The sequence below is a fragment of the Periophthalmus magnuspinnatus genome, chromosome 14, assembly GCF_009829125.3.
Source record: "Periophthalmus magnuspinnatus isolate fPerMag1 chromosome 14, fPerMag1.2.pri, whole genome shotgun sequence".
Taxonomy (NCBI): Eukaryota; Metazoa; Chordata; class Actinopteri; order Gobiiformes; family Gobiidae; genus Periophthalmus; species Periophthalmus magnuspinnatus.
This window is the reverse complement of record NC_047139.1, coordinates 679491-751579: the sequence shown is the minus strand read 5'-3', so window position 1 is coordinate 751579 and position 72089 is coordinate 679491. Positions and strand designations below refer to the sequence as shown.

The following is a 72089-nucleotide window of genomic DNA, read 5'->3' as shown; positions in this document are numbered from 1 at the left end:
CAATTGAAATACGCTCCATTATAACACGGTTACAATCTCATTAACGCCGCTTTTGCATAATTCGTTTTCTCGTTTCGTTTGAAGAGAAATTTAAAAGTGAACAGGCAAAAATGTCTCCCACGGAAGGTCGAAAGTCTCATGGAATCAGAGGCTGTTTGTGGAGATGAAAACGAGGTGAAAACAAGACAAAGACGAGGTGAAAACGAGATGAAAACGAGACAAAAATGAGGTGAAAACGAGAAGAAAATGAGACAAAAACGAGATGAAAACAAGACGAAAACGAGACAAAGACGAGGTGAAAATGAGATGAAAACGAGAAGAAAACGAGATGAAAACAAAGCGAAAACTAAACGAAAACAAGATGAAAATGAGAAGAAAACGAGATGAAAACAAGGAGAAAACAAAGCGAAAACGAGACAAAAATGAGAGGAAAATGAGATGAAAACAAGGAATACGAAAAAAACAAAATACGAGGAGAAAACAAAGCGAAAACGAGGTCAAAACGAGATGAGAACGAGACCAAAGCTAAGAGAAAATGAGACGAAAACAAAGCGAAAACGAGGCAAAAAGGAGACGAAAAAGACGAAAATTAGATGAAATGAGACAAATACGAGGAGAAAATGAAGCAAAAACGAGACGAAAATGAGAGGAAAATTAGACGAAAACGAGACAAAGTGAGACGAGAACGAGATGAAAACGAGACGAGAAAGAGACCAAAACTCGTTCAAACCTCGAGTCGTTCTGTCGTTCAAACCGAGTCGTTTAAACGTGTGGCCCGGTCAGACTCATTTATTCAAACTTCATCAAAATTAATTTCCTCAAAATGAAGATGATGAACGCGGCAGATTCACCTTTGACCTTTCAATAAAAACAAACTGGAGCGATTAAAGGGGAAGTGGAGCCGGAGCTGATTCTCATTTGGGTCGATGGAAACAGCTGCTTAATGCCTCACTGTGGGACATTCGAGGCAATGACTTCTTCATGGAGACACACAGGGGGCGCTCTACTGGGAAAGTTACACGGTGCAAAAGGAAGTTTGACCCAATGACTTTTTTTTTTTTTTTTTCCACGTCAAAACTCCACGTGTTTTTATGACAAATGTCGTCATGGCAACACGGTTTTAAACAGAAGTATGACCTCATTGGCTTTTCCGTTGCGTGCGGCGAGACGGACGTTCGTGTCAAATTTGAAACGTCTGAGATAAATACGTTTTTTGGGCTCCATTCCAAAGTTCGAGGGGGCGCTGTGGAGCACTTTAACACCACAGTTATATAAAAGGACACGGCAAAATACGGCTAAAAATTGAGTTTTTCTTTGCAGTTTGGCTCCGCCCACATTTTACAACTCATCAGAATCAAAAGACGAGACGCGATTGGAATAAAAAACGGAGTGAAAAATTCAAATTTGAGGTAAAATGTCGTTTTTACCCGGGCTGTCACTTAAATAAATAATAAAGTGTCCGGCTTTTCCGTTGAAACGCTGGTTAAACGCCGTTAGCGTTTACACGTCGGACGCCGTCGGGTTGTGGTCACGTTAACGGTCATGTGATTAATGTGATGTTGCCAAATTCAAAAGGCGACATTTTATAAAATCAGTTTCACGTTGAAGTTTGAGATGTGGAAGTGATCGCTCTGTTAGCGGCTCGAGCTAACGCGGCTAATGCTAGCACCTTTACGCCGTGTTTTATTCTTAATCAGGATTAATGATCTTTTCAAGGTGCATTGTGGGAAATTTTGAGTGCATTACTTTTTCACTCACTGGACGTTCGGACACTTAAACTGTGTGTCGCCTAAATGTCGCCCCCTGTAGGACGGAGTGTGACTCACACAGACAGAGGCTTCAGTCTGGACCTGCCAGGCTAGTGCTGTCTGTGCACAGAGCTGTTCAAACAAATAACACTCTGGTCTCTCTCGTGGCTCTCGTGGCTCCTGTCTCTCGTGGCTCCTGTCTCTCTCGTTGACTTGGGCGTACGTGTTTAGGCCCTGGAGCTTGAGTTTGACAGACTGGCCGTGTTCATTACTCCACAGCGCCCCCTGTGCTCTGACAGACAACAAAAACAATTAACCTTTAACTGATCCCATTCTGCAACGGCATCCCTCACTCCACCGCAGAGGAGGAGAGGAGAGGAGGAGGAGAAATGAGAGGAGAAACAGGGGAGAGGAGGATGACAAAGGAGGAGAGGAGGAGAGAAAAAGAGGAGGGAGGACATGAATCACAGAGGTGGACGTTTATACAGTGTATCCAGAGGAGGAGAGGAGAGGGGGATGATGCAGGGGAAGAGCAGGAGAGTGAAGGGAGGAGGAGGAGGAGGAGGAGGAGATGAATCACAGAGGAGGAGGAGGAGGAGGAGGAGGAGGAGGAGATGAATCACAGAGGAGGAGGTTTACACTGTGCACTCAGGGTTTTATTGGCAACATCAGAAAGAATGAGACTCAGGATGTGTAAAGAAAAGAGAGAGAAAAATACATCACAGAGGAGAAGAGAGGAGAGAGGGAGGAGAGGAGAGAGGGAGGAGAGGAGAGAGGGAGGAGAGAGAGAGGAGAGAGGGAGGAGAGGAGAGGAGAGAGGAGGGAGGAGAGGAGAGAGGGAGGAGAGGAGAGAGGGAGGAGAGGAGAGAGGGAGGAGAGAGGGAGGAGAGAGGGAGGAGAGGAGAGAGAGAGGGAGGAGAGAGAGGGAGGAGAGAGAGGGAGGAGAGAGAGGAGAGAGGGAGGAGAGAGGAGAGAGAGGGAGGAGGAGAGAGGAGAGAGGGAGGAGAGGAGAGAGGGAGGAGAGGAGAGAGGGAGGAGAGAGGGAGGAGAGAGGGAGGAGAGGAGAGAGAGGGAGGAGAGAGAGGGAGGAGAGAGAGGGAGGAGAGAGAGGAGAGAGGGAGGAGAGAGGAGAGAGAGGGAGGAGGAGAGAGGAGAGAGGGAGGAGAGAGAGGGAGGAGAGGAGAGAGGGAGGAGAGAGAGGAGAGAGAGGGAGGAGAGGAGAGAGGGAGGAGAGAGAGGAGGAGAGAGGGAGGAGAGAGGGAGGAGAGGAGAGGAGGGAGGAGAGGAGAGAGGGAGGAGAGAGAGGGAGGAGAGGAGAGAGGGAGGAGAGAGAGGGAGGAGAGGAGAGAGGGAGGAGAGAGAGGAGAGAGAGGGAGGAGAGGAGAGAGGGAGGAGAGAGAGGAGGAGAGAGGGAGGAGAGAGGGAGGAGAGGAGAGGAGGGAGGAGAGGAGAGAGGGAGGAGAGAGGGAGGAGAGGAGAGAGGGAGGAGAGGAGAGAGGGAGGAGAGAGGAGAGAGGGAGGAGAGGAGAGAGGGAGGAGAGAAGAGAGGAGAGAGAGGGAGGAGAGAGAGGAGAGTGGAGGAGACAAACACCACACAAACACGGCGTGGGGACACACTCGTGGGGACACACTCGTGGGGACACACTCGTGGGGACGTCCTGCAGAGACATTTGGGCCAAACTTCTTCCATGAAACTAATTATTTTGACATTATCCAATATTTTGGGAAGTTTCAGGAAAAACCTTCACATTTTAAATCAGGAGCAGATCCTGAAGTCGCTCGTTTTATGAAAAACACAAACTCACGACACTCAGAAACACAAACGTTCACACTGGACTCAGGACGTTTCGGAGCGTCGACTCGAGCGTCTAAAGCGTCAGACGCCGGAAAAGCAGGAGTGAAAATGTGTTTCCAGGACAGGCCTGTGGTTTTACTCAAAATCAATAAAACAAAACACTCGGGCTCTGTCTCACGCTGGAGCAGAGTTTTGGGGATTAGTCAAACAAAACACGAACAAATGAGACGGCGGCTCGTACTTGTGCATTCAAAGCGACGCTCGGCTCGGAACGCCAGGGCGAAGGCTCGGAACGCCAGTCTGAGGCTCGGAACGCCGGGATAATCTCCCCAAAACGCCTGATATCATTAAACCGACGCCTTTAATCTCATTCCACTGTTTATTTCTGCCCTAATTTCAGTCTGAGTGTTTGAGCCGATCAGAAGAACAAGTTTAGTCTAAGAATTTACAGAAGGTGAAGTCGAAATATCCAAGATTCTTCTGACAAAAGATGATTTCAATGAAAATATTAAAATTCAGATTTTAAACCAAAAGAAAAAAGACAGAAATATATAAACTCAAATAAACACATTTAAGAGTCTGATACACAGGAAGGACCTGGTTTAGACCCGGTTTAGACCCGGTTTAGTCCTGGTTTAGTCCTGGTTTAGTCCTGGTTTAGACCCGGTTTAGTCCTGGTTTAGACCCGGTTTAGTCCTGGTTTAGACCCGGTTTAGACCCGGTTTAGTCCTGGTTTAGTCCTGGTTTAGTCCTGGTTTCACTGTGGTTTTCCTCGAGGTTTCTCTTTTTCCCAGTTTTTTTTTTTTTTTTTTTTTGTTTTTCTTTGCAGGAGGCGGGTCTACAGACAGGGGGCGCTCTCAGTTCTCATGCTCCGAGGCGACGGCTGCTGTGATTTTGAGCTTCACTAAAACTGTTCTGCTGCTGTGACGCTTCGACCAATCAGAGTGAAGTATTAGTTTGAACGCTCCAATCACTGGCTCCGATCTCTGAGCAGGAGCCTGGACCTGATCCGACTTTTACACAAAAGAAACAAAAGAAAAAGCCACTTCACATTTTTCAGGTATTAGCCGCTAAACGCTCGACCGAGAAACGGCGGCGCGAAAACAACTGACGCATCAAACTTAAACGGGACGAAGGAAAATCATTACTACGCAGACGCTTTAACACAAATCTGTGTCGGCGTGCGGCGGGGACGACGCCAAACGCCTCTTTAAGCTCTCAAAGCTCCGCCGCCGCCGCTCCTTTCAAAACACGATTGAAAAATGGCGATGTTTATCTCCAAACGGCGCCCCCTGCTTCTCGTGCGTGCGCTTTACAAAAGTGTGGAGTGAAATCGATATTGTAATAACCGGCCGCTCGGTGTCCTGAGAAGTCCAATAATCCTAAAAAATAAAAATTGCTTTTCGAGTCATGAGAGAAAGAACAATCAATCCCAGCTGCCATTTTGAGAATGTCATCTTCTGCTGTAACGATCTGAAGTCATGTGTCCCTCTCAGGCCTCCGTCCCGTCACTTATGGGACGAATCTGGTTAAGACGACGTTTAAAGTCTCTGTACGTCACTTTTTCTCCAAGTGTCCTGCCCCAATACAGATTATATAAACAGACTCCACACAGACACAGAGAGAACACGCAAACTCCACTCAGACACAGAGAGAACACGCAAACTCCACACACAGACACAGAGAGAACACGCAAACTCCACACAGACACAGAGAGAACACGCAAACTCCACACAGACACAGAGAGAACACGCAAACTCCACACAGACACAGAGAGAACACGCAAACTCCACACAGACACAGGGAGAACACGCAAACTCCACACAGACACAGAGAGAACACGCAAACTCCACACAGACACAGGGAGAACACGCAAACTCCACACAGACACAGGGAGAACACGCAAACTCCACAGACAGACACAGGGAGAACACGCAAACTCCACACAGACACAGGGAGAACACGCAAACTCCACACAGACACAGGGAGAACACGCAAACTCCACAGAGACACAGAGAGAACACGCAAACTCCACAGACACAGAGAGAACACGCAAACTCCACACAGACACAGGGAGAACACGCAAACTCCACACAGACAGACACAGGGAGAACACGCAAACTCCACACACAGACACAGAGAGAACACGCAAACTCCACAGACAGACACAGGGAGAACACGCAAACTCCACACAGACACAGGGAGAACATGCAAACTCCACAGACAGACACAGGGAGAACACGCAAACTCCACACACAGACACAGAGAGAACACGCAAACTCCACAGACAGACACAGGGAGAACACGCAAACTCCACAGACAGACACAGGGAGAACACGCAAACTCCACACAGACACAGGGAGAACACGCAAACTCCACACAGACACAGGGAGAACACGCAAACTCCACACAGACACAGAGAGAACACGCAAACTCCACACAGACACAGGGAGAACACGCAAACTCCACACAGACACAGAGAGAACACGCAAACTCCACACAGACACAGAGAGAACACTCAGACTGGTCTTTGTTGATTGTTAAATTGTTTCTATTAAATTGACATTTGAAGTTCCGGTCGTTCAGTTTTGTTTTATGAATAAACTCTGTATAAACTGGAGACTCTGCTGCTTCTTTTTCGTCAGAATCGATATTTGACCCGACGCTGAACGAGGTCGAACTCAAAAACCAAACATCTGAAACACGACCACATGTTTATGAAGTTTAATAATGAACTGAAACAGAGACGGGTCTGGAGTTTAACTTTACCCCAGGTCAGTCTGAGCTGCTCAAAACACACAACTATCACACATACACACAACTATCACACAAAAACACACAACTATCACACATACACACAACTATCACACAAAAACACACAACTATCACACAAAAACACACAACTATCACACAAAAACACACAACTATCACACAGATACACACAACTATCACACAGATACACACAACTATCACACAGATACACAACTATCACACAGATACACACAACTATAACACAAAAACACACAACTATCACACAAAAACACACAAAAACACACAGATATCACACAAAAACATCACACAGATACACACGACTATCACACACAAACAAACATACATAAATGTCCGTGTGTCTCCGAGTCGTCGAGAGTTTTGATTCACAGTGGGGAGTACTGTGCTGCATGTACTCAAATACCTTTTTGAAGAAACTGTACTTTTCAGAGTACTTTTACGATAACAGTATGAAATGATTGGACCTTCTGTGACGTTGGCTCCTTCAGATCTGATTCACTTTGGCTCATTTTTGTGCATATTTCATGTTTTGTCAAATTACATTCACTGACATCCCAGCAGTTACTCTTTAAGTACTTTTTTCTTGTACTTTCTTGGACCACTACTTTGTACTTGAGTAAAATACTTGGCTCCTCTCGCACCTCTGCTCATAAAATGCACTTTTATAACAGAACAAAGACCAAACTCGGCCGTGGGGACTCGTCCGACCTCACGACCTTTGCGTTTACATCGTTCATAAAACCTTGAGAAAACGGGATCTATACTGTGACCTTTTGGAGCTGCTCCGTCACACTCCCGCGGCCGCGCTAGTTAATTCTTTCATTTTTAGCGTTTTAAAATCTCGTTTTTAGACTCACTTTAACAAAGTGAGTCTAAAAACTGCGACAGGAATCGAATCACGAGCTCCTCCTCCCGTCACAGTCTGCTGTTTTAGTCAAATCATCAAATCTGTGGACATAGACGCTTTATGTAAATGAACATAGCTAACCTGCTAGCCGCTGCCGCGCTACAAACAGGAAGTGATCACGGGACTCGTCGTTTTTGGTCTTAAATGTTCGTATTAACCCTCTACATGATCCTGGGGTTTTTATTTCACTATTGTGTCTGTAAATCAAGATATGAACATTAATAACAGACACATCAGGTCCTTCTTTCCCCGAGGTCGCTCCCGTTAGCGTTAGCAACAGGTTTGATTGACAGCGTTGCTAAGCGCCCGCTCTGTGTGTCATGGACAGAACAGTCGCAGGTTTAATTCACTTTAAAAACAGCGGCAAAAGGAATAAATTAGTGGACCTTGATCTTCCTACAAACACGTTTTTCACAGGCCAAAAAATGATTATTACTTTAAATAGCGACGCATTTGTTCATTAAACTTTATATTTTAGGACCATTTTCAAGACCAACAACGCCAAAACACGTGCTAGCTTCATGTTTTCCGGGAGACGGTGGCGCACATGTGCAACAGGGCGACAGTTTTAGTGCATCTTTATCACCTGGACCACACCCGCAGCTGTAAACGTGCTGTTATGCTAACGTTGCTAACATGTACGCTAACGTAAACGAAGGCCAACGTTCCCTCTCAAACGTTGCCAACTGTAATAATCTGCTCTTTGTTCTTCTGATTTCACCACAGGAATCTGATGTTGAACTCGGAGATTACGTCATTCCGAGATCCGAGTTTTCCGTCTCTTTGCTCTCTGTGCTAAGCCCCTCCCCTTTCAGAGCACAATCAGCTGCACGAATGAAACTACTGCACATCACACCAGGTTTGTGAAGTCATAGTGCGCAGTTTTGTGTCGTGTTTTTGTATATTTATGGAGAGTTGTCGTGTGGGGCGTGGGTGATGTCGGCTTGTGGGCGGAGCCTCGTACAGAATCTCACAGCTAACTCTAAGAAGTGTTCGAATAGGACCTGGGAGAGATCTCTAGATGACTCAAACGTGCGTGGATGATCTAAAACCTCTAGTGAACAGTGTTAGGACGTGAGAGAACGCTCAGAAAAGTTGATTTGATGTTTATTTTTTTCGTTATCACACTCAAACTCTGTGGCTCCACCTCTTACTGCCCCATTTGCTCCGCCGCCTCCGCCCCACTACTCTGGGTGACGGGGCTGTTTCGGGGTCTAACTGCCCTCGGGGGGTACACAACCTCGAAGCCCGCCGTGCAGAGGCTCTTCTCTTTCTCTCTTTGGGGCCAATTTGCGTCTGACAGCTCGTTTCTGCCCCCTGTGGAGGCGTGAGGGAAGTGCGGACAGATCATTATCAGCCAAAACGAAGCAGGACGCTCGGGCGATCACGTCTGAACTGGGACGTATTTACACTGTGTTTAGATGTTCATTAATATGCACTGTCCCTGTCAAATAAATAAATAAAAACAATGAGCTCCTTTATTTCACATGAGTCACTGAAATACTCAAATCTGATTGGACAAACATGTTTTTGTTTTATTTATTTATTTATTTGATTGTGACGCTGCATTTAATGAACAAACATGATGTGAACTCACTGGATCAAAGCCACAGGATCATTAACATCATCACAAAAGAGTCAACTCAGTTTGTCCCAAGCAGAGGGCGCAGGGATCACGCTGATGTCTTTTTGTCCTGTTTTCATTGTGTTTCTGTCACGTTTCTGTCACGTTTCTGTCATGTTTCGTTCCTGTTTCTGTCGTGTTTCGTTCCTGTTTCTGTCGTGTTTCTGTCATGTTTCTGTCGTGTTTCTGTCATGTTTCAGTCGTGTTTCGCTCGTGTTTCAGTCATGTTTCAGTCGTGTTTCAGTCGTGTTTCAGTCGTGTTCTCATTCATATTCCTTGTGTTTCCTGTGCAAATCCACCGATGTCGTGCTGTTTATTTTCAAACTGAGAGCGATTTCATTTGATTAACTTTAGTGAAGAGTTTTATTTAGAGACACTCGACTTTGCGGCGGATAAACACTCAGATCTAAACGCTCTCATCCAGCGCCGTTAAAGCGACACGGAGACGAACGCCACGCTGTGAAAATGAACGCCACGCTTCTCTTTTTCAATCACTTTAATCTGAACACACTTTTTCTGTGATGGAGAATATTACTGAGTGGATTTGATGTTTCTAAAGGTCCACGGCTCGCTCCAGACGGGCGATTGGAGCGTTCAAACATATACTTCACTCTGATTGGAGCGTTCAAACATATACTTCCCTCTGATTGGTCGAAACAGAACAGGCAGAACAATCAAACTTGAGTTAAAAACATTAGAGACAAACACAGTCATCTGTCCTGCACAAAAGCACAGTCTGCAAAGTGAAAACAGGCTGAACGTCCGTTTGTTTTGGTTTGTGCGGCGATGGCTCCGCCCACATACTGCTCTGTGATTGGTCAACTCCAGAGACACTAATACAACGCCAAGGACAAAGACGTCGCCCACGGCAACGTCCAGAATAAGACTAAATATTAGAGACAAAAAGGTTTTGATGAGTCTATGAGGCTGTCCCTGCTCCTGTCCCTGCTACTGTCTCTGCTCCTGTCTCTGTCCCTGCTCCTGTCTCTGCTACTGTCTCTGTCCCTGCTCCTGTCTCTGCTCCTGTCTCTGTCCCTGCTCCTGTCTCTGCTCCTGTCTCTGTCCCTGCTCCTGTCTCTGCTACTGTCTCTGTCCCTGCTCCTGTCTCTGCTCCTGTCTCTGTCCCTGCTCCTGTCTCTGTCCCTGCTCCTGTCTCTGCTCCTGTCTCTGTCCCTGCTCCTGTCTCTGCTCCTGTCTCTGTCTCTGCTCCTGTCCCTGCTCCTGTCTCTGCTCCTGTCTCTGCTCCTGTCTCTGTCTCTGCTCCTGTCCCTGCTCCTGTCTCTGCTCCTGTCTCTGCTCCTGTCTCTGTCTCTGCTCCTGTCTCTGTCTCTGCTCCTGTCTCTGCTCCTGTCTCTGTCTCTGCTCCTGTCTCTGTCTCTGCTCCTGTCTCTGCTCCTGTCTCTGTCCCTGCTCCTGTCTCTGTCTCTGCTCCTGTCTCTGTCTCTGCTCCTGTCTCTGCTCCTGTCTCTGCTCCTGTCTCTGTCTCTGCTCCTGTCTCTGTGTGAAATGTGAGTTTATTTCTTCAGATCTGTGTGTGTGTTGAGTTTGTGTAGATTTATGCGTGTGTTTGTTGAGTTTGTGCGTTCAGACGGTTTTCGTTCTTTTCTTGGAGCCGTTGTGTTTGTGGCTCGTTAAGATCAGACTCACAGACGTTTCATTTTTCGAAGGCGCTGAGTTGCATTGTGTTTCTTCGCGTGCCGAGTGTGTCGAGTGTGCCGAGTGTGTCGAGTGTGTCGAGTGTGTCGAGTGTGTCGAGTGTGTCGAGTGTGTCGAGTGTGTCGAGTGTGTCGAGTGTGTCGTGTGTGCCGAGTGTGTCGAGTGTGTCGAGTGTGTCGAGTGTGTCGAGTGTGTCGAGTGTGTCGTGTGTGTCGAGTGTGTCGAGTGTGTCGTGTGTGCCGAGTGTGTCGAGTGTGTCGAGTGTGTCGAGTGTGTCGAGTGTGTCGTGTGTGTCGAGTGTGTCGAGTGTGTCGAGTGTGTCGTGTGTGTCGAGTGTGTCGAGTGTGTCGTGTGTGCCGAGTGTGTCGAGGGGAAGCCGGTTACTCACGTCACGTTTTGGTGTTCGGCGAAGCAGTGAGCCGATAAAAAGTGAGAGCTAATCCTGGATTAATGTCGGAATATTAGATCAAGGCCGGGATTAGGAAATGGGAAATAGTCAAATCTGAGAGAGCGATAAGCACGAAAACACACTGAGGAAAAGTACAGATACAGAAGGTACTCGAGTACAAGTACAGATACAGAAGGTACTCGAGTACAAGTACAGATACAGATACACCACCACCCCCACACCCCCCCACACACACGCTCCTGTCATCGCTGAGCTGTCAAGAAGTGCACTGTTAGCATGCTAGTTGTCTTTACCGTGAGTTTGTTTTGCTCCTTCTAAACTTTTCTGTTTAAATGTGTTTGATTTTTCTGTTGTTTCTTTGTTCAGTTTTGTCTCTGGAGCCGAGTCTGAGTCAGAGGCATTTTCACATCAGACAGTTCTGTCCACAGTAAACACAGCTCCTGTGTCCTCCTGTGTCCTCCTGTGTCCTCCTCCTCCTCTGTCCTCATGTGTCCTCCTCTCTCCTCCTCTGTCCTCCTCTCTCTCTCTTCCTCTCTCCCTCCTCACCCTCCTCTTCTCTCTCCCCACATCTGTTTGTGACGAGGAAACGACCTCAGCCCCACAGTCTGTTTATACAAATGGACAGAGCTAACCTGTTAGCCGCCGCGGCGCTACAAACAGGAAGTGATGACGGAGGCACAACCAGACTCATCAATGTGGAGGTATTAAAGAGGAGGTATTAAAGGGGAGGTATTAAAGGGGAGGTATTAAAGAGGAGGTATTAAAGGGGAGGTATTAAAGAGGAGGTATTAAAGGGGAGGTATTAAAGAGGAGGTATTAAAGGGGAGGTATTAAAGAGGAGGTATTAAAGAGGAGGTATTAAAGGGGAGGTATTAAAGAGGAGGTATTAAAGAGGAGGTATTAAAGAAGAGGTATTAAAGGGGAGGTATTAAAGAGGAGGTATTAAAGAGGAGGTATTAAAGGGGAGGTATTAAAGAGGAGGTATTAAAGAGGAGGTATTAAAGAGGAGGTATTAAAGGGGAGGTATTAAAGAGGAGGTATTAAAGAGGAGGTATTAAAGAGGAGGTATTAAAGGGGAGGTATTAAAGAGGAGGTATTAAAGAGGAGGTATTAAAGAGGAGGTATTAAAGGGGAGGTATTAAAGAGGAGGTATTAAAGAGGAGGTATTAAAGAGGAGGTATTAAAGGGGAGGTATTAAAGAGGAGGTATTAAAGAGGAGGTATTAAAGAGGAGGTATTAAAGGGGAGGTATTAAAGAGGAGGTATTAAAGAGGAGGTATTAAAGGGGAGGTATTAAAGGGGAGGTATTAAAGAGGAGGTATTAAAGAGGAGGTATTAAAGAGGAGGTATTAAAGGGGAGGTATTAAAGGGGAGGTATTAAAGAGGAGGTATTAAAGAGGAGGTATTTAAAGGGGAGGTATTAAAGGGGAGGTATTAAAGAGGCGGTATTAAAGAGGAGGTATTAAAGGGGAGGTATTAAAGAGGAGGTATTAAAGAGGAGGTATTAAAGAGGAGGTATTAAAGAGGAGGTATTAAAGGGGAGGTATTAAAGAGGAGGTATTAAAGGGGAGGTATTAAAGAGGAGGTATTAAAGGGGAGGTATTAAAGGGGAGGTATTAAAGAGGAGGTATTAAAGAGGAGGTATTAAAGGGGAGGTATTAAAGAGGAGGTATTAAAGAGGAGGTATTAAAGAGGAGGTATTAAAGGGGAGGTATTAAAGGGGAGGTATTAAAGAGGAGGTATTAAAGGGGAGGTCTGTTCTTCTGTGTGTCTCTGCAGGTCACTGTTTGCTCAGAGGAACCACCTCATTTTTCACTTCATTCAGTCCACTCCTCCCCACTCCTCCCTTCTCCTTCACTGCTCCTCCTCCTTCTCCCTCCTCCTCTCTGGAGTAGGAGGAGGTCCTGGTCTAGTCCTGGTCTAGTCCCGGTTCAGTCCCGGTTCAGTCCCGGTTCAGTCCTGGTTCAGTCCTGGTTTAGTCCCGCCTCACACTTGTGTTTACATCGTTTATCTTCGTTCGCTCCACGCTTGGTCGTCGTGAGCCGTATCTGCCCTGGGACAGACTGACAGGACAGAGGCGGGCGATCAGCTCCTTTGGCCCCTCCCTCCTCCCAGTGTCTTGCCAAACGACACAAACTAAACTCCCGTTGGCTCAGATTATGTTTGACTTAAAGTTGTAGAGTTGAATGAGTCACTTTAAGTCATTTTCATTAAACTTCGTTGGCGTCTCGCTCACAGAACGAGGGGGCGGGGCCTGCGTCTGCCTCGCGCTCAGAGTTACCCGAGCTTTTGTCGGGCAGATGGCGGTTTACGGCGGGACGGGCCCGGGCAGGTTTCGTCTGAGTCCCCCGGCCGGCTCCTCGTCACTGTTCGCTAGCTCACGGCTAACGCAGGACTGTAAACGCACGCCGCTCCTCCGCCGCCGTATTCACCGGACTCATTTGCATAACGCCACAGATGCTGCAAACAGATGCTCGTTACGCAAAGTGTCAATCCTCCAAAATGTGCTTCCACGACGGGACAAACGGCGGCGTACGGGAGGATGGAGCGGATCGGAGCGCTGCCAGGGAATACCGGCGCCGAGTAAACACGAGCGCGGACGGAAACACGGAAACACGGAAACCCGACGCCCGGGTCTTTAAAGGGACACTGTGGAACTTTTCTGTTAAGGGGTCAGCCACCTGTGAGTCTCCAAGGAGATGGTGTTTTTTTTGCCTGGAATGTTCCGCAGTGGCATTAAAACAGACCAGACGCCCGTGGATCATCATGAACAAAACAGAAACAAAGATTATAAGTGTGTGTGTTCTCTCTGTGTCTGTGTGGAGTTTTTTTTTTTTTTATATATTTTTATTTATTTAATTTATGAATTATTTTTATTATTATTATTATATTTACACAATTTATTATTACTTTATTTGTATTTATTTTTCCACATTTTAAAGGACAGTGTTCTCTCTGTGTTCAGGTGTTGTGTTTCATAGAGTCTGTCGTTTGTGTATCTGTGCCTACATTTCCCATCAGCCCCTGGTGCTGTCTCCACGGTGACAGCCCATCTGCTTTGTGTCTGTGTGTTTAAAGGCTTCACTGTTTCAGTGTCCCTCACGGCGACAGGGGACATGTCTTCATCTGGGTCTGATTTAAGGCTCCGCTCCACTCGCTCTGCTGCTGCTGCTCTCCTCCTCCTCCTCTCCTCCTCCTCCTCTTTCTCCACTCGCTCTGCTGCTGCTGCTCTCCTCCTCTCCTCCTCCTCCTCTTTCTCCACTCGCTCTGCTGCTGCTGCTCTCCTCCTTCTCCTCCTCTTCTCCTCCTCTTTCTCCACTCGCTCTGCTTCTCCTCTCTCCTCCTCCTCTCTCCTCTCTCCTCCTCCTCTCTCTCTCCAGTTGGCAGACCTCAGAGCTGCAGCAGCTGTTCTCTAGCTTCACATCCCTCTCTCCTCCTCCTCTTTCTCTGTCTCCTCCTCCTCTCTGCTGCTCTCTGGCCTCACATCTCCTTCACATCTGTCTCTCCTCCTCTTCCTCTCTGTCTCCTCTCCGTCCTCCTCCCTCTCTCCTCCTCTCTCTCTCTCGTCCTTGATTTCACTCTGGTCTGTGGAGTTTAGCACAAACTCATCGTCTCAATGTGACCTTTGACCCTGTCGTTGCGTCGCTCCTCCAGAACAGCTGCAGTCTGAACTTCACTAAACCTTAAACTTTAAACTCTCTGAACCTGATGTTTCCTGATGTTCATTTTAAACAGTTTGGTCCAGAGTCGCTCCTCAGAACATCGTCACGACTCACAGAGATGAGTTTACACGAGATTCACACAGAGCAGAGTTTAACTGTCGAATCCTACGAGGACCACGGATTAAGAAAAGAAAACTGGAGAAGGAAGTGCAGATGTCACAGGGGGCGTGTCACAGGGGGCGTGTCACAGGGGGCGTGTCACAGGGGGCGTGTCACAGGGGGCGTGTCACAGGGGGCGTGTCACAGGGGGCGTGTCTCATTGGAGGTTAAACGGGGGCAGATTGATAAAATGATGTTTTTAAAATAAGAGATTAAAGATTAAACATGAATCACTCCAGGACTAAACCAGGACTAAACCAGGACTAAACCAGGACTAAACCAGGACTAAACCAGGACTGAACCAGGACTAAACCAGGACTAAACCAGGACTGAACCAGGACTAAACCAGGTCTAAACCAGGACTAAACCAGGACTAAACCAGGACTAAACCAAGACTAAACCAGGACTAAACCAGGACTAAACCAGGACTAAACCAGGACTAAACCAGGACTGAAACAAGACTAAACCAGGACTAAACCAGGACTAAACCAGGACTAAACCAGGTCTAAACCAGGGCTAAACCAGGACTAAACCAGGACTAAACCAGGACTAAACCAGGACTAAACCAGGACTGAACCAGGGCTAAACCAGGACTAAACCAGGACTAAACCAGGACTAAACCAGGACTAAACCAGGACTGAACCAGGACTAAACCAGGACTAAAGTGGACTACATCATTTCACTGTAAATCCAAACAGAATTGACCCAAACGAGCACAATCATTCACAAACTGAAGCTCTGGTTCTCAGTCCGACCTGAAGGAGCTGGACCACAGTTTGAGACACTCTGTAAATGTCCCACACTGTTGTTGTTGTTGTTGTTGTTTTACAGTTGTGTTTCTGCAGTGTCACTTTCATCCTCTGTGTGTCCTCCAGGGGGAGATCCACAGCCTTTTAAAACCAGGCTCATAATCCACCTCAGCGTGTCCCTCACAGGCTTCCATAGCTCCTGTCCACAGAATGACCCTCCCAGGCTTCCATGGATCTGGCTCGTAAACCGCGGACAGAGCTGGACTCCAAACAAATGGCGTGATTTGGAGAATGAAGTGTGTTTGGGACAAAGTACAGTATTTAGATCGATGTAAAATCCTCAACGTAAATATCACAAAAACCATATGAGACGCTTCATGAGTCCAGAGTTTTAGCATTTAGCATTTCCATCTGTAGCGATCCGTTAGCGTTAGCGTCAGTGTTAGCGCCTGTAACGAGCCTAATTGTCCATATGTTTTCAGTCAGGATCTTTTATCGCAGACGGAGCAGACATGTGTCACGTCTCTGCATCAGGACGGTCTTTAACAGACACTTCCCCTCACGTCCGCGGGCTAACGCTAATGACATGCTAATTAATGATATCAGCTGCTAATTTAAATATCAAAGCAGACGCGCTGTAGCTGCTCGTCTCGATGAGCTTCACCTGGAGCCGGACGCTGTGGGTGACGTCACATCGGGGGAAACTTGGTCCGGACCGTCTGAAGCGGATCTGTGGAGAGGTGTTCACGGCGTAGCGCTGCTCTGCTCCCGCGGCCGTAAAACTCTCCGTTCTGTATTTTTCAGACTTTTATGACACGACTCTGGTCTTTGGTTTTACATCTCGAGATAATGTTGTAGGTAAATCCAGGCTCCGGTGCTTTTAAAGTCGCACTGAACGTCTGCTCCCCGCTCGTCTTTATGGAGATGTTACTGCTTTGACTGGAATATCCCGCGGTACGGCATTAAACCCACGTATCGCCGAGGGGACAGGATGAACAGGCGGCAACGCAAGGCCAGATCTGTGCACAGGCGAGCCCACTCACTGTAAGAACGCGTGTTTCTAAAGGTATTTCTGACGTGTAAAACTGTAACTCAAGAAAAAAGTTTAATGCCGCACTGCAAATCTCCATGGAGTTTATATTTCCGTGCAGTCAATGGGACGTTTTAGTATCGATACCTGCTCAAAACGAGTATCTAATATTGGTTAGCATCTGATTCTCGATGCTTTTAACGACCCTACGTAGTTTGCCTTTAATTCAAATACTTTACACAAATGATCTTCTGCACTGCACTCCGCCGATGAAAACCTGTTAACGAGTTCTAAAAACAGCGGCGATGTGTCATTTCCAACGCAGCGACGCAATTAAACGTGTCGACGAAAATTACGGAGCAGCAAATGCAAAAGGCGCAGACACAGGTGAGGCTCCAGAGCAGAGGTGTGAGGCCCCAGAACGAGCTCGTCAGCGCAGACGTACTGAGGCCGAAAAGGGTTTTTGTTGTTGTTCTCTCATCAAAAAACACAGACTGTTTATATAAATGGACGTAGCTAACATGCTAGCCATCACGTTCCAATAGGAGGTGATCGTGAGCGCACTTCCTGCTCCATCGACTCGTCATTTTGGTCTTTAACCCTCTACATGATCCTGGGGTTTTTATTTCACTATTGTGTCTGTAAATCAAGATATGAACATTAATAACAGACAAATCAGGTCCTTCTTTCCACGAGGTCGCTCCTGTTAGCGTTAGCGACAGGTTTGATTGACAGCCTTGTTGTTGCTAAGCGCCCACACCGTCGGTTTAGCCTGTAGCTTCAATCAAACCTGCTTCTGGGAGGGGGCGTTACCTTCAACGGCCTCGCTCTGGATTGGCTCTTTGGTTGCTATGATACAGGTGGAACTCACTTAGTCACTTCTTTACACAGTCTAAGTTAAAAAAAGCTAAAAATCTGTGTGAAATACTTGTACTTTTTACTCTTTAAGTATCTGTGTAATCATCAGTCGTCCAGGTCTGATCCAGAGTAAAAAACTATTCAAATCTATAACTGGACGAAAAGTCGTACGAGTGAATGAGTGACTCTTAAAGTACATTTTTAAACACGTACTTTTACTTAAGTAGATGTTTTCATGTGATACTTTTACTTTTGAGTATTTTTTTGCTCCAGTGTCTGCACTTTGAAGAGGTTTTCGATGTCATCCATGCATTCTCATTCTCCATAAATATACAAAAACATGATGCAGCTGATGGTGTTGTGACAGTGCTCTGAAGGGGGAGGGGCTTAGCTCAGCAGTGTGAAACGGTAAATCAGAGTCAGCGCCGACAGAAGAGACGTGCTTCTTGAGTTAATCCAGTTTTCCTCTTTAAATGCGGCGGACGGACAGCTCTCCGTTCATATATTATAGCCCATGATCCAGACGCGCATCAAAATGCAGCTGTTGGTTTCACACTCTCTCCAGCGCCGCTCTCGAAATAGTGACAGCGTGAAAACAACTTCAGATCATAAATACAAATGTGCTGCTCGATGCACTAAAACGCCCTAACAGCATCAGGATAGTTAGTTTCACCCAATCACGGAAAGTTTATGACATTATCTGAAGAGTCTGGTGATGGTTTGTGAACTTAAAAACTCCTGCGCATCTTAAAAACTGCACAGGAGGATCTGGACTTTTATCTATGACGCAACAAAACTGAACATATGCAAACAGAGCACTTTTGAGGCTCAGAGTAGATGACTTTGGATGAATGGATTAATGGAACAAAACACAACTCCAGTTATGTTTTTGGTAACAGAATAACATGGTTAATATGTCAAAAAAAAAGGATATTTTGTGTAATATGTGTCCTTTAAACTGGCAAAAACAACACTGTGATAGTTAGTTTCACATTATCAGGGAAGGTTGATGACATCAGCTGACGTTAAATAAGCCCCTCCCCTCAATTTGACCACAGAACGAGTCCAGCGATGGTTTATAGACTTAAAAACTGTACAGGAGAAGCTGGAGTTTTATCTATGACGCAACAAAACTGAACATATGCAAACAGAGCAATTTTGAGGCTCAGAGGAGACAGCAGTGGATGTCAAAAAAAAAGTCAGTTTTGCGTACGACGTGTCCTTTAAACTGTGAAAAAGAACATCGCGATCGTTGACGAGTTGATGACATCAGCTCAAGTTAAATAGGCCCCGCCCCCTCCGTCTGACATGGTGACATCATCAATCAAATCGAACCCACGGTTCATTCATAAAAACACTTCCACATTCTCACGACTTCCTCCAGGAGGTAACAAGTGTTGAGTTTGTCTTTCCGCGCGTTCGACTTTAAACTCGACACTCCTCGCTCCTGTAACGTGCACATTTGTCCGCCGCTTTATCGCGGTTCAACCTTCGCCGTCTCGCCGTTTCGTGATTTTTTCCAGTGCAATTCCACGCTCTATAAACATAAGCTTCATTTAGTTTATTGTTAAAATATCTTGGAACTGTTATTATTTAAGTTTGACATAAATATGTTACTGTCACTGTTAAGAGCGACAGCACGTATGAGGAAAAGAGCACACGCCAAGGAAAAGAGCTTAAAGACAGAGCCAGGTTTTTTTTACCGTAGTATTGTTCATTTTTGAGACTTGGTTTGATTACTTCTGTAAAAAAGGATTTTGCAAAACTGAAAGTAAATTTTGTATCTCTCTTTTTATATCGGAGTCCAGCGGAAGTCATTTTCTCGGAGCGGCGCAGTCAGTGTGTGCGGCGAGGGGGTTTTACAGCTGCAAAACATATAGAATAAATGTGAAAAATAAAGATGATACTTCACGGATTTTGTCTATTACGGGTTATTTTTAGAACGTAACCCCCGCGATAAACCAGGGTCCACTGTACACATTTAATAACTAAACCCAGAGATAGGAGCGTCATCCCCGCGCCGCAGCCCGCCCTGTGAGAAGCCCAGTCTTTACGCCTTTATTTCAGGATAAAACTCACTTCGGCGCAGTCCGTAAAAATCCCATGATGCCTTAAGACCATGAAAGCGTCGTCTCCTCCGCAGTTTGACACCAGATTTGGTTAATCTCCGGCGTGGAGGACCGCGATTCTCGTAAACAGTCTCAGAGCGGGGCTTTGTCTCCCCCGTAGGAGCCCTCCACGCCTGTCTCGCTGCGTTTATCGCCCGGGACGCGGTGGAACCTTTTGTAGATGGCGCCGGTTGCAGGAGGCGGGGTGATAACGTGGCACCGTGTCATTGAATGTAAGAGATAAAATAAAACGGAGGATGTTCAAAGTGCAGAAGGATTAGACCGAACAGAGGGAGGGAAATGCAAGACGTCTGGTCGTATGTGTCATGGACGTCGTTGCCTGGCGAGTCCAGACTGATATGTTTATGTTCAACAGAAGAATGGGAGTCTGGCCCGCACGCCCGCCGTCACATCTCGAGCCAAAACACAAACATCCAATTGGATTCGCTTATTTCAGTGACACAAAGGAGCTCATTGGTCACACATCATTTACAAACAAAACTACAATCGTCTCCCTTCAGAGTTTCTTTTTTCCTCGTGAGCCGCCATATTTGTTTAGATACAGACGGATCATGTGTGTCCCTGATTGGTTAATCCAGCTGTCAATCACGCCCATCTGACCCTCTGGGAGATTTGGGAGATTCGCCGAGCTCTCAGCTACGACCTCATCCAAACCTTCTGTTGCGACTTTATTTCTCTTCTAAACCTGCTTTTGGTCTCTGTATTTCACATTTACTCATTTAAAACTCTCTCTGCGTTTGGAAAATTCACTTTATAAACTTCACCTCTGTTTCCTCTGAGGCGCTGGAGCTCCCCCTGCTGTCAGCAACAGGAACATGTAGAGAATGGAGTTTGAAATGAATGCTACGCTAACAGAGACATGTCCAGTGACCAGGACTAAACCAGGACTAAACCAGGTCTAAACCAGGACTAAACCAGGTCTAAACCAGGTCTAAACCAGGACTAAACCTGCAACAGGACTAAACTATTTGAAAATGGACTGTGGATGCTATGCTAACAGAGCCGTGTGTTTGTTTTGAACAGTTTTTTGATCCACAGAGTGAGTCTGGTGATGGTTTATGGAGAAGTCTGGAGTTTTATCTATGACGCAACAAAAACGACCATATGCAAACAGTGTTTTTGAGGCTCAGAGAAGACGACTTTGGATCAATGGAGGAATGAAACCAGCGTGAATGAAACAAAACACAACTCCAGGTGTGTTTGTGACAAGTGTAACACGGCTAAAAGGTCAAAAACACTCACTTTGGTGTAATATGTGACTTTAAACGAGCAAAAACACTCATATTTTCTAATTATTTTGATAGTTGTTCTTCATGACCTTTATTTTGTGAAGTGCAGTGTCATATGAATGTGGTTAATCGCGTTAGCTGTGACAGTGAGCGGACAATAATCAGAGTCTCTGCTGTCAAAGCCGAGGCAGGTCACACGTTAGCCACGTTAGCCACACGTTAGCCACACGTTAGCCACACGTTAGCCACACGTTAGCCACACGTTAGCCACACGTTAGCCACACGTTAGCCACACGTTAGCCACACACAAGTAGTAAAGTGAGAGCAGTATCTGTACTTTCTACTCCAGTGCATTTTTGAACAGGACTGAAAAGTAAAAGTCTGAGGGTTTATTTTTACCACGTTCATCATTTCACAAAAACACACAAATACACAGAGTGATACTTGAAACGGCGGCGTTACAGCGGAGATTAGAACGTGCGAAAACTTATCATTTAATTAAGTAAATGAACTGATTATAATTATAACAAAGTCGACACAACGCGCTGACTTACTGTTGATCGACTCATTAGAGCTGAGCTTGTGTCTCTATGGTTCTCATCTCTGTTATAATTTACACATTTAAATCATAATATTCATCAAAACAACTTCAGAAAAGAAACAAGAAAACTGTGGCGTCCAATGGAGCTGACGTCATCACGACAAAGCGCCGCTGTAGCGCCCCCTGTGGACAGAGGCACATCACACTAGAGGAGAAGGAAGTGCGGATGTCACAGGGGGCGTGTCACAGGGGGCGTGTCACAGGGGGCGTGTCACAGGGGGGCGTGTCACAGGGGGCGTGTCACAGGGGGGCGTGTCACAGGGGGCGTGTCACAGGGGGCGTGTCACAGTGTCTAAACTTAGACTAAACCAGGACTAAACCAGGACTGAACCAGGACTGAACCAGGACTAAACCAGGACTGAACCAGAACTGAACCAGGACTAAACCAGGACTAAACCAGGACTGAACCAGAACTGAACCAGGACTAAACCAGGACTAAACCAGGACTAAACCAGGACTGAACCAGAACTGAACCAGGACTAAACCAGGACTAAACCAGGACTAAACCAGGACTGAACCAGAACTGAACCAGGACTAAACCAGGACTAAACCAGGACTAAACCAGGTCTAAACCAGGACTGAACCAGGACTGAACCAGGACTGAACCAGGACTGAACCAGGACTAAACCAGGACTAAACCAGGACTAAACCAGGACTGAACCAGGACTGAACCAGGACTAAACCAGGTCTAAACCAGGACTAAACTTGGACTACTCCCAGTCTAAAATATCCCGTTGCTAAAGTATGAGGATGAGACGCTGAATAAAACATTTTAAATTAATGTCGATGACTGAACCAAAATAATGAAATGAAACAGAAAAATCTGTGTCTAATGTGATTTTCCGTTTGTTTTTCCGAAAACGTCGGCGTCGTCTCAGACTCAGGTGTTTGACGCAGAGACGGCGCTAACGAGCATAAACAACACATTCAGTCCCGTTTAAACCTCCGTCTCAGCGCGTTAGCGGCCTGTCAGTTAGCCGTATGTCGCTAACACCTGAAGCTAATGTTTTATTTTGGCTAATGACGAACCTTTATGGACAAAAAGGTCGAAATCCAGAGAAGAACCAAGACTGGACCAAGACTGGACCAAGACTGGACCAAGACTGAACCAAGACTGAACCAAGACTGGACCAAGACTGGACCAAGACTAAACCAAGACTGGACCAAGACTAAACCAAGACTGGACCAAGACTGAACCAAGACTGGACCAAGACTGGACCAAGACTAAACCAAGACTGGACCAAGACTAAACCAGGACTGGACCAAGACTGAACCAAGACTGGACCAAGACTGGACCAAGACTGGACCAAGACTGAACCAAGACTGGACCAAGACTGGACCAAGACTGGACCAAGACTGGACCAAGACTGGACCAAGACTGAACCAAGACTGGACCAAGACTGGACCAAGACTGGACCAAGACTTTACTGTTTGTGTTAACGGTTAGCAAAAAAAAGTGTTTATATTCAGGAGATATTTAAAGATCTAAGCCAGAACTAAACCAGATCTAAACCAGGAATAACCAGGACTAAACCAGGACTAAACCAGGACTAAACAAAGACTAAACAAAGACTAAACCAGGACTAAACCAGATCTAAACCAGGACTAAACCAGGTCTTAAACAGGACTAAACCAGGACTAAACCAGGACTAAACCAGGTCTTAAACAGGACTAAACCAGGACTAAACCAGGACTAAACCAGGTCTTAACCAAGACTAAACAAAGACTAAACCAGGACTAAACCAGATCTAAACCAGGACTAAACCAGGTCTTAAACAGGACTAAACCAGGACTAAACCAGGACTAAACCAGGTCTTAAACAGGACTAAACCAGGACTAAACCAGGTCTAAACCAGGTCTAAACCAGGTCTAAACCAGGACTAAACCAGGACTAAACCAGGTCTAAACCAGATCTAAACCAGGTCTAAACCAGGACTAAACCAGGACTAAACCAGGACTAAACCAGGACTAAACCAGGTCTTAACCAGGACTAAACCAGGTCTTAAACAGGACTAAACCAGGACTAAACCAGGTCTAAACCAGGTCTAAACCAGGACTAAACCAGGACTAAACCAGGTCTTAACCAGGAGTAAACCAGGTCTTAAACAGGACTAAACCAGGACTAAACCAGGTCTAAACCAGATCTAAACCAGGTCTAAACCAGGACTAAACCAGGACTAAACCAGGACTAAACCAGGTCTAAACCAGGACTAGACCAGGTCTCAAACATCCAGTTACCACAGTCTCATAATGAGATGCTGAGTATTTTTGGAGTCCCCGAGTGTTTGACCTTCACTTGGATCCAAAATGGCTCCTCTGATCTCTCCCCTCTGCTCCCCCTTTGTCACACCCTCCCTCCCTCTATCTCTCTCTCTCTTCCCGTCTTTCTTCCATCCCTCCCGTCTCTCTCCTCTCTTTTTCTCCCCCTCCCTCCTGCTGTTTTGGAGCATCTGTTCCTTGTTGTGGTGAGTTCGGGTGCCATCTTGCCTCCCCCGGGGCCCGTCCCCTCTGCTCGTCCCGGACTACAGTCGGACGGAGGGAGAGGAGAGTCAAAAGAGTCCAAAAAAACACACACAGAGTTCAGACTTTGGTGTTGAATTTTGAGGGAATCTGGAAAATCTGAAGGGAAACGGTGGCAAAAACAAACAAAAACGAAGGATTTGAGATTTGACGAGGAGCATTTCTGCAACTCTGGCTGTTTCTATAACTTAAATGTCTGTTTGTGCGTCTTAAATCCATATTTCTTACTTAATATCTGTGGGTCAGGTCACAGGGGCGTCAGACTGGGGGGGTAAAGGGCACTGTTTACCCAGGGCCCCGTGCACAGAGGGGCCCTCACAAACTCTGTAATCTGCAGGTTTCATAAGACAAATATTTACAACGTTTTGTCCGGCCACAGATTTAACTTTTGTCTTTTACTGTGGATCAGACCTGGACGACTCAGACGAGACGACGAGCAGTGTGGCCCCCAGGGTGATTTTAACCAAGGGCCCAGAATTACAATAATACACCCCTGGTATGTTAACAGAGACCAGACTGTTTATATAAACGGACAGAGCTAACCTGCTAGCAAACGCGCCACAAACAGGACGTGATCATGGGCGCACTTCCTGTTTGTCATTTTGGTCTTAAATGTTCGTATTAACCCTCTACATGATCCTGGGGTTTTTATTTCACTATTGTGTCTGTAAATCAAGATCTGAACATTAATAACAGACAAATCAGGTCCTTCTTTCCCCGAGGTCGCTCCTGTTAGCGTTAGCGACAGGTTTGATTGACAGCGTTGCTAAGCGCCTGCTGTCTCCCTCTGTTTCTCTGCTCTCTCTATCTGTCTCTGCTATGTGTCTCTGCCTCTCTGCTGTCTCTCTCTCTGTCTCTTTCTGCTGTCTGCTCTCTCTCTCTGTCCTCTCTCTCTCTTTGCTGTCTCTCTCTCTAAGAGGTTGTCTTATCTGAACCCTGGTGGATTCTGAGGCATAGCGGGCTCTCTCTGTCTTTCTCCCTGCCTCTCTCTCTGTCTCTCACTCTGTCTGTCTGTCTCTCTTGCTCTCTCTGTCTCTCTCTCCGTCTCTCTCTCCGTCTCTCTCTCTGTCTCTCTCTCTGTCTCTCTTTCTGTCTCTCTCTGTCTCTCTTTCTGTCTCTCTCTGTCTCTCTCTCTTTCTCTCTCTCCGTCTCTCTCTCCGTCTCTCTCTCCCGTCTCTCTCTCCCGTCTCTCTCTCCGTCTCTCTCTCTGTCTCTCTCTCTCCGTCTCTCTCTCTGTCTCTCTCTCTCCGTCTCTCTCTCTGTCCCTCTCTCTCTCTGTCTCTCCTTCACACAATCTGCTTTAATTAGAATTCGTTTTTATTGCCGTCTTACTGTTGAGCTAAAATCAGACTTTCACCGGAGCGCGGCGCCGCCTCCACCGCCAGCTTCAGCCTTTAGGCGCCGTGATGGTCGTGTGCAGAGGAGCGGCGGAGGTGTGAACGGAGCCAGATCAGAAACGACTAGAACAGTTTAAATCTGTTACGACGATACGACATGTGACACAGTCTAATCATCCTCAAAGCCCCGCCCCCTCCAGCCTGTCGCAGCAGCTGTCCAATCAGACGAGGCATCTGTGTGGGCGGGACACGTCTCAGCGTTTGTCACATCTTTATTATAGTTAACGAGGAGCAAAGGAGGTTTAAAGACAGAGGCAGGACGTTTACACGAGTCTGAGGAATCGACGTTTAACCGAAGAGACAGGAGCGACTTTAAACACGACTTTAGCAGCTAAACGTCTTCACTCCTACGAGACGCTTCTTCAGTTCAGGTCAGATTCCTGCTGGACACTGACTCATATCTGTCTGAAGGGGGCGCTGACACAGAGAGAGCAGCTCAGGACCACAGTCTGATGTCCAACTCCATCTGAAACACACTGAAAACTCCTGAGGTTCAGATCTGAGCCAGAGAAAAGGTTTGAGAGGAGACTTAAAGATGTTTTTGTGAGGAAACACAATCCTTCCTTAAACAGGGAGAGATCTCTAGATTACTCAAACAACACCTCCACTTTAAGTTCTACGACATAAAACACCAAACCATAAAAATAAATCATTTTAAATCCTGAAACATAAAATAAGATGTTAAATGGTGGTGTTTTTCTAGAGCGGTGCACTGTTCAGTCTGAGGCGGTGGGTTTTGCGGGTTTTTTTTCCTGGTTCCACACTTTGCGTTGCCTTCGGGGGGCGCTGGAGGCAGCGTGATGAACGGCGCCGCTGGAGCGAGTCCGGGCGCCGCCGGGAAACTCAACATTTTAATAATGATTCTGAAAATGATCCCAGTGTCAATAGACTTCAGTGCGTTTTGTGTAGAGGCGATAACGGCGGCGCTCGGGGGACGGCGCTCGGGGGACGGCGCTCGGGGGACGGCGCTCGGGGGACGGCGCTCGGGGGATGGTGCTCGGGGGACGGCGCTCGGGGGACGGCGCTCGGGGGACGGCGCTCGGGGGACGGCGCTCGGGGGATGGTGCTCGGGCGACGGTGCGTTTTAATTCTGCACCGATGTAAAAGTTAAACGTAAACAATGAATTATAGATAAACAAAGAACAAATACGACAGTTTGGAGTCGAGTTTTTCATCTGAGAAACTGTTTAACCCGACTGCAACACAAACAGACCACGCCCACTCCGATACTCAATACTCGATACTCAGTACTCGATACTCAGTACTCGATACTCGATACTGATTCCCGAATCCACAACAATAAAAACTCTCTTTGTTTAGACGATAGAACAGACTCCGTAGTGTTTGATGAGTGTGTGTCTGACACTCAGGAGAAGAGGAGGAGGAGAGGAGAGAGGGAGGAGGAGAGGGAGGAGAGAGGGAGGAGAGAGGGAGGAGTAAGAGGAGAGGAAAGAGAGAGAGAGAGGGGAAGAGACGAGGAAAGAGGAGAGGAAAGAGAGAATGAGGAGAGCGAGAGAGGAGGAGAGAGGGAGAGAGAAGGAGGGAGGAAGGAGGAGAGAGAGGTAGAGGTAGAGTTAGCGTCAGGTTAGGGTTAGCATTAAGTGGGGTTAGCGTTAGGTAGAGTTAACATTAGATAGAGTTAGCGTAGGTCGAGTTAGCGTTAGATAGAGTTAGTGAGACGCGGGTGTCGGGCGTAAACGCGCCGACAGCGACTGAGCGCGTGCAGAAGCGGCAGACGGAGCCTCTTTGTGCTTCTGCCGCAGACAAAGGCTTTGGTTCATATGGACCTGGCCCTGGTCCAGCCCATAATGAGCTTTATGTAGAGACGCAGACGAAGACGAGGAAAAGAGGGAACGCCCCGAGGAAGAGCACAAAGTAATCACCCAAAAACAAATACTGCAATTAACAAACGACTGTAGGAGCCAGACGGCGTCTGTGAACGAGGGAGCGAGAGGAAAAGGGTTTTATAGAAGAGAAACATAAGAGATGAACCTTAAACACGCAGAGGAGAAAGTACTGAGACATTTACTCAGATACATTTACTCGAGTAACTTTTTAAAGACTGTTTGGGTCAGTGCTGGTCTAGTCTGGGTTAGACAGATTATGGACAAAGGCTCATTTCCGTCTGTCCCAAAGGCTGGGGTCACAAAAGGGTCAAAATAAAGTCGGGCGGCTGACACGTCTCTGGACTCGAGGACAGAGGGTGGTCCCTCTGTTTAAGGGGGACGGGGGGGATGTGTTTCAATCTCACTCCTCATCCTTCCCGATAAGGTCGACTCCAGGGACTGGAGAGGAGAATCCAACCGATAGTCGAACCTCAGATCCAGGAGGAGCAGTTTGGTTTTAGTCCCGGTCGTTGACACTGGACCAGCTCTATACTCTCCATCAGGCCTCGAGGCTCATGGGAGTTTGTCACAGTCACATGAGTGTGAAGTGTCTGGATCAGAATCATCTCCTCTAAATCTGAGGCCATGGTTCTCGACAGGACAAAGGTGGTGCCCTCTGCAGGTGGAGAGTCTCTGCCTCAAGTGGAGCAGTTCAAGTATCTCGGGGTCTTGTTCTCGAGGAGGATGGAGCGTGAGATTGACAGTTGGATCAGCGTCTGCAGTGATGTTGTCTCTGTGTCGTCTGTTGTGGTGAAGAAGGAGCTGAGTCCAAAGACAAAGCTCTGGATTTACCTCAGTCTGTTCACCTCATGAGTCTGGGACCGAAAGGACAAGATCAAGATAAAAGATGACAGAATGAGTTTCCTCCTCAGGGAGGCCCAGCGCTCCTGTAGAGAGAGGAGCTCAGTCACACGGGAGGAGCTCGGAGTAGAGCCGCTGCTCCTCCATGTCGAGAGGAGCAGCTGAGGCTCAGGCGTCTGCTCAGGACGCCTCCTGGACGCCTCCCTGGGGAGGTGTTCATGTCCCACCAGGAGAAGACTCAGGACACACTGGAGGGACTATGTCTCTGGGCTGGGAACGCCTTGGGATCCCACCAGAGGAGGAAGTGTCTGGGGTAAGGGAAGTCTGGGAGTCCCTGCTTAGATAAGAGGAAGAACATGGATGGATATGTCAGTTTGGCCCCATTGAAGACAATTACATTAGACCTGGTTTAGACCTGGTTTAGTCCTGGTTCAGTCCTGGTCTAGTCCTGGTTCAGTCCTGGTTTAGACCTGGTTTAGTCCTGGTCTAGTCCTGGTCTAGTCCTGGTTTAGTCCTGGTCTAGTCCTGGTCTAGTCATGGTTTAGTCCTGGTTTAGTCCTGGTTTAGTCCTGGTTCTCTCCTTATTTAAAAAGATGTCTTTGTCCTGACACAGACTGAAAATACCCATCATGCCTCTGGCCACGATTTACACGAGTCTGAACCAGGATCAGACGAAGCCCCGAGACCAGACTCATCTACAGAACAGGATCAAGACCAGGACTAGACCGGGACTAGACCAGAACTAGACCGGGACTAGACCAGGACTAAACCAGGACTAAACCAGGACTAGACCAGGACTAGACCAGGACTAGACCAGGACTAGACCAGGACTAGACTAGGACTAAACCCTGACTCTTCGTTGTGGTTTCTGTCACATTAAATTCTTTCTTGTCTCAACGTTTGAAAATAAAATACTTGAGATTTAATGTAAAGAACTAAAAATAAAAGAAGAAAATGAAGAGATGGAGAGAGGGAGGGATGAGTGGAGGATGGAGGGAGGGGGATGAGTGGGGGATGGAGGGAGAGGGGGATGATAAAAGCAGAGGATCCAGACGTTTCAAATCGTTCCTGGTTTTGATGGGCAGAAGAATTCCCAGGAGGAAGTCGGGAATCGCAGATAAACCCGGAAAGATGACAAGATAAACGCTAAAACGTGACATGAAAAGTGTGACGAGGCGCCGCGATGAAAGAGAGAACGGAGAGAGAGAAAAACAGATGACAGCGGAAAAGAGAAGCCGACAAGAGCTGAAAGTTCAAGGCGAGTTTCAGACGAGGAAACAAAACAGAAACAAAACGTCAGGCTCATGTTTTTATGCGTCGTCCAATCAGATTCATCTATTTCAGTGACACGTGTGAAGCGAAGCAGCTCATTGGTCAATCATCATTTTGAACAAAGTGACTCTTTCCTCCATGTTTTTCTGTCTCTTGTGATTTTTTTAGTGGACGTTTTGTTTTGATTCGGTCGGACCATGTGTGTCTCTGATTGGCCGCTCCGCCTGTCAATCAAACACGTCTGAGCTCAGGGACCCGCCTCCTGACGGCCGAGGTCCAGGAGACAAAATGTGATAAAAGTTTAAAGTGAGATGAAAGTGAAGCTTTGTGCAGCTCAAATAAAACTGAAAAAGAGAAAAAAACAGACTGAGATCATCTGTGTGTGAACACTGCCCCTCAGTGTTTGGAACAGGAACTGCAGCTGTAAAACCAGACAGATTTTACACTTTTTATTTACACTTGTGTTTTTGTTTTCCTCTTTCTCCTGTAAAAGTCTTTTTTGTGCTCACATTCTCGTCTTTGCTTCAGTGACGTTTGAAACAAAAACAGTCGTTTTTTTCTCAAACTCATTTTCATTTGTCAAAATCAAACGGATTAAGTTTAAAGAAACAACGAGACAGAAAAAACATTTAAAGAAAAAGGAGGTGTCCAAGTGTCTGTCAGCAACATCAGCCTCCACCCACCTCCACCTCCACCCTCCCCTCTCTTAGTGTCCTCTCCTCTTTCTCTCCCTTTCCCCGTCTCCTCCTTCTCTCTGCTCTTTCTTTCTCCTCCTCCCTCTCTTCTTCCCCTTTCTCTCTCCTTCTCTCTTCCTCTCCCTGTTCCCTCCCTCCTTTCTCTCTCCCTCCCATCTTCTCTCTCCTATTCCCTCCCCACTCTCCACTCTTCTCTTTTCCTCCCTTCTGTCTCACCTCTCTCTCTCCTCCCTTCCTCTTTCTCACTGTTCCTCTCCTCCTCCTCCTCTTCTCTTTTACTCCATGTCCTAACTGTTTCCTCCTCAAAAACAAACCTGAAGTTGTGTTTTTGTTTCATCTCCAAAGCTCAAAACTGTTCCACCTCGTGATGTCATCAGGTGGTAGTTTCAGTGAACTTTCCCTTTAGTTCAGTCGTAGATTGTCAGTTTTTCCACGACTGAAATGAAGACGCAGATGTTTCAGACTTGTGCTTTATTCAGATTCTACCTTTTACAGAAGCTTTATTTCTTTACATGGGGCTGTGAGCGATCGAGCATCACTGTGCATTACAAACATTCTCTCTCTCTTTACACATCATTAAAGACGAGGAAAAAAAACAACAAAAAAACGTCACGACCAGAAACTGAGCGAAACCGCGGCTTTGGAAAAACAACGAGACGCCACGAGACGCCACGAGACGCCCCACAATCCCCCACAATGCACTCTGTTCACCCTCACCTCAATGGGCTGAAACAGTAGAGACGTTTACTTTGACGCTCGTGTGCATCTGGCTCTTTTTAGACCTGATACTTTTACTCGTACTGCAGTATTCAGAGTAACAGTACTTTTACTCGAGTAAAAGTTGTGGGTTTTTTGGTAAAAAGTCACATTTTTATATAGAATTTTACAACAAGGAACCACTCAGTGAACGACCAGACTGCGGCGAGGAGGCGGAGTCTCGCTCGTGGGTTCAGCGTGTTGCTAATGGGTTGAATGTTTAGCTAGTAGGAGCTAGCATCACACCGCTAACCTTCAGCTCAGTGGGTTGAGCGTCTTGTTCGCAGGTTTAGTGTCTTGCTAATGGGTTGAATGTCTTCATAGCGGGTTAAGCGCTTTGCTAACGGGTCAGGTTAAACTTCTTGCTAGCAGTCGAGCGTGTTGCTAGCGGTCAAGCGTGTTGCTAGACCCGATACCACGGAACCGATACTCGATCCAGAACGCCCCACCTGTTTGTTAATCATCGATACGGAAACATTTAAGACCAGATCACGTGACCACAGAGGGCTAAAGTCGAGCTGCGCCCAAACTGAGACGGGAACGAGGCTTTTCGCTGCTTCGCTTCACGAAAACGCAACAAACTTTGGAACTTTTAACGCACTTTCTCCTGTTTTCAGCGTTTCTAATGCTTCATAACGACGCGTTTACTCGTCTCTTTGTATTTTAAACACGGCGTCCATGAAAAACAGACGCCTGAGTTTCCCCGTGCGAGGATAAACAAAGCCGACGTTGCGGCATCGACCCGTCCCCACGTCTGAAGCGGCCCCGACTTTCGTGAAGCGGTCCGCCGTTTGTCCAAAGCCGTTTCTCTCTTACATAACTGCACATTCTCAGATCGGTAGAATAAGTCACAGTTGCCGGAGACTTCACCGAAGCCATAAAGGAAGCGGTCGGCTCCACAGACGTCTGCGAAGCTTCATCTGGACACGGCGACGAGGACGGAGACGAAACCTTCGGGAGGACGTCGGGAATCCACAGAAACAAAAGGAGGACGTGACGGGAAACGAGAACATTACGGGCGCACTGTGGGACTTTCCTGCCATGGAGACGTTATCATGGAGTCGTTCCGTCGACCAAAACGTCAATGACTGGATCATTTTGTTTGGATTATAAGGACGTCTGTGGGACAACGGCGCGAGGAGACGACAGGGAGCGAGCTCGTTTTGGTATTTGTTGGCGTTTACGTGTAAAAAGTCAGATTAAACTTGTAAATCGTTGTTAATCGTTGTAGGAGCGAAGACGTTTAGCTGCTCGTCCAAGCCGCGGCTTGGACGAGCAGCTAAACGTCTTCACTCCTACGAGACGCTTCTTCAGTTCCTGGTCAGATTCCTGCTGGACGCTGCCTTATATCTGCCTGAAGGGGGCGCTAAGAGAGGAGTTAAAGATGATATTTGCGTGAGGAAAGAGAATCTGTCTATAACTCCACCCTCAGACCCAAAGCAAACAAAAGAAACAAAGAGCAGCAACAACAGGACGAGCTAGTAGGGCCATTACGTGTGAAGGATTATGCTAAGTATGTGTAAGGCACAGCGCACACTTAGCGTAGCTCTTTACCCTGCCCAGCCTACAAACAGGCGCGTTAGCTTCAGTGTCGTTAGCGCCCCCTTCAGACCGATATGAGGCAGTGTCCAGCAGGAATCTGACCAGAACTGAACAAGAAACGTCTTCAGTCCTACAACGATTTGACCAACTGATACGTACATATACTTCCTAGTACTTTTACTGCACTAATAGTAGTTTTTGCCTGGCTCCCCCTGCAGGTTTAGTCGTGTAAGTGCAGTTTAAATCAGATAAACAGATACGGAATCATTTTTAGAGCTTTTCATCCCTATTGCTTTGCCTGGAATGTTACATAATACGTCATTAAATATATTTCTCTTGGGTTTGCTGCAGACATTTCAACTGCGGGCGAGCTCCCCACTCCACAGATCTGACCCGCTCTCGTCATTCTGGCTGTTTCCGAAAAGAAATTTGAAAAGTTTCGGCGTTTGTTGAGTACGAAAATCAGCTTTAAAAAGACGAACGTTACAGGCAACGCGATAACGTCTCCATGGAAACGAGCTGTTACCAAGTGCAGCTTTAAGTCTCTTTTTACGTATTTGACTAAGACGAAAAAACAAAACAAAATGGTGGACGTCGGTACAGATGTGTGCGTGTGGAAAAGGCCGTGACGTTCGTGTAAACAGCATAAGAAACACGTCGATTACAAAAACGCAACAAAACTGGACACGACTTCAGTGTTTTTTTCTTTGATTAATAAACAAAATATAAAAACATTTAAGGCTTAAAAAATCTCCCACTGATTAAGACAAAAACGACCCCAAATAAACTACAATAATATTAAAGGTGCTATGTGACACAAAATGGCCTCCTGTGACGTTTAAACCGTGTCCTAACGACGTTTCCTCCTCAAAAACGCACCCGGACTTGTGTTTTGTTTCATCTCCAAAGCTCAAAACGCTCTGTTCCACCTCGTGATGTCATAATGTGGTAGTTTTTCCAAGTTAACTCCTCCTTTAACCTTCAGTTCAGTCGAGATGATTGGAAATTCCAGCGCGGAAATGATCCAGATGATTCTAGAAATGAAGTTTAAAAACACAGTGGAGCACTTCCTGTATCACCACATGATGACATCACAAGGTGGAACGGAGTGTTTTCAGTTTGAGAGAAAAAGGGTTTGTGTGTTAAACATGTGAATGAAACAAAAAAAACACAACTCCAGGTCTGTGTGTGACGAGGAAACATTAGAGCAGATCAGAAAACAGCGTAAACGGCCTCTTTAAACTTTATGACATTTTTAAATTAAGAAAAACACATTTACAATTAAACAAAAAACCCCCAAAAAAAGCACTTAAACAGGAACTGATTTTACTGCGGTCACGATGCGCAGTGGTTCTCAAACCGACGCACACGTACAGCTGACTCGCGCGTTTTGAACTCCTCCTCCGTCATTTTAGTCGAGATATTTTAACATTTCCAAATACGGTTTACTGTCGCCAGCAGAGGCCGCAACGACCACACCAACAGTTAAAGTGGAACTAAACACGACTCATGTGTGCGTTCAAAAATGTGTAAATCTCAGTGTGCGCTGCCTTCAGTGGCCTCAAGTACTATGTGACATCACGCAGGACTGCCCTGATCACAAACCCCAGGCTGCAGGGGCGGAGTCTGAAGTGTGGAGACCTGTTAGACCGATCACACGGTTACTCATAGGCCCCGCCCTCCTCCCCCGCTTTAGTCCTCCAGGCCCCGCCCCTCCTCCTCCTCCAGGCCCCGCCCACTTTAGCAACTCTATTCAAAACGCGGTTGTGTTTAGTTCCACTTTAAATACTTTTTCAAAGACAAATCGTACATTGGTGAAGACAATTTGAACATTTTAAAAATAATTTTGTGGAAAAACGTGGATTTAATGACGTCTATATTTTATACTAATTATAACTAAACATAATATTGGAGTAATTTGACAGAATAAGGCCTTTTCTGGAGCGGGTGTCCCACAGCGTCGTACTGCACACTACCACAGGGGGCACTGTGGACACAGTTTATCCACAACTGTGACCTGACTCCTGATTGGACAAAACGCAATTTCTTCAATGTTTGAGAACCACGAGTCTAAAGCAAAAACATTCTACGAGTCTGAAGGGGGCGGGGTTATGAGAAGGGGGCGGGGTTAAAAAAGACGTTGCGGTGGTAATCTGGAGAAGGGGGCGGGGTTATTGGACGTTGCGGGGGTGATCTGGAGAAGGGGGCGGGGTTATTGGACGTTGCGGGGGTGATCTGGAGAAGGGGGCGGGGTTATTGGACGTTGCGGGGGTGATCTGGAGAAGGGGGCGGGGTTAAAAGATGTAGTCACGCGTGATCTTGAGGGAGGGCATGGCCTCGTTGACGTTGGTGTCCAGTCGGTGGTACTCCACTGTGTTTCGGGAGCAGAGACTGTCCCTCCAGCGCCGGCTCTGGGCCAGAAGGAAGATCTGCGGAGAAGAGAGCGTTATCACATTAAAGACGTTTAAGAGCGAAGCAGTGGACACGTTTATACTCTCCTCCTCTCGCCTTAAACGGGACGGGAGTGATTTAAGGTCAAGTACGAGTAAAGAAGCTAAGCTAGGTTAAGGTAGGTTAAGCTAGCGTTAGCCGTGATCAGTGAGAGATTCTAGAGATGGGACAATAAACATGAATAAACATGAATAACACATGAATAACACATGAATAACACATGAATAACACACACCATGGACCACTATACTCACCACTGCTCTCTCCTTTATGTCTCCTCCTCGCTCTTTTCTCTCCCTACATTCCTCCCCCTCTCCTCATCTTTCCTCTACTCCCTCTTTACCCTCCTGCCTCTCTCTTTTTACCTCCTTCCTCTCCCAACAATCCTCTTTTTCTCTCTAACCTTCTCCATAACTTCTCCTCTTCTTTCTTTCCTCTGCATTATCTTTTTTTTCTCCCTCCTCTGTCTCTCTTCTCATTGTCTCCCTCTCCTGCTTCTCCCTCCTTCTCCCTTTCTCCCCCCTTTCCATCTCTCCAAAACACCTTTCTCCTCCTCTATTCTTTCTTTCCTCTGCTTTTATCTTCTCTCCTCCTTCTCTCTCCCTCTTTCCATCTCCCTCTTTCTCCTCTCGTCTTTCTTTCCTCTGCGCTTATCTCTCCCCCCTTTCTCTTCTCTGCCTCCTGCTCTCCTGTCTCTATCTCTCTCCCTACATTCCTTTACCCTCTTTCCTCCCTCCTCTCTTTCTCCCCATTCTTTTACCTGCTTCCTCTCCCAACAATCCTCTCCTTTCCTCTCTCTAACTTTCTCCATAACTTCTCCTCTTCTTTCCTCTGCATTTATCTTTTCTTTTCTCTCCCTCCTCTGTCTCTCTCTTCTCCTCCCTTTCTCCCCCCTTTTTTCATCTCTCTATAATTCCTCCCTCTTTCTCCTCCTCTCTTCTTTCCTTCCTCTGCTGTTATCTTTTCTCTTCTCCTCTGTCTCACTCTCCTCCTCCCTCTCCCCTCTTTCCATCTCTCCATCCCTTCTCTCCCTTTCTCCTCCTCTTCTTTCCTCTGTGCTTATCTTCTCTCCCTCCTCTTTCTCTTCTTTGCCTCTTGCTCTCCTGTCTCTCTCTTCCCCTCCTCTCCCTCCCTACATTCCTTTACCCTCTTTCTTTCCTCCCCCTCTCCTCATTTACCTCCTTCTCCCTCTGTTCCTCCTCTTTCCTCCTCTCCTCCTTCTCTATAACTCAAACTTCTATCATTTAATGTGTCAAATATCGTCTAAATAAAGCATGTTTTAATCATCATCGTCGTGGTATCGAGTATCGAGTATCGAGTATCGGGTGGACTCCCCAGTATCGCGGCTCTAGTCCTGACCTTCCTCTTGTTGTGGTAGGTGATGTAGACGATGCCGACGAGGATGACGAGGATGACGAGGTGGAAGAAGAAGTGAGAGTTCTGCTCGTCGGCGTTGATCAGCTCCATGCGCGTCACCAGCTGATTGGTCGGCAGGTTGGGCCTCGGCTCCTCCCCCTTGGCGCCCGCATTCGCCCCGGGCCTGAACAGAGAGTCGTAGTCGCTGTTGCTGTACGTTTCCTCGTCGTCGTCGTCGTCGTCGTCGCTGTAGAAGTTCGTGCCCTGATCCTGCAAGTCAAGAACAGAAAATAAAAACGTCAAAAACAGAACTCATTTTAAAAGGTTTTCTGTGATCCAAAGCTCTTAAGTTTTGTTTTGCCGTGAGAGTAAAGCAAATAACTAGCATGCTAATGTGCACTTCCTGATTATCTGACAGTTTATAATTGAACAGACAGGACTTTACGTCTACTCTTAGACGCCATTTTGTCGTTCTAACCCTGTGGACACGCCCACTGAGACACGCCCACTGAGACACGCCCACTGAGACACGCCCACTGCGACACGCCCACTGTGACGTCCGCACTTCCTTCTCTAGTTTTATTTTCTTAATCGTTGATACTCGTAGGATTCTACATCGCGTCGTCACTGTGTGTCCACAGTGCCCCCTGTGGAAGTGTGCAGTACGACGTCATTGCTCTATTGTAATGTGCATCTGTCCACAGGGGGCGCTACAGTGCCGCTTTGTTGTGATGACGTTTACGGTGACGTCAGCTCCACTGGACGCCACAGTTTTCTAACACAGAAGTCAGCGGATTTGTTTGTTTTATTAAGTTGTTTAAGATGAATATTTATATGAACATTAATAACAGACAAATCAGGTCCTTCTGTCCCCGAGGTCGCTCCTGTTAGCGTTAGCAACAGGTTTGATTGACAGCGTTGCCTGATTGGCTCTTTGGTTGCTATGATACTCGTGGTCTGTGCTCCAGATGAGCCTCTACACCTGCTCCAGCCTCGAGCTTCATCTGGAGCCAAACGCTGTGGTGACGTCTCACTCAGTGGTTCACATTCACACTAAAATCCTCATCATTGACTGATTTGTGGAGTCATAGACTGTGAGTGTGAGTCATCTGAAGAAGAACATAAAAGTGGACAGACCAGTGCCACTAATGCACTTTAATAATCTGGAGATAAACATTTATCCTCACACCTGCTCCTGTTTTTAATGTTTTAAACAGACCTGTGCTGTTTGTTTTTGTATTGTTCTATATTTTATTGGCAGGGACTATGTCTCTCTGGACTGGGGACACCTCAGGGTCCCACCGGAGGAGCTGGAGGACGTGTCTGGGGTGAGGGAAGTGTGGGAGTCCCTGGTCAGACCCGGCCCCAGATAAACAAAAGAACATGGATGCGTTGGCTCATTGGTCTGTCCCTGTAGAGGACATGTCCAGGTGTGAGTGTCTGACCTGCTTGGACACGCCCAACAGATCGGTGGAGTCAAACTCTGGTTCTGCCGTGGTGTCCGTGGCCTGCGTCAGATCTGTGGGTTTGACATCTTCATCCAGCGGTCCGTTCTGTCCATTCCAAGACTCGATCACAGTCACCTGAGCAAATGTATGTCATGACATCACGTGACATCACATGTTTCCTGTTTAGGTCCGTTAGGTTTGATAGGAAAAGACAAAGTTTAAATCTGTCACTGTACAAATCGTAGGAGTGAAGACATTTGGCTGTTGATCCAAGTTCTTCAGTTGTGGTCAGATTCCTGCTGGACACTGCCTTGTATCTGTCTGAAGGAGGCGCTAAAGACACTGAAACTGTAACAGCTACTGACTCCAGTTTCAGCTGATACCACTCTACTCAACCTTTCATGGCCCTGTTCTCTTTTGTTTCTTTTTGCATTCCTTACACAGCTGGTCTAGGGTCTATTTCAAACCCACAAACACTTTAAGACAAAATTCAATTCAATTCAATTCAATTCATTTATTTTTGTAACGCCCAAAATCTGGTTCACCCAAAGGACAAACCCCTGAGACACAAAGTAATGTGTCTCCTCCATTCAGTGAAGAGTGAGCGTCACACTGGAGAAACTAAACACTCCATAAGAGAATGAACCAACACGAGAGAGAACAGCTCAGGACACAGTCTGCTGTTCACCTGCATCTCAAAGACACTGACCACAACTTTGAAGAGAGAGAGGGTCAGATCTGAGAAAAGAAATGGTTTGAGAGGAGAGTTAAAGAAGATATTTTTGTGAGGAAACACAATCCTTCCTTGAACAGGAATGGAGCCTGAGACATAGTCTCTCAACAATCTATGATTCCATCCTCAGACCCAAAGCAAACAAAGAGAGAACAACATGAGGACTATTAAAGGTTGAACAGGGTGGGGCTGAACCTGCAGACAATGTCTGTTTACAGTTTCAGTGTCGTTAGCTCCTCCTTCAGATTTAAGGCAGTGTCCAGCAGGAATCTGACCACAACTGAAGAAGAGACTTGGACGAGCAGAGAAACGTCTTCACTATAACGATTTGTCAGATTTAGATTTAGTCTTTTGCTGTGGATCAGACCTGAACGATTGAGGGATTACACAGACGTCCATTAGGATTAAAATGATTTCTATTTGCTAAATGTGAAAATAATGAGGATTTTTCAAGACACATTTTTCATGGCTTTCTTCAAAGTCAGAAGTTTACATACAGTAAAGTTACTATGTCTTTAAACAATTTGTGAAAACTCAGATGATGAGTCATGAGATGATGTCACGTCTTTGGAAGCTTCTGATTATTATTGACGACATTTGAGTTAATTAGAGACGCACCTGTAGAAGTATTTGGAGGCACACCTGAAACACACTGCTTCTTTATTTAACATCATGGGAGAGGCAAAAGAAATCAGCCAAGATCAGCCCTAAGAGGCAACCGCTTTTGTGATGTTGGGTTTTACAAAAATAGATGACCCTGCTTTGGTCTGAAATGTGTAGATCAACACAGGAACAAAAGCAAAAAGACCTGGTGAAGATGAAGCTGAAGCTGTAAGAGTGTGTCATTATCCACAGTGAAACGAGGACTGAGGACATGGACTGAAAGGACACTCTGCAGGAAGAAGACATGACTCCAAAAGAAACAGAAAAAAGGACACTCTGCAGGAAGAAGACATGACTCCAAAAGAAACTGAAAAAAGGACACTCTGCAGGAAGAAGACATGACTCCAAAAGAAACTGAAAAAAGGACACTGCAGGAAGAAGACATGACTCCAAAAGAAACTGAAAAATGGACACTCTGTAGGAAGAAGACATGACTACAAAAGACACAGAAAAAAGGACACTGCAGGAAGAAGACATGACTCCAAAAGAAACAGAAAAAAGGACACTTTTCATTTTCTGTGTCTTTTGGAGTCATGTCTTCTTCCTGCAGTGTCCTTTTTCTGTGTCTTTTGGAGTCATGTCTTCTTCCTGCAGAGGACAGTTTGTAAATGCACAGGGACAAAGAGCTTCATGTTTGGAGACATGTCCTGTGTCTGAACAAACTGAAACTGAACTGTTTGTCCATAATGAGCCTCGTTATGTTTGGGGGGAAAAGGGGGAAGCCTGAGAACATCATCCCAACTGTGAAACACGGGGGTGTCTGCATCGTGTCGTGGGGCTGTTTTTCTGCAGGAGGGACTGGTGCACTTCACAAAACAGATGCATCAGGAGGAAAGAACATTATGTGGAAAAACTGAAGCAACATCTCAACACATCAGCAGGAAGTTAAAGCAACAAATGGACAATGACCTGAAGGATACGGACAAACTGGTGACAAAGAGGCTTAAGGATAACAAAGAGGCTTAAGGATGACAAAGAGGCTTAAGGATAACAAAGAGGCTTAAGGATAACAAAGAGGCTTAAGGATAAAAAAGGCTTAAAGATAACAAAGAGGCTTAAGGATAACAAAGAGGCTTAAAGATAACAAAGAGGCTTAAGGATAATAAAGAGGCTTAAGGATAACAAAGAGGCTTAAGGATAACAAAGAGGCTTAAGGATAACAAAGAGGCTTAAGGATAACAAAGAGGCTTAAGGATAACAAAGAGGCTTAAAGATAACAAAGAGGCTTAAGGATAACAAAGAGGCTTAAGGATAACAAAGAGGCTTAAGGATAACAAAGAGGCTTAAGGATAACAAAGAGGCTTAAGGATAAAAAAGGCTTAAAGATAAAAAAGAGGCTTAAAGATAACAAAGAGGCTTAAAGATAACAAAGAGGCTTAAGGATAACAAAGAGGCTTAAGGATAACAAAGAGGCTTAAGGATAACAAAGAGGCTTAAGCATAACAAAGAGGTTTAAGGATAACAAAGTCAATCTTTTGGAGTGGCCATGACAAAGCCCTGATCTTAATCCGGCTGAATATTTATGAGCAGACCTGAAAAGGCCTGTGTGAGCAAGGCGGCCTACAAACTGGGCTCAGTTACACCAGTTCTGTCCTGAGGAATGGGCCAAAACTCCTGCCAACTATTGAGAAACTTCTGGAAGGAAATCCAAAACATTTGACCCAAGTCATACAGTTTAAAGGCAATGAAAACAAAAACTAATGAACTGTATGTGAACGTCTGAAGAAAGTAATGAAAAATTGTCTTGAAAAAAGTCCTTCCGTCATTATTTAGGCATTTAGCAAATAGAAATCATTTTGGTAATCCTGATTGACCTAAAACAGGAAAAGTTTAGTCTGATTTAATGTCCGACAGTGAGAAAAAAGTAATGTCTGGTTCCAAATGCAAGATATATGGAGTAATGTAGGAGAGAAAAAACAACTAAATACTGTTCAACAAAGCAAAGGGAGGACAATTTGAGAGTTCCTTCAATGGATTAATCGGGTAATCGACTGGATGCCTACCAGCCCAAACGTAAATCACACATTTTTGGTTCTAAACATTTAAATTCTTAGGACTATATCTGTGTAATCCTTCACTTGTCCATTTACAGATTAGAATGTTTCTTTTACTAGGATCATACCTGGACAAGAAGCTGTGAGAGTGAAGATGTTCGGCTGCTCGTCCAAGCTGCAGCCAAACTTCACTCTTACAACTTCCTGTCCGGTTAGAAATTAAAATTTTTTTTACGTCCGTACCCGTGTATCGTCCTCTTCAGATAAATCGCCAGGTTTTTGTTGCTTTGTTTCCCCTTTGCTCACTGTCTCATCATCACCACCGTTAGCTTTATCTGTAGCATTCTCTTTAGCACTGTTAGAGTCGCCTCCTGCACCGTCGCCTCCTGCACCAGCTTTACCACCGTCAGAGTCAGTTCCGGCACCATCTTTAGCTTCTACACCAGATTTACCGCCGTCAGGGTCAGCTTCGGCACCATCTTTAGCTTCTACACCAGATTTACCGCCGTCAGGGACAGGTCCAGCACCATCTTTAGCTTCTACACCAGATTTACCGCCGTCAGGGTCAGCTTCGGCACCATCTTTAGCTTCTACACCAGATTTACCGCCGTCAGGGTCAGGTCCGGCACCATCTTTAGCTTCTACACCAGATTTACCGCCGTCAGGGTCAGGTCCGGCACCATCTTTAGCTTCTACACCAGATTTACCGCCGTCAGGGTCAGGTCCGGCACCATCTTTAACTTCTACACCAGATTTACCACCGTCAGGGTCAGGTCCGGCACCATCTTTAGCTTCTACACCAGATTTACCACCGTCAGGGTCAGGTATGGCACCATCTTTAGCTTCTACACCAGATTTACCACCGTCAGGGTCAGGTCCGGCACCATCTTTAGCTTCTACACCAGATTTACCACCGTCAGGGTCAGGTCCGGCACCATCTTTAGCTTCTACACCAGATTTACCACCGTCAGGGTCAGGTATGGCACCATCTTTAGCTTCTACACCAGATTTACCACCGTCAGGGTCAGGTCCGGCACCATCTTTAGCTTCTACACCAGATTTACCACCGTCAGGGTCAGGTATGGCACCATCTTTAGCTTCTACACCAGATTTACCGCCGTCAGGGTCAGGTCCGGCACCATCTTTAGCTTCTACACCAGATTTACCGCCGTCAGGGTCAGGTATGGCACCATCTTTAGCTTCTACACCAGATTTACCGCCGTCAGGGTCAGGTATGGCACCATCTTTAGCTTCTACACCAGATTTACCGCCGTCAGGGACAGGTCCGGCACCATCTTTAGCTTCTACACCAGATTTACCGCCGTCAGGGTCAGGTCCGGCACCATCTTTAGCTTCTACACCAGATTTACCGCCGTCAGGGACAGGTCCGGCACCATCTTTAGCTTCTACACCAGATTTACCGCCGTCAGGGTCAGGTCCGGCACCATCTTTAGCTTCTACACCAGATTTACCACCGTCAGGGACAGGTCCGGCACCATCTTTAGCTTCTACACCAGATTTACCACCGTCAGGGTCAGCTCCGGCACCATCTTTAGCTCCGGTGACAGCTTTAGCACCGTCATGTTCACCTTGGGCACCATCTGTAGCATTAGCATTTTCTTTACCCTCTGTATTATCTTTTGAACCTTCTACAGCCGTTTGTGACGCTCCTTCTTTCGTGCTAGCCCCAATCTTTGCCTCCCCTGATGTGGTTTCTTGAGGATTTTTGGTGTCTGAAGGAGGATTTTGCAGATCTGCGGCATTACTTTTGGGTTTGGCCGAGGTTGCTGAGTCCGAGACCGGCTCTGGACTTTTGGTAACGTCTGTGTTTATGTTGAGGTTTCCTTTATGTTCTGCTGAAGGCACTGGGACGTTCACGTCTTCCTGATTTGCTGTGGTCTGAACTGGAGCTGCATCTTTGCCATCGAGTGAGTCTGAAAAGATAAATGAATCACAGAGTTAATGGCAAGAAAGTAGACACCCATGGACCACTATGAACCTACTGGACACTAAGGGATTACACAAAAAAAAGTCACCACCTGGATCTAACGAAGCAAATAGTCACAAGCCTCCTACTGGATAATTACGTCATGGGTGATTTTTCAGCAACACGTTATTTAACCCCAACTGGTGCAATGAATCGCTTCTCATTTCTTAAACAACCAGGTCAAAGACACATTCTGTCGTCGTAGAAAAGATCGTTTGTCTGTTTGAGAAGAGTCAAATCATTGGCATCAAGCAGAGGAACCATCTAAGGAGACTGAAGAAACTAAAATTGGGTTAAAAACTGAAAGGACAGTGGGGACCCATCGTCTTTGAGGAAGAAATGTGTCCAGAAAAAAAACCCTGAATGAAAGTGATCGGCGACACTTAAACGTTTGGTGAAATTAAAGCGAAGAAAAACAACAGCAGAACTCAGGGCTGTGTTCAATAGTGAAAGTAAAAACATTTCCACTCTGGGTGAAAAAAAAAGTAAAGTGTGAGAAAAGTTGATTAGTGAGATAAATAAAGCTCAGACTGGACTGGCTCAAGTCTTTATGGACTAATAATAATCACAGACGGAGGATTCAGAGGTTTGTCTGTTTATTTAAGAGAGTTTTATTCATAATCAGGATCAGCAGTGACATAAACCAGCACTTCTGCTTCAGGACAGTACCAGTACTATAGTAGAAGTACTAGTATTTGTAGTACTGCGTCATTCGTGTTGTGTCCAGTTAAAGCCCTGTCGCTGTTGGACATATATATATATATATATATATATATGAGGGATTACACACACATAAGGCCACATGGGAATAGTAGAAAACTACTAGATTTTAATGTTGAAAATCACATTCTGTCGCCTAAAGAAAAAGAGTTTTTATTCTGGCGGTATCAGAATCGGTATCGACGGCTCTCGTCTGCTGCAGAATGAATGTGTCTTTGAGGAGGAGGTGAGTGAGATTTGATCTGCAGAGACTCGGGTTGGCGCAGACACAGTTTACAAGTTCCCAGGAGAAAAATGGAGCTATTCATAAACACGAGACCAGAGCAAATACACAGTAAACAGCCGCCTCTGTGTCAGAGTCCAGAAAGAAACGAGATGAACCTCCCCCTGGCTCTACGATGTGACCGATGTGACCGTACGACGTGACTGGACCAACCCAATCAGATAAAGCTCCTGTGTCACACAAAAAGGACTGTGAGGTTTAATGTGTGTTCTAACGCTGTTACTGCTCAAAAACAGACCTGGAGTTGTGTTTTGTTTCATTCACACATGTTTGAGTCACTTTATTATTCGTCTGTCACATCTACAAAGATCAAAACGCAACGTTCCACCTTGTGATGTCATCAAGTGGGAGTTTTCAAGTGAACAGAGACTTTTACCTTTTAGTTTAGTTTTACCTTTAGTTCAAAACTATTTGACTGGTAAATCAAAGCTATAACTAAAATATATAAAACAGAGACTTCTTAAGTGTCGTTTCATTTTTTAATCAGTATCGATGTCAACACTTATTCATCATTATCGATATCGGCCGATATTGATTCACGAGGATCTATGGAGTAGAGAGTAACACGGCTGTAGGTTTGTTATTTTATATTCCAGATAAATACATTTTGTTTTTATTTTTACAAAAGTTCAAAGTTAAAATATGACCTTTACTTCAACTTGAGATAAATTTGTTGAAATTAAATTGCCATAGATTTAAAAAGCCAAATATCGGTATCGACCAATGTCAGATATCAGCCTAAAATTCCACACTGGCCCCTCAATATTTTAAATAATATTTAGGGACGCACCGATACAAAACCGGTACTGAATATCGGCTGAGCTGGTTCAGGTATCAGTTCCATGGTATCGGCTCAGCTGATCGGCGCTGGGCCTTTGATTCGATGTAATAAGACGATTTACCGCCTTTTTGGCCCAGAATCTCAATAATGTTTGAACTTTTATTCATACAAAACAGTTACAAAATAATATTGGATCTGCGAGTATCACAGCAACCAAAGAGCCAATCAGGAGCAAGGCCGGTGAAGGTAACGCCCCTTCCCTTAGCAACGCTGTCAATCAAACCTGTTGCTAACGCTAACAGGAGCGACCTCGGGGAAAGAAGGACCTGATTTGTCTGTTATTAATGTTCAGATCTTGATTTACAGACACAATAGTGAAATAAAAACCCCAGGATCATGTAGAGGGTTAATACGAACATTTAAGACCAGAATGAGTCTGAAGCAGCAGAGACAGAGAGGACACAAAAAAAATTTTTTTTTTAAATGAAAATAAACAAAAAACACTCAATATATATATATATATATATATATATATATATATATATATTTTTTTTTTTTCTTTTTTTTTTAATAAAAAAAAACTCAAAATGACAAAAAATCAAAATAACAAAAAATAAAAAAAATAAAAAATAAACTCAAAAAAATAAAAAATTAACTCAAAATAACAAAAAAAAACCTAAACAAAAAAATGTCAAAATAAAAAAGTAAAAAAAAAACTCAAAATAAAAAAAACTCAAAATAACAAAAAAAGTTTAAAAAAAACTCAAAATAAAAAAAACTAAAAAAAACCTAAACAAAAAATGTCAAAATAACAAAGTAAAAAAAAAACCTAAAAAAAAAAATAACTCAAAATAACAAAAAAGACTAAATAAAAAGACCCCTCAAAATAACAAAAAATAAGTAAAAAAAAAACAAACAAACAAAACAAAAAACCCTCAAAATAACTAAAAAAAAAAAATGGAAAAGATAAACTCAAAATAAAACCCCAGGATCATGTAGAGGGTTAATACGAACATTTAAGACCAAAATGAGTCAATAAGTTAACAACGTTTTAAGGAAATGAAAACATAAAAACTCTTCCAGTCCCACGTCTGTGTTTCTAAACTGATCCGTTTCCAAATGTCTCATGACTGTGACAGATTCTCCGTATTTATATAAACTAACTTCATGACACGGACGCGCTCCGGCTTCAACTGAAACATGAGACAACATACAACAGAGCTGGACTTTTTAAGGGTCAATATTTCTCATAATTACATCGTTTATGGCGACAAAAAGGGTCGACCCTGATCATTCGTGGGGCATTTTATGGAATTGTGAGAATCGCCGACAGAGATAATGCTCATTACATCACCAGAATGTGCAGAACAAACATTTCTCCTGATTTTCTAGATCACAGTTCAGTTCATTTTTATCAAGAACACAGAATATCCGGTTCATAGCGAATAGTAAAAATCTAAAAACACTGACCCCGTTTAATCTAACTGTGATTTTTGTGACAAACACGATTCAGTTCAAAGTTCACATTCCAAAAACGATGTAAATCCAAACTAACAAACTAAAACAAGCGTCACATTTAAGAACAAGTTTGGACTGATGTAAATTACACGGTTAGCATTTTTTTAAAGCAGAATAAGATCTTAAGGTTTGAGGAAGAAATCACTGCAGATTTGCCAGTTACATCCATTTAAATCACACGTGTCAAATTCAAGGCTTGTGGGCCAAACGCGGCCCGCCACGTCATTTTATGTGGCCCACAACAAGGTAAATTAAAAGGCACGACTTAAAATATCAGTTCATCAGGAGATACACAGTTACACAGGTTTTTTTCATATCATATCTCTGCAAATCCATATGCAGTATTTGTAACTTGAATAAGTAATAAATATAGAAACGGTTAATTAACAAGATTAAAAAGTAGTTGCATTTATTTTACATTAGGTTCGGTTACATTTAGTTAGATTTATACGAGAGCAGCCATTTTGTCAACGTGGCCCTTTGTGAAAATGAGTTTGACGCCCCTGATTTAAATTATGATTTCGATCGGATTGTGAGTTTGGATTGATCTGGATAAACTGAACACACTGGACTCGCCTTCAGAATCCACCAAAACAAGACCTGACCCGTTAAACCCCTGGTAAACGGTCAGGTCACGGCGCGGTCACTGTCGCTCCACACAAACTTCAAACGACAACAACAAGACTTTTAAAACAGAAGCCGACGGCGAAGTGACAGGAGGTGATTAGCCACAGATTTACGACGCAGACATCTGGAACGACAATACGGACACGCCGTTTACGACTTAAGACGGTTTAATGACGCTATTAAACAAAACACGAGCGGCAGACTGGTGTGTTCTCACGTAAGAACAGCTCAAAATGAAATTCTACACTAAGGAATAGACTCAATACTCGATATCGATACCACAATGATGATAATAAAACACTTTTTTTTAGATGATATACTGTGATGCTCCACATTAAAACGGTAGAACTTTGAAGGAGGAAAGAGGAGGAACAGAGGGAAGAAAGAGGGGAAAAGGATGTAGACAGAGAAAAGAGAAAGAGAGAAAGGCAAGGAGTCGTCTTCGCTTTTACATCACCTACTTCTCGATTAAATAATGACTATAAACTCTTGACGCACAGACTCAAAACAGATCTTCCACAAATATCTGATGAACACCAGTTTGAACGTCAGTCAGGCTTCACGTCAAAAAGGAATGTCTAATAATATACGTTTAATATTTTGGATTATTCTGATCCTATTCCTTCGATTCTTTAGGACACAGATTTTTTTCACTCGCTCCAAGTCCCCTCTCCCAAAAAGGAACCTTCTAAATATCCGTTGTGTTTTTATTGTTCTATCAATGTCACTGATTAATCTAAATACTTTCATTCATCCACAAGGGGGCAGTGTTTTCATGACATCATTAGTTACAGATTAGCCCGTTAGTGATTTGGCTTGAATCTGTTTCAAAGGTCGTTAAAAATATTTGCAGTTCCAACGAGCTTTGGGTTTGCTTATTTTTGCTACAGTTGGAGATAAGACAAACACATTAAAAGTTGTATTTGTTTGTATTTTACCTGCGTGAGGCAAACACGTCTTTCTAATCTAATCATCTTTTATGACAGTTATGTGTTGGTTTAATCTGGACTGAGCCGGATTAGACCAACAGTTTGGATTTGTTGTGTTACTCTATTGTTTCTGATGCCACAGTTAAAAGTTTTCATTTAAATTTATTTGTAAAAAAGTACTTTCAATACGTTCTAAAGCAAATAAAGTACTTTAACTTCATAATTTGACGTTGTTTCTTTTACTTGTATTGGAGTAATACTTGACCAGTTTATCTTTACTTTAACTCAACAAATGCAGCACTTTGGACACTTCTGCCTCAAATGAATGTAAGATAATTGTACCCCTGGGGTATTATGGGCAAGTCCCACCAGGAGGAGGCCCAGGACACACTGGAGGGACTATGTCTCTGTCCTGGGAACACCTTGGGGTCCCACTGGAGGAGCTGGAGGACGTGTCTGGGGTGAGGGAAGTCTGGGAGTCTCTGTTTAGACTGATGCCCCCATGACCCGGCCCCGGATAAGAGGAAGAACATGGATGGATGTAAACATTTTCATAATAAAACGAAATATTAATAAACTCAAACCAAAAAAATATATATTTGACAACAACCTTTTGGCAATTTGCTTAAACTAGTTGTTTATGTAGTAAAACTAGTTGTTTGTCTCTTTGCAACACTTGGTTCCGCTTTACGTCTAACAGCCGATTAATCAAAACACATGACGTGGAGGTTAAATGAAGTTAGAAATAAAGCTTAACACGGGATTTTTCTCACTGAATCTAATGAAATGAATTAATGGATTTGTCCAGATAAAGATATTCTCCTGAAACAAACAGAAAAGTAAATCCCAGCCCAGTAAAAGTATTTCATGTAACGTGTTAAACTTTATTCACTTTTATTAAACTTCTCACTTCACTTTCATTTAAGCTTTAAGCATCAAATGAACGATATCGAATCTAAACTGACTGATTCCGTGCGAAGACAAACAGAAAACAGCTTAAACTCTGTGATTGGAGCTTGTTTTGGTCATTTCCTCTCTCCTGATCCGTAGCGTTAGCATTAGCATTAGCTCTGTGATGCTAACTCCCAGAGCCGCGGCTAAAGTGAATAAAACAGATCAAACACCCGCGGATCGTACCGTGTGGAGCCGGGGCGGCGTGTCCGGGGTCTACGGGAGCCGAGAGACACGTGTGGACTGAAAGGACAGCGCAGACAATGGCACAAAATGTCAAAATGTTTGCGCTGTTTCGCCTCTTCGTGCCGCCTGCCGCCATGTTGGATGTGTGAGTGATGAGGCGTGAGAGGCGTGGGTGACGTGGGAGGCGTGAGTGACGTGGGTGACGTGCGGAGGTGTGACGTGAGTGACGTGCGGGGGCGTGCGCTTTTTTCCCGTTTAAGTATTTATTTATATATATATTTTTGTTTATATTTTTTCGTGTATTTTTTTCACAGATTTATTTTTTGTGCATTTCTTCTTTTTTATCATTGATTTATTTTTTGTGGTTTTATTTATTTATGTTTTCATTTATTTTTTCGTGTATTTTTTTTTTCATTGATTTATTATTTATTTATTTATTTTTTTATTTAATTTTTTTTCGTTTATTAATTTATTAAATTTATTTTTTCATGCAGTTATTTTTTTTCTCGTTTATTTATTTTTATTCAAATATACAATGGTAAAAACAATGTATCAAGAGGCATAAGCTTTTACACATTATGCATTAAGCAAATACAGACAAAAATAAATACAATATTACATTTTATATTTTGAATTTTCTACTTGGAGCTTTTGTTTTCGTTTGTGCAATAATTTAAAGAATTTGGGTTAGAGGATAAAAGACACTGAAATACAACAAATTTGAGTTTCTGGCTAGAAAATTGACAGCAGTGGATGATATCTTGATATTTTTGATTTTGATTTTAGGATCAGGGTCAAGACATTTTATTTTTGCTACAGTGTCTCTCTGGTGGTGTAGGTGTGCGTGGGTGTGATCCGTTGAACTACTTGATCCTGTTGTTCCTGTGCTGCTGGAGACTCTTTATATTAAATGTGTTTCTTCTCGTCTTATCAGTCACGTCTGTGTAAATACAAATCGTCTCTTTACTGTCACGTGTTTGTGCTGCTAAAACATTTCAATCACTGTCACTTTTTACTGTTTTGAAAATGCTCTATTCACCCAAAATAACTTACCGCCATGTTCTACAAGTTTCTCCGAGTCTCCCCTCTCTATGCTCTCTGTGCTAAGCCCCTCCCCCTTCAGAGCACCATCACAACACAATCAGCTGCATCGCACTAATGAAACTACTGCACATCACACCAGGTTTGTGAAGTCGTAGTGTACAGTTTTGAGTCATGTTTTTGTATATTTATGGAGCGTTGTCGTGTAGGAGCACGGGTGATGTAGGCTTGTGGGCGGAGCCTCGTACCGGCTCGTACTGCTAACTGTAAGGAGGGTTCAAATGGGACCTGGGAGAGATCTCTGGATTACTCAAAGATGCATAGATGACATCGGAAACCTCTGCAGACGTGTTTTTGATGAGAAAACAGTAAAAAAAAAAACTCAAAAAAGTCTCTATTTGCAGACAAACGGAACAAAGACTCTCGAGCTGGTTCAAGATGTTTTTTTTTTATTATTTAGGGAATGACAACAGTGTCAAATATAAGTGTTTTTTCCATTGACCTGTGGAAGACCGCCATTCTAGGTCCACTCAACCCTTAACTCCACCGGTGAACGAGCGCTCGTCTTTGTGACAGAGTGTAAGACTTTACACGTGAAAGAAACTACTCAAGAAAATATGTTCATTTGCCTATTTTCAACAAAACATCGACAGAAGCACACGAGACAAAGACACATTAAATACATCTGGAAACAGGAAACTACGGCCAACCGCAGACACGCGCACGGCTCTCGTCGACCCCGGAGTGCATGAACCGCCCTGTAACAGCATCAAAACATCGAATCTGAAACCCACGCGTTTCAATATAATCACCACTCGTCCTTCAGTTGCATCAGAATGAAATGAGTTTAAACGCACGGAGTTTGAATGTAACATAGTGTTCCAAAGTTTTATAGTTTTCACACTTTCCCAATCAGTCGTCCACTCAAATCTGTAACTGGACAAAACGTCGTTGGAGTGAAGACGTTTGGCTTCTTCAGTTCTGGTCAGATTACAGCTGGACACTGCCTTAAATCTGTCTGAAACCAGGAGCTAACTACACTGAAGCTACAGCGGTGTTAGCTTCAGCGTCGCTAGCTCCTCCAAACGTCTTCACTCCTACAACTTTTTGTCCCGTTGACGGATTTGAATTTGTCTTGTACTATTCTCCCCACTCGTTTTGTTCTGAAATGGTCCCGTCGCGATAATTACGACAAATATCACTCAATATATATCTCAATATATACACTTTTCTTTGCCCTAGTGGAGACTTTTGGAACTGCAGTTATAATAATAATTTCTCGGGAAAATCCAGCTTTTGTCTTTTTGTGTCAGCGGCGTAACTTCTAGGGATGCACTGATGAGATACTGGCGCCGACTCTGAACATTTTGGTGAATCAAATATCTGTTTCCAAGCTAACGGTTCAGCTAATATACCATTTTGGTCCATAAACTGGAATAATAAGACGATTTACTGGCCCAAAACATCTCGTAATATTGTTAAACTTGTATTTTTACGAAGCTGTTCTGTCACAAAACACATCTGGATCATTTTTAGCTTATCATTTATTTCTGTTAAACACAAACGGCAAACGTTCAGTCTCTGCTTTAGTATCGAAGCAGAAAAAGCTGCATCTGTGCATCCCTAATATTTCCCTTACACTTCCGGCCGGGCTTATGAAATGGGCTAAAATGTTCCGTCTTAAATAAACCGCTCCTTCGTATAAGTGGTGCTTCGTAGTATACTGAGAAAGCACGTCTATGGGGCTCTGGGACTGGCTGGTGAGGGCTAGCGCTAATCTGAGTTTGGGGAGGGGGGACGTTTTCGGGGGTTTTTTTGGTGGGAATGAGTGCGTTAAGTGCGGTCCCTGTTCACGCCTGAAACTCCAGCCCCAGCCCGAGCTTGTGGCCGCCGGCGTTGATGTTCTTTCCATCCAGCAGAGCGGAGAGGGTCAGTTTAATGCCTGAAAAACACAACGGACGCACCGGGTTAAACCTGGAGAAACGCTACTTCAGTGATGTCTTAAAACCTGTGACGTGTAACTTTTCTGCTCATCCCCGTGGAGATACCTTTTAACTCGACTGGTCTTGTATGTATCGTGTATCTTGTATTTACTCCATTACAGGTGAAGTTTAATGCCATACTGTGGAAGATTTCAGTAAAGCAATAACACTTCCACAGAGACAAACAGATGAAGAAACATTCATTCACCAGAAAAGTTGCATAGTGTGTCTTTAACATGATTCAGTGTCTGTTTAATGAGGCTCGATGCTTAAAAACAGACACTTTACTCGTCTGCGCCTCCTAGTGGTCAGACTTGGACCTGCTCTGAGTGAGTGACCGGTTGGACTGCTTCACTTAAACACATTTAAGATCATTATATTTAAGATTCAGCTAAAAAACATAATTATTTTCCCAGTTTGGCCATTTTACAGGTTTAAACTTTTACTTTCTGGTTGTAAATCATGACGTCACACTGGGGAATTCAATAACTGTTACCGAGCAACCAAAACTACAGCCAAAACTACTATAATGTCAGATTTTTATTTATTTTTTTCTGTATTATTATTTATTGTTTGCATTACTATTTATTATTTGTAATATTATTTTTATTTATTTTTTTATTTTTTTTAGACATCATGTTTAAAGTGTCAGAAAAATCAGTTTCTTGTGTAAATTGGTTAAACTTCTCCCAGTGTGACATCACGCAAACTGCCTCCTACACCCTCGTTTCCTCCGTGGTTTCCTTTCCTTGTCTCCTAACTCCATCTAAAAACAAACTGCACTAGAACTTAAATGGGAAAAAATGTAGAACACGCAAACTCCACGCAAACTCCACGCAAACTCCACGCAAACTCCACGCAAACTCCACGCAAACTCCACGCAAACTCCACGCAAACTCCACGCAAACTCCACGCAAACTCCACGCAAACTCCACGCAAACTCCACGCAAACTCCACGCAAACTCCACGCAAACTCCACGCAAACTCCACGCAAACTCCACGCAAACTCCACGCAAACTCCACGCAAACTCCACGCAAACTCCACGCAAACTCCACGCAAACTCCACGCAAACTCCACGCAAACTCCACGCAAACTCCACGCAAACTCCACGCAAACTCCACGCAAACTCCACGCAAACTCCACAGCACTGCCCAAGACTCAAACCCAGGAGCTTTCTGTCTTCTGTGTGTGAGTGTGTGTGTGGGTGTGTGTGTGTGGGTGTGTGGGGGTGTGTTTGTGTGTAGGGGTGTGTGTGCAAGTGTGTGTGCAGGTTTAAATAAACTCACCAGGTTTGAGAGTCTGAGTGTAGCCGAGGCCGACCAGACTGGAGTTATTCACCTTGGCCTGAAAAGACAGATGTGCAGGTGTTATATTATATTTTAGTTTTATTTTAAATGAGCCGTGTTGTTTTTGTGTGAATATAAAACAAAGTACTGTCCATTTAATGTGGAAAATCACATCCTATCCTCTAAAGAGTGTTTTTATTTACATCGTGGAATCGGAATCAGTATCAAATCTGTTCGACGGTGTTCCCATTACATAAATTCCCATCGTTCCGACACTAGTCTATCCCGGTCGTCATGTTTTCCGGTTTGTGACTCACGGAGAACGAGGCTTCTTGGTCGATCTGGTATTTGGCTGCGATCCCAAACCGAGTGTTGCTGTTCCCGGCGGTCCAGGCCAAGTTCACGGCCGTCTCCAGTTTGTCGTTCACCTTCTGATAAATGGACCCACCGAACTCTGTGCCGTCATTTCTGTAACGCACAAGACAAACGGTCGTCAGAGTCGAGGACGAGCCCCGAGGACGAGCCCCGAGGACGAGCCCCGAGGACGAGCCCGAGGACGAGCCCGAGGACGAGCCCGAGGACGAGCCCGAGCCCCGAGGACGAGCCCCGAGGACGAGCCCGAGGACGAGCCCCGAGGACGAGCCCCGAGGACGAGCCCCGAGGACGAGCCCCGAGGACGAGCCCCGAGGACGAGCCCCGAGGACGAGCCCCGAGGACGAGCCCCGAGGACGAGCCCGAGGACGAGCCCCGAGGACGAGCCCCGAGGACGAGCCCCGAGGACGAGCCCCGAGGACGAGCCGGAGGACGAGCCGGAGGACGAGCCGGAGGACGAGCCCGAGGATGAGCCCGAGGACGAGCCCCGAGGACGAGCCCCGAGGACGAGCCCGAGGACGAGCCCGAGGACGAGCATCAGGCCCAGGTCCAATCACAAACTTCACAGCTGTTTATGGATTTGATTTTGTTTGTTATTCATCAAACAAGACAAATATCGTACCTAACCCCTGCACCCTAACCCCTGCACCCTAACCCCTGCACCCTAACCCCTGCACCCTAACCCCTGCACCCTAACCCCTGCACTTTAACCCCTGCACTTTAACCCCTGCACTTTAACCCCTGCACTTTAACCCCTGCACTTTAACCCCTGCACTTTAACCCCTGCACTTTAACCCCTACCCCTAACTCTGACCCTACACCTTTCCCAGAGTGTGCTTTTCCCCCTGCACATCAGAGCTGCTCCTCTCGAGTCTTTAAACCTGATTTAATCTGTGCATCTGTGTATTTATCTAAAGTATTTATCTAAAGTATTTATCTAAAGTGTTTATCTAAAGTGTTTATCTAAAGTATTTATCTAAAGTGTTTATCTAAAGTGTTTATCTAAAGTATTTATCTAAAGTGTTTATCTAAAGTATTTATCTAAAGTATTTATCTAAAGTATTTATCTAAAGTGTTTATCTAAAGTATTTATCTAAAGTATTTATCTAAAGTGTTTATCTAAAGTATTTATCTAAAGTGTTTATCTAAAGTATTTATCTAAAGTATTTATCTAAAGTATTTATCTAAAGTATTTATCTAAAGTGTTTATCTAAAGTATTTATCTAAAGTGTTTATCTAAAGTATTTATCTAAAGTATTTATCTAAAGTATTTATCTAAAGTATTTATCTAAAGTGTTTATCTAAAGTATTTATCTAAAGTGTTTATCTAAAGTATTTATCTAAAGTATTTATCTAAAGTATTTATCTAAAGTATTTATCTAAAGTATTTATCTAAAGTGTTTATCTAAAGTATTTATCTAAAGTGTTTATCTAAAGTATTTATCTAAAGTATTTATCTAAATCTTCTGTTGTTTTTTTCCGTGTCTACTGCTGCACAAACGGCCCAAACCCGAGCGTTTGACCCTTACACGTTGGTGTGCAGCTGAAACTCGTCCGTCTTGTAGCCCACGGCGAAGTTGCTCTGGGTGACTCTGTTGCGCCCGGCCTCAAACGTGGTCTGGTACCCGGCGAGCCAGCCCTCGTACCCGACCACCGCCGCCCCGTGCACCGCCGTGCCGTTGATGTCGTAGTTGACGTCACAGCCCACGTTTATGTGCTCGCACTTATAGGCCGTCTTCAGTTTACCGCCTTTCTTCCTGTTTGGACACAAAGAGGGTCAAAGGTGAAAGTATCGACAATGGGACGGGCACATGTGGAGTGTGAGCCGATACCGATATTTAGGTTTAAAAATCCAGAGCGAGGCACAACTTTATCTGAAATGATTGTGAAATGTATTTATCTGAGAAATAAATGAACAAGGGACATATTTGTGTGATGTAGAGTCATTTTTCAGTCTTTTATTTCCATTTTGACTCTTGTTCTTAAAAAGCAGAGACTCTGGGGCAGCGCCAACGATATCAGTATCAAATATTGGTGTTTATTTGATACCTTGATATCTTTTTACACTTTTACTCTGGAGTAATGTTTTTATTGAAGTAACAGTACTCTCTCTGTCTCTCTGTCTCTCTCCTCTCATTTCCTCTCTCCTTTCCTGTCTTCTTTTCCTATCTCCTCCCTTCTCTCTCCTCTCCATTCCTCTCTCTCTTTATCCTCCTTTTCTCTGTTCTTGTGCTGTTGTTCTTCTTTGTGAGTCTAAAGTGTCTGGAGTTTTATGTAACAAAGTGAAATGATCTCATCTCATTTCAGTTTTATCTGATTCAGTTTTGTCTCATTTTTTTTGTGTCATTTGTTTCTTTCTTTCACGTCTTGTCACATTCACAAATTATAAAGTTACTGTCACTTGAGTACTACTTTCCCAAATACTTTTTACTCTTGAGTGATTTCTTGGAGCACTACTCTGTACTTGTACTCGAGTATTATTCTGAAGTAAAGTTACTCTTCTTGGTGGAGTAAAGAGGTGATTCTCAAACTGTGCACATGTTTTTATTTGTTGGTACAAACAGATCAGGCCTGGGGGTTTGTTGCATTTGGCGACACCTGGTGGTCGAAGTGTAGAGTGCAGTTCCACAGCTGTACTTGTTTGTTGTGTTGTGTTGTGCGTTTGTTTATCACACAAAAGGACAAAGATGAGACATTTATCTTTAACGAGGACTCACCCAGTGTTTGGTGAGAAAGAAGAATCGAACGTCAACTTCAGGCCTTTGAGCAGCTGTGGAAAAAAGAAACGACGTGAGGTGAACAGAAAAGTGACGTAATGTGTTTTAAGTCTGAGCAGAGTTTGTCAAATACACAAAGAAATAAAAGTACAAAAGGTACAAAGTCTAAAGGTCAGTGATCAGACTCAGGCTCCACTAAATCAGTCAAATGGGTTTGGGTTTTTAATGCAGAGGTCCAGATGATGTCCTGGTCTGGTCCTGGTCCAGTCCTGGTCCTGGTCCGGTCCTGGTCCAGTCCCGGTACAGTCCTGGTCTAGTCCATGCTGATGACCTCGTCTTCGATGGTGATCTCCGTCCCCAGCGTGTTGTCCGTGTTCCACTTCTCTGTGATGGTCAGTCCGTGCTCTGTCCACTTGTACTTCGTCTCCAGGGACCCGTTCACTTTACTGGTCTCGGTGTTGGCCGACCCGGTGCTCGTGAACTCCTGCACAACAACACGGGTCACAAAATCAGATTATGATCAGACAATGACCAAAATCAGATTATGATCAGACAATGACCAAAATCAGATTATGATCAGATAATGATCAAAATCAGATTATGATCAGATAATGATCAAAATCAGATTATGATCAGACAATGACCAAAATCAGATTATGATCAGACAATGACCAAAATCAGATTATGATCAGATAATGATCAAAATCAGATTATGATCAGATAATGATCAAAATCAGATTGGGGGGGGGACTCGACAGGTGAGGGCGACAGGTGAGCGTGGGGCTCATTTCGACGCAGACTCACCAAACCATTCTCTGACTTTGTTTTCAAGTCCAGTTTAATGAGACCGAAACCTGCGGAGACAAAACATTTAGGATCAGGTTAATCTCATATTATTCATGAGGGGGGTTAAGTGTCTGGCCCAAGGACACAACAGCAGCATTCATCTGTGGCTCAGTATAATATATATGTATAAATATATATACTTATATATAAACTTGTGGAATCACCGTTTTCATTCACACGTCTCAAAAATGACAAAAATACCAAACTACATAATCCTAATGTCCAGAAGAAACAAATCTGAACTGACAAACAAAAAACACAACTTCTCAGACAGTTGTTCTTTAGGCTTTCTGAAAAAAAAAAATGTATATGAAAACTTTTAAAGCTCAGGGTTGATGAGCGTCGTGGAAACTAATGACCACAAGACCTGAGCTTTTATTTAAAATGTGTTTCTGAAACGTTATAAAGAGCTGAGTTATTTAAACTTTTCACAGAATCTCGTGACTTAAATGTGTTTTTAGTCTAAAACAAAAGGATTATGGATAGAAGTTAGCACGTAGCCGGTTAGCACGTAGCCGGTTAGCACGTAGCCGGTTAGCACGTAGCCGGTTAGCACGTAGCCGGTTAGCACGTAGCCGGTTAGCACGTAGCCGGTTAGCCTCTTTGATCTCTTAATATTTAAATTTTTGTAAAAGTCTATGGGAAAAATACATGGAAAGTTTCATTCCGGAACCTGGGCCGGCGGTCAGTGTCGGCGGTCTCCATGGGGTCACAGCTGTACGTACTGTCCACTATTGATAGGGTTTGGTTTCCTGTTTATAGGCGCCATTTTGAGGACTTTTTTTCTTCATTTATACCAAAATGACTAAACTGTCAAATCCTATGTGTATCAACAAAGTGTGGGCGTGTCACAGTGGGCGTGTCGCAGTGGGCGTGTCACAGGGGGCGTGTCGCGGGGGCGTGTCGCGGGGGCGTGTCGCGGGGGCGTGTCACAGGGGGCGTGTCACAGGGGGCGTGTCACAGGGGGCGTGTCGCGGGGGCGTGTCACAGGGGGCGTGTCGCGGGGGCGTGTCACAGGGGGCGTGTCACAGGGGGCGTGTCGCGGGGGCGTGTCACAGGGGGCGTGTCACAGGGGGCGTGTCACAGGGGGCGTGTCGCGGGGGCGTGTCACAGGGGGCGTGTCGCGGGGGCGTGTCACAGGGGGCGTGTCACAGTGGGTGTGTCACAAAATGGCATCTATAAAATGGTGGGTTAACATGAATCAGTCCAAATAAAACTTCAGAGGCTCAGTGAGAACAAACTAAAGTTTTTCTGGGGTGTTGTTGCTTTAGGGTCCGTGTTGTCGCAGTAGTTTCATTAAAAACTCATTTAAATGTGTCATCGTTGATATTTTATTGAATTAAAGCCGTTTCTCCTCCGTCCCGTCGACACTCACCGTAGCCCTTAGTGAACACGTCCCTGGCGGACTTCCCCAGGTCGATGTAGGTGGGAGGAACAGCCATTTTCTGTAACGAACATCAGAAAACAGGAGTTAAACACAAAACACTCAGAATATTAATGTTCAGATCTTGATTTACAGACACAATAGTGAAATAAAAACCCCAGGATCATGTAGAGGGTTAATACGAACATTTATAAATAAAAAAAATTAAATAAAAACAAAAAAAACTCAAAATAACAAAAAATAAATTAAATCAACATAACTTTAAAAAACAAAACAAAAGAAAAAACCCTCAAAATAAACAAAAATAAATAAATGAACTCAATATTACTAAAAAAAACAAAAAAACAAACAAACTCAAAATAACTAAAAAATAAGTAAATGACCTAAAAAAAAAAAAGAAAAGAAAATCCTCAAAATAACTTAATAAAATGAGATAAAACATGTCTGATTTGTCTGTTATTAATGTTCAGATCTTGATTTACAGACACAATAGTGAAATAAAAACCCCAGGATCATGTAGAGGGTTAATACGAACATTTAAGACCAGAATGAGTCTGAAGCAGCAGAGACAGAGAGAGGAGATGGTTTTTACATAGAAAATGAATTGGAGCCAGAGTCGATGGAGCAGGAAGTGCACCATGATCACTTCCTGTCTGGAGCGCGGCGGCAGCTAGCACGTTAACGATGTCCTTTTATATAAACAAAGCTCTGCGCTCATTTTATGACATTTGGTTTCCTCGTGTTTACATTTTGATTGGATAAAAACGTTGTGTGTCAGGGAGTTACATCGGGTAAAGTTCTGAAAAGCACGAAACGAAAATATTAAAGTAAATAAAACTTTATGAGGCCAAAGTGAGAAACTGAACCTCGTGGTATATACACATTTGGAATCACGTTATAATGTCGTCTCGATCTTATAAGTCCAACCTTTTATCTCGTTTTGTCTCGTGAAATCTGCAACATCTCCAAAGCTCAAAACGCTCTGTTCCACCTTGTGATGTCATCAAGTGGTAGTTTTCAAGTTAACAGCCACGTTTTACCTTTAGGTCAGCAGTAGATCGTCAAATCCGGGGCTTAAACGTTCAAAAATGATTCTAGTGAAGGTGTGTGGAGTTTAAAAACACTTCCTGTATCACCACACGATGACATCACGAGGTGGAACAGCACGTTTTCAGTTTGAGAGAAGAACTCAGCCTTAAATCTGCAGGTTTTCAGTGTTAAACGTGTGTGAATGAAACAAAAACAGGAGCCGTCTCGCCCTCGTCACTCATCCTGCGTCTTAATATTTTGCAATCTCGTCTTTTATAATCCCGGTGTTGACTTTCGGCGGCGGTTCTATTTGCGCTCGCTTACTCAACGCTCGGACGATAACGGAAGAATCGCTCTGTTCGATGGAAATTTCCCAACACCAGATTCTACAGAAGTAAAGAATCGTACGTCTTTAAAAACAAACTCCTTTCTCCAAACCACAGTGAGTCACACGGGTCGAAACACAGAACACAGGGACGACGCCTTTCCACAGAAACACAAAACTGTAGAACGGAGACCAAAAAAACATCTGAAACTACATTTATGAGGAACAAACTCCATCCCACGATAATAAAACACTCTTTACACAATATAGAGGACTAAAAACACTCTTTACACAATATAGAGGACTAAAAACACTCTTTACACAATATAGAGGACTAAAAACACTCTTTACACAATATAGAGGACTAAAAACACTCTTTACACAATATAGAGGACTAAAAACACTCTTTACACAATATAGAGGACTAAAAACACTCTTTACACAATATAGAGGACTAAAAACACTCTTTACACAATATAGAGGACTAAAAACACTCTTTACACAATATAGAGGACTAAAAACACTCTTTACACAATATAGAGGACTAAAAACACTCTTTACACAATATAGAGGACTAAAAACACTCTTTACACAATATAGAGGACTAAAAACACTCTTTACACAATATAGAGGACTAAAAACACTCTTTACACAATATAGAGGACTAAAAACACTCTTTACACAATATAGAGGACTAAAAACACTCTTTACACAATATAGAGGACTAAAAACACTCTTTACACAATATAGAGGACTAAAAACACTCTTTACACAATATAGAGGACTAAAAACACTCTTTACACAATATAGAGGACTAAAAACTTACCTTTTTACCTACAGACAAACACCGGCTATTTTATTGCTTTTACACTAATTGTCTTCTGTTTTTAACGTTAATTGTCTTCTGTTTTTAACGTTAATTGTCTTCTGTTTTTAAAGTCTTTTTCTTTGCCCTGTAGCACTTTGAGATTTGTTGTTCAAATGTAAAGTGCGTTATAAATAAAATGTATTATTATTATTATTATTATTATTGTTATTATTATTATTATTGTTATTATTATTATTATTGTTATTATTATTATTATTGTTATTATTATTATTATTGTTATTATTATTATTATATACTGTATTTAAATGGTACTTTGTGTTCTGTTCCCATGTGGTTTGGTATTTCTACATAAATGTTAATAAAGAAGCAGGTTCTTAAAGTAGGTTCTTCAATCTGTTCTGTTCAGATGTTTCTCATGTTTCAGTTGTTTCTTCTCGTTGAGCCTCTGAAGTTTTATTTGGTCTGATTCATGTTTGAGTTTAATCTTTAATCCAATATTTTCAAGACAACGTTTTGTCGATCGACTCCCGTTTAACCTCCACCTTCTCCAGTTTTATTTTCTTAATCGTTGATACTCGTAGATTCTGCAGCGTCGCGTCGTCATTTTGGTACAAATGATAAAAACGCTCTGCTCTAGTGTGATGTGCATCTGTCCACAGGGGGCGCCACAGCGACACGACTCTTTATTGTCACGACGTTTACTCCATTGGACACCGCAGTTTCCTTGTTTCTTTTCTGAAGTGTTTTTAGATGAATATTGTGATTTAAATGTGTAAATTATAACAGATGAGAACCATAGAGACACAAGCTCAATATATTGCCCATAGTTTTGTAGTTTTACAGTGTAGTTTGTTTTTTTATTATTATTTTTCAAATTAATTCCTTTATTCTGGTTTATTTATTTTAATATTACACTCCTTTTGTTTCTTTAAAGTGGCATTCATGCACCTGACACTGAACGCACAAACCTGACAGTGAAACAGCTCTGGATAAACCACACACACACACACACACACACACACACACAACCCACACACACACACAGACACCCCCACAGACCCCCCCCCCCCCCACACACACACACACCCCTACACACACACACACACCCCCACACACACCCCTACACACACACAGACACACCCACAGACACACCCCCCCCCCCACACACACACACACCCCTACACACACACACACACCCCCACACACACACACAGACACCCCCATAGACACACCCCCCCCCCACACACACACACACCCCTACACACACACACACACACACACACACACAACCCACACACACACACAGACACCCCCACAGACACACCCCCCCCACACACACACACACCCCTACACACACACACACACCCCCACACACACCCCTACACACACACAGACACAGACACACCCACAGACACACCCCCCCCCCCACACACACACACACCCCTACACACACACACACACACACCCACACCCCTACACACACACACACACACACACACACACACCCCTACACACACACACACACTCTGCCCCTGTGGCTGTTGACACTCTGATGTTCACACAGACATGTCACAGGACATTACAGGACACTCAACCTCCAGACAGGTCCAGAGCAGAGCAAGGACTAAAGAAGGACTAAAGCGGGACTAAACAGACTAAAGTGGGACTAAACAGACTAAAGCGGGACTAAAGCAGGACTAAAGTGGGACTAAACAGACTAAACCAGGATTAAACCGGGACTAAACAGACTAAACCAGGATTAAACCGGGACTAAAGCGGGACTAAACCAGGACTAAACCAGGACTAAACCAGGACTAAACCAGGACTAAACCAGGACTAAACCAGGACTAAACCAGGACTAAACAGACTAAACCAGGATTAAACCAGGACTAAACAGACTAAACTGGGACTAAAGCAGGACTAAACCGGGATCAGACTAGATCAAGAGCACAACAAGCGTAAACAGGGACTAAACCAGGATTAAACTGGGATTAAACTGGGACTAAACCGGGGCTAAACCGAGGCTAAATAGGGGCTAAATAGGGGCTAAACCGGGACTAAAACAAGTCTAAAAAACAAGACTAATACAGGTCATGACATGGCTTAACCTTCAGACACAGATCAAGAGCAGAACAGGAGTAAACAGGGACTAGAGAGGGACTAGAGCAGGACTACAGCAGGACTACAGCAGGACTACAGCAGGACTGAAACAGGACAACCCTAAACTAGATGATCAATTATCTCGATCAACAGACACTGTGCAACTTTCAGAACATAAAGATTATGCAGTTTGTTTTGTATTTTTACATAGCTGTTCGCTCTAAACCCAATGTCAAACCCTGATGTGTGACTTGTGTCTCATCAAGTGGAACTTTGTAAATAAATCCAAAAGTAGCAAATAAAACTCTTTAAACACGAACATATTTGACATAAGTGAGAGTCAACAAGAGGAAAGAACATCCAGAGCACGAGGGACAGAGGGCAGCATCTCTGTCCTCTTTAGCATTAGCCTTTAGCTTTAGCTTTAGCCTTTAGCTTTAGCCTCAAGTTTACCCAACACCAATCTGTTAGCATCTGTTAGCATTAGCAGCACAACTTAGTTTGACTGACAGCCGCACAAAAGGTCACTAAAACCAAGTAAACCCCGGAGCTGTTCTCACGATAAGCCTTTTGTAAGACGCTAGAGTGAAACTGTGTGACCAGAGCCCGAAACACGACCCGAAACACGACCCGAAACACGACCCGAAACGAGCCTCTGAAAAGCACCAGCACCAGCCCGGGCCCGGAGTCTCCTGCACCGGGGCAGAGGCGCACACTGACCCGGGACACACGCACACTGACCCGGGCAGGAGCAGAGCGTGAGGCCGCGGACAGAGCGGGCCTCAGCGGGGATGGACCGCGGGAGGGACGTACCTGCGGAGCCCGTGGTTTGAGAGCAGCGAGCGGAGACGCGGAGAGGAGGAGAAGAGGAGGCTGCAGCTGCTGTCACGGCACGACCGGAGAGAACGGAGCGTACGGCGTCACGTACGGCGTCCAGTGCAGGCACGCTGACGCAACGCACGTACGCCACAGCCAAAGATACAAAGCGTCAAAGATGCATCAACGCAGCCAAAGATACAAAGTGAGACAAGATGATGAAAGAGAAAGAGCAGCGTCGTTTTAACCCAGACGTAGGTTTATATCAGGATTTTTTTAAATAATAAAACTAATATCAGCCTACATAGATTTATCATTTCATTTTTTTCATTTTATTTTTTTTTGTTAATTATTTTTTATGAACATTTTATTTATTTATTTAACTAAATTAAAAAAAAAAGTTCATAAAAAATAATGAAGAAAGAAAATAAAATGAAAAAAATGAAATGATAAATCTATGTAGGCTGATAATAATAATAATAATAATAATAATAAGAAGAAGAAGAAGAAGAAGAAGATTAATATTAGCCTACATAGATTTATCCTTTTTTTTCATTTTTTTTTTTTGTTCATTATATTTTATGCGCATTTTTATTGCTTTATACCAAAAAATACAAAGAACAATAAATGCAGCATAGTAATTGAGATGAATCATATCAAATGTAAGATACAAACAACAATCAGCACTGACTGGCAGATTACATCACTACATGTTTAATTTTCAGACAGTTCAGAGCATTTTCCCATTTTTTGAAGAGCCTGGATTTACCACTGACACAATATCTCAAACGCTCTAAAGTCGCTGTCTCAGATATTAAATTCTTCTTATTTTGTTTTAATGTGTTGTTACTCTGGGAAACAGAATGTATTCAGAGTTGGGAGCAGGAGTGAAATGCAGGGCTTTTTTAAAAACAACCAGCATTTTTCAGCTGGAAGTGTCCACATTTGTAACAAAACTCGTAAAATATTTAAATACAACACTAAACAGAGAATCCACAAACATGTGCTCTAGGTGTATTAAAGCTCCATTGTACACTGAGGCGTATTAAAGCTCCAGCGTTTTGGTACAAAAACTGGGGAAAAGGGCATTTATTTAATCTTAGGTGTTTTTTAAGCTCTAAAACTCCGTGAACAACATGCACATTTGCTTTGACGGGGCTTATCTCTCCACAGACCTGACTTGTAACTTTTCTGATAAAGGTTTTAGCACCTGATTGTCTCCATGGAGACGCTCGTTGCCTTTAACATTCCAAGAAACGGCATAAAACGGATCTATCTCCATGGAGAATGTTCCATCGATTGGTTTTATCCTTCACATAAATCTGCAGAGCCGCTCTCTCTGCCTTAAAGATACACTGTGAAACTTTTCTGTTGGAGGGCACTATCTCCATGGAGACGTTATCTGCGATGTTCCACAGTATGGCATTAAACATACAGCATTCATTTAATCACGGTTGTTTTCATAAATTCTCACTGGTCACACCTGCTCATTTCCAGTGTGCACCATGGAACATTTATGGTTGAAGATTATCTCCATGGCGACATAACGGCTTTGGAATGTTCCACAACAGTATTCAACTGTCTCATCTCCATGGAGACCAGCAGGTGGTGCTACCAGGCCAATTTACAGGTCAGATCTGTGGCAACTTCTCTCATAATAACACGTTTATTTATTTATTCATTTGTTTTATTTATTTATTATTTTTATTTATTATTTTTATTTATTTCTGTATTATTTATTCATTTGTTTTATTTATTTATTTATTCATTTCTATTTTTATCAATAAAATCCCTGCTGAAAACATCCAAGATAGATCTGTTTAATGCCATACTGTGGAACATTCCAAACAAAGCAGTAAAAGTCCTTCAGCGTTGAGATGAATATTATATTTGCTTTAGTTCTTGTTGTTCGTGCAGACGTGAGGCTCAAATCTGCACATTGTGGTGACGGTGGGAACCCGCCCAGTGAAAGTGTGAGCTGCAGAGGAGCCGCTGCAGAGGAGCCGCTGCAGAGGAGCCGCTGCAGAGGAGCCGCTGCAGAGGAGCCGCTGCAGAGGAGCCGCTGCAGAGGAGCCGCTGCAGAGGAGCCGCTGCAGAGGAGCCGCTGTCTGTGTTATCTTGTTTTTTTCTGCTGTTTTGTTCATTCGTGCAGTTTCGTGGAATCTGCCTCGTGTGGTGCAGAAACTAGAGCCAAACCCCAGAGTTTCCTGTTCTCCTGACACACCTGTGCACACGAGCGTTTAGCACCGTCTGTGAGGCACGAGGAGAATCTGAACATTTTATATCACTGAGACTGAGGCAGGGCGAGTTCTGTTCTGACATAAAACATTTGCTCATTTTGACTTCAGTTTTACTTTATTTATATTTTCAGATCATTGCTGTAAAGCCCAAAATCACAACAGTATTTCCTCTCAGTGCTTCTTCCGTGTTTTTGGGGTAAGAAACTGTATCTTCAGATCGCTCCAGGCTCAGCACTGACCTTTGAACTGAGGAGGTCAGAGTTCACCATAACTTACCTAAACGTCACGTATAATCAACAGATTTTTAAGATTTTTAAATCTACATAAATCTAAGGGAGAGTTCTGCTGTTTTTAGACACGGCCTGTGGGCCTCTGATGTGGGCCTCAGGGGCGCCCTGGTGCCCGTGGGCCTCGTGTTGGTGTCTCCTCCTGTACAGTGTCCTCATGTTTGTCTCGGCAGAAGCAGCAGATTTTTTTCCTGAGAGTTGAATGAAAATCATCACTGGATAAAGAGAGATTAAGCTCTTGTAACGTCCTCATTTGGTCGTCCCGTCCTCTCGTCCTGTCCTCTCGGTCCTGTCCTCTCGTCCCGTCCTCTCGTCCCGTCCTCTCGTCCCGTCCTCTCGTCCCGTCCTCTCGTCCCATCAGAGCCTTGTATCACATCAGACTCAGTGCGTGTCATTCTCCCTCTGTCCACAGGGTGTCGCTGTGGACAGTGGACACAGTGAAGGAGCCAGAGTCTCAGTCAGAACATTCAGTTTATACTTTTGGAGATAAATCCGTGTTTTAAATCACTCGCTGTGTCTTCGTCTCATTTAAAGGTTTGGAAATATTTTGAACACGAAAGAAGAAGATTAAACTCTCCTGATTTTAAAAACCTAAAACACAGAAAGATTTCATTTTAAAGAGTTTGCAGAGCCCAAAGTTCCTCCTCACTGAGCTCATGCAGCAGAACATCCTCATGACTCTCCAGGATGAGTTTAAAAGAGCTTTAACTCTCACAGATGGGACAAAGACACAGAGACTTTAAAATGAGACGTGTAAAAGACGATAAACACACGACGTCTTTAATGAGACGTTTATGTCACATCAGATTCTGTCATTAATGTTAAATATATAAATAATACTTTATATTTGACCCAGAGACAGAACGGGCGTCTGTTATGTCAGAATCAGAGACGCACTGATCTGATACTGACGTCTGGTATCGGCTCACAGATATCGGTCCAGTCGATGTCCTGGTGGGACATGTGTGTTGTTCACACACATCTGTAGAATCACACACATGGAGCTTTTGTTTAGCACAGACGCTCAGACCTGGAGTTTGTTTCGACTCTTCTTCTTCTTCTTCTTATGTGTTTTTGTTTCTTCATTTAACCTTTGACCTTTGTTTAAATTGAGGGTTTGACGCTGCCTCGTTCTTTAGTAAATTCAGTTTTGGGAGGAGGTCCGAGTCCTTTTGTTATTATTTTTGTCTCACATGTGTAATTATATTTTATTTGTGTTAAAGTCGACGTTAGTGATTTAAGGAGGAACAGAGCAGAGCAGAGGAGGAGCAGGAGGAGGAGCAGGAGCAGCAGGAGCAGCAGGAGCAGGAGCAGCAGGAGCAGCAGGAGCAGGAGGAGCAATAATTCAATCAAATCTGTGCTCAGTCTCTGCTCGGGGTCGATATCGTGGATCAGCCGATATTTAAAATCTGTAGTTTTCTCAATAACACTCAAAATAAAACAATATTTGACAAAAATATAAAGTTGACATGTTGGAGCGACGTCGTGCCGGGGGTGTTCTGCATCTGTGTCTGTGGCGGGATGTTCAGCAGTTGCCATGGTGACACAACGCAGAGAAAAACACAAACTATATTTAAAGAGCTCGTTTTCAAGAGTCATACACACAAAAAAAATTTGGCTAATGCTAATGCTAATGCTAGCTAGCGTGTGACCGTAGTGTTATTTGAGAGGGACTTGTCTAACAGCACAGTTCTGCTCTTCCTGGTCAGATCGTGTTAAATCAAAGCTCAGATTAAAGTCTAACTTGAGTCACAGTTTCAGACAGAGCAGTGCCTCTGGTTAGCGTCACACCCTGAGCTAATGTTGATGACATCAGCTGCAAAGTATCGATAGTTATAGAGTTATATTGAATTCTACTGGTGTGTTTCTTCAGACTGTAGAATGTGATGACGTCATAGTCCACGTGGGGTCAGGGGTGAAGGGGTCAGAGGTCAGAGGTCACAGTTCTGTTGAGTGACTTTACCGTTAAAATTTCCAAACGTTCAGCCTGATCGTTTCTTTGACTAGACCCGAAAACGCACTGTATTACGACACAAATGTGCGCTGTGATTGGCCCGTAGGACGCGGCGACATCATCTGTGTTAAACCTGATTGGCCCAGAGGACACGGTGATGTCATCAGCCCCTCCCCCGGCCCACGGTGCGTTTAAGAACGATCACAAGTGGAGGATTTCACATCGACGCCAAACACATTAAACATTCCGAGTGCGACAGTGAAGTCTGTGCGAGCGGATTAAAAACACTTTATGAGATTATTGTTACGCAAATCCAGATATTTGGGTTTGGCAGAACGCTCCGTGTGCGCTCACGTGTAATGAAGCTCTTTGAATATTAAGTACGTCTGAGCGCCTGAAGGGGACGCTGTGGAGAGAGACAAGGAAACGCAGAATGTCTCCTAAAAAGATTAAATGAACTTTGACTTGATCCGATTTATGTCAGTGTCACATTTATGAACGAAGCCTCTCACTGAAGCTCTGAAGTGTGGAGCGAATCATGTGCCACGCCCACTGTGCCACGCCTACTGTGCCACACCCACTGTGTCACGCCCCCTGTGCCATGCTCACGGTGACACGCCCACTGTGACACGCCCACTATGACACACACCCTGTGCCACGCCTACTGTGACACGCCCCCTGTCCCACGCCCACTGACACGCCCACTGACACGCCCACTGTGACGTCCGCTCTTCCTTCTCCAGTTTTATTTTCTTAATCGTTGATACTTGTAGATTCAGCAGCGTCGCGTCGTCATTTTGGTCCAAATGTTCAAAAACGCTCTGCTCTAGTGCGACGTGCCTCTGTCCATAGGGGGCGCTACAGCGACGCTTTAGTGTGATGACGTCAGCTCCACTGGACACCACAGTTGGACTTGTTTCTTTTCTGAAGTGGTTTTGATGAATATTGTGTGTCGTAACGGGTGAGTGTAGCGGACCAAAGGATGCAGACTCGGGGAATATTTACAGGATTTATTGTAGAATAGGAGAAGTACAAACAGAGGGTGATCCGGAGGTGAGCAGGTGAGCAGGGACACAGGGACACAGGGACCGGGGACATGAAGGGACCACAGGACGACAGGCAGACCAGACGGGCGTAGGGCAGAACGGGCAGGAGACATCCAGGGCAGGAACACAACGGGAACACGGAACGCAGGAACAGACAGGAATGCAGTGACACGACGACACAGACAGGGTGAGTACAAACAGACGATCTCGCACCGAGTGTCTTCTCCCATCTCCTCTTATCCATGGCAGGTGTGGTGATTAGCCAGATGGAGAGCAGGTGCGCGCGGGAGGAGCCGAAAGCTCCGCCCAGCTCCAGGTACAGACAGGTGAGGGAGGGGGAAGAGCACACAGGGAGGAAAACCAGGAGCGGACAGTGCGGATCATGACATTGTGATTTAAATGTGTAAAATATAACAGAGATGAGAACCATAGAGACACAAGTCAAACTTGTGTCTTTTTCACTGACGCTCGTCCCAGAGCCGGTGCGTCGTCCATGACTCCTCCTCCTCCTCTGATTCCTCCTCCTCTGACTCCTCCTCCTCGTGGTTCATCATTAAACGTGTCGTCACATTTTTGTCGTTCATTTAAACCAGAGTTTGTCAAACTGAGGTTCAGTTTGTGACTTTGACTCATTTAAACTTTTATTTAACTTTTTGTTCTTTTCATTTCTGTTTAGAAAAACTGTGGAAATGATGTAGTCCACTTTTAGACCTGGTTTAGTCCTGGTTTAGACCTGGTTTAGACCTGGTTTAGACCTGGTTTAGACCTGTTTTAGACCTGTTTTAGACCTGTTTTAGTCCTGGTCTAGTCCTGTTTTAGTCCTGGTCTAGTCCTGTTTTAGTCCTGGTCTAGTCCTGTTTTAGTCCTGTTTTAGTCCTGTTTTAGTCCTGTTTTAGTCCTGTTTTAGTCCTGTTTTAGTCCTGTTTTAGTCCTGTTTTAGTCCTGTTTTAGTCCTGTTTTAGTCCCGTTTTAGTCCCGGTTTAGACCCGGTTTAGACCCGGTTTAGTCCTGGTTTAGTCCTGGTCCAGTCCTGGTTCAGATCTGGTGGTTCTTATAACTCCATGTCTGTTCTGACAGTTGGACTCATATTCTCACGCTCGTCTCGTCTCCGTCTCGTCTCGTTCCATTGTCGTCCGTTGTCGTCGCGTCTCTAAACATTTTTAACGGCTCTTAATTTATTTGTCGTCTGGTTGTCGCAGACGTGCGGAGCCAAAAAGAAAAAAAAACACGCTCTCATTTGGATGTCATTTAGTTCGGAATGAAAGCCAAAACCGAAACAACCGACTTCAAACCGGCGTCAGCGGCCTGTCAATCAAACGGCGAGGGGACAAGATGGCCGCCGCGCGTCGTCAGAGTAAATAAAAGAGATTGTAAACACATGTCCTGATCACAAACATGTGCAGAAACATGTCTCTGAAGAACACGCCAAGACACACGCCAAACTATGACCTCACTTTCCACAGAGGACACGCTACTCGAGTACTTCTACTGCCACTGGAGAGGACACGCTACTCGAGTACTTCTACTGCCACTGGAGAGGACACGCTACTCGAGTACTTCTACTGCCACTGGAGAGGAGGAGGACACGCTACTCGAGTACTTTTACTGCCACTCGAGAGGAGGACACACTACTCGAGTACTTTTACTGCCACTCGAGAGGAGGACACGCTACTCGAGTACTTTTACTGCCACTCGAGAGGAGGAGGACACGCTACTCGAGTACTTTTACTTCAGTCAAGTAAATATCACGATACAAACAAGTCAAACTCTACTTCAATACTGAGGATGGTCTGTGTAAAGAAGTAACAGCGTCATAGACCTGGTTCGGTCCTGGTTCGGTCCTGGTGATTGGTGAGATAAATGTTAAAATTTGCCCAGATTTCTTTTCTTGTTCCAGTCAGTTCCTGTTTTTTTGTCAAAACATTTTATTGAATCATTGGATGGGATTATTTGTGTTTTTATTTGTGACGTGAAACCACCTGGAGTTTGAAAATCATTGCTGTGAATTTGTTTGGTCGTGTCTCACTGCATCTGAAGGACACGTACGGCGTAACAAGACCTGTCCCGTTTCATACACCGACGAGTGCGACGACGAGTGCGACGACTAGTGCGACGACTAGTGCGACGACGAGTGCGACGACGAGTGCGACGACGAATGCGACGACGAATGTGATGACGAGTGCGACGACTAGTGCGACGACGAGTGCGACGACGAGTGCGACGACGAGTGCGACGACGAGTGCGACGACGAGTGCGACGACGAGTGCGACGACGAGTGCGACGACGAGTGCGACGACGAGTGCGACGACGAGTGTGACGACGAATGTGACGACGAATGTGATGACGAGTGTGACGACAAGTGTGACGACGAATGTGATGAGTGTGACGACGAATGCGACGACGAATGTGATGACGACGAATGTGATGACGAGTGTGACGACGAATGTGACGAGTGCGACGACGAATGCGACGACGAATGTGATGACGAGTGTGACGACGAATGTGACGAGTGCGACGACGAATGTGATGACGAGTGTGACGACGAGTGTGACCGTGAACGAAGCATCAGAGCAGACTTCACACACCGTTATATCCCATCATGCACCACACGTCACTTCTTCTACAGGAGAAACATGGTGTATTTTCTTAAAGTTATGTAATACTCACCTGTAACTTTATATTTGTCCAATGATATTCAAAGGGAAACATTAATTCTTTACTTCAATCTAAACAGAAATAAATGGCTGCGACGATGACATTTTGACTCTTCTTCAATGAAATAATAAAAAAATTCAAAGAAAAAACTAATTATTTAGAAGTCTGCTTTAACCGTTTAGCTCATGAATCAGCAGTCATCATGGTTGCCAGGCGACATAACGTAAGCGCACAGACATTATGTTACGTTATGTCATACTCTTTATATCTTTGAAGAGTTCACCTGAACACACATCCACGTACGTCTCGATTTGTTCTGGACTTTAAAGTTTAAAGGT

General features: G+C 44.5%; 2 protein-coding genes across 2 annotated transcripts; both read right to left on the bottom strand.

Moving 5' to 3' along the window:
* Positions 1-30372: 30372 nt before the first annotated feature.
* On the bottom strand, positions 30373-49045 carry c14h5orf15 (chromosome 14 C5orf15 homolog). The gene is made up of 5 exons (XM_033978245.2): positions 48842-49045; positions 41103-42793; positions 37467-37604; positions 36025-36291; positions 30373-34643 (listed from the first exon to the last, which is right to left on the bottom strand). The coding sequence occupies exons 1-5, from the start codon at positions 48975-48977 to the stop codon at positions 34509-34511; spliced, it is 2367 nt and encodes a 788-aa protein (XP_033834136.1). The 5' UTR covers positions 48978-49045; the 3' UTR covers positions 30373-34508.
* A 1265-nt stretch (positions 49046-50310) lies between these two features.
* On the bottom strand, positions 50311-63675 carry vdac1 (voltage-dependent anion channel 1). Its single transcript, XM_033978246.2, has 9 exons — positions 63567-63675; positions 58462-58531; positions 57045-57094; positions 56572-56724; positions 56241-56293; positions 55053-55280; positions 53469-53619; positions 53152-53209; positions 50311-51824 (listed from the first exon to the last, which is right to left on the bottom strand). The coding sequence occupies exons 2-9, from the start codon at positions 58526-58528 to the stop codon at positions 51733-51735; spliced, it is 852 nt and encodes a 283-aa protein (XP_033834137.1). The 5' UTR covers positions 58529-58531; positions 63567-63675; the 3' UTR covers positions 50311-51732.
* Between the last annotated feature and the right edge of the window lie 8414 nt (positions 63676-72089).

Coding starts and splice junctions, on each gene's coding strand:
- c14h5orf15 (XM_033978245.2), bottom strand. CDS start 48,977: ATGGCGGCAGGCGGCACGAAGAGGCGAAACAGCGCAAACATTTTGACA. Junction 37,605..41,102: donor CTGAAGAGGACGATACACGG/GTACGGACGTAA, acceptor ACATTTGCTCAG/GTGACTGTGATCGAGTCTTG. Junction 36,292..37,466: donor TGTTGGGCGTGTCCAAGCAG/GTCAGACACTCA, acceptor CTTGACTTGCAG/GATCAGGGCACGAACTTCTA.
- vdac1 (XM_033978246.2), bottom strand. CDS start 58,528: ATGGCTGTTCCTCCCACCTACATCGACCTGGGGAAGTCCGCCAGGGAC. Junction 57,095..58,461: donor CGTGTTCACTAAGGGCTACG/GTGAGTGTCGAC, acceptor TTGTCTCCGCAG/GTTTCGGTCTCATTAAACTG. Junction 53,620..55,052: donor TTTCAGCTGCACACCAACGT/GTAAGGGTCAAA, acceptor TGTGCGTTACAG/AAATGACGGCACAGAGTTCG.